We start from the raw sequence: 72,089 nt of genomic DNA on the forward strand, positions 1-72,089 counted from the left end.
GTTAAACCAGAAATATACTATTTTAATGTTTGCCTGTAAAACGTGATTTAATTTAATTTTTTCCCCCGTTACTAATCTGTAGATAATGAACGTGGATTTGAAAGAATATGTCCTTACTGCTTCCAGTTCCTGGTTCCTGATAGCTGCCGGGTGCGTCTTAAACCAAAGATGAAAGTGACTCCACAGATAGAGAAGGTTCTTAAACGAGAGGTGAAGAACCGTAATCTTAATATGAAACAGACAAAGCTTTTGAGAAAGTACAGGGAGTCAAGAAGTGTTCTGGTAAGGATATTTGCTTGGGACTGCCAAATACTTTTGCCAGAAACCTTTACATGGCATAAAAAAAGAAGATGCAGAAGTCTTTCTCTTCACAGAGGAGCTCACAGCTAAGCTTTTCCTTTTTTAGGAGCATATATGTTTTCCTTTCCTTTGGGATAACATCTATTCACAAACAAAAGTTTTAATCTACCTTCCACAACAGAGGCATCATGAGCACAATGTCAAGAGCAGTAAGCTTCCCTCTCCCTTGAAAAGCCACATGTCAGGGAAGCCACACAAACAGTTCTGCCTTCCCTATGTTCTCCTGTGCAGTGGTATGGGTAGACTCTGCAGATGTCTAAGATCTTGGTGACAATGTCTTCCTTGCCAGGAGGCTCACGTGTTTCTATTGTCTGCTCTTTGAAATCTGCTTAGCTTTCTAAAAAATGACAGGAGTGGCAAATTTTTTTTTGAGTATGGCAGAACTTGGATCAAAGAACTCCAATAGATGCAGACCCTTGTATAGCCATGTAGAACCAATAAATCCCTAGAAATCCATTGCTAAGAAAACCCCAAAACTAGCTAAGAAGAAGGTGCTATTGGCTGAAGTCAGGTTGGTTTTGGCAATGCACGCAGCTTGACATCTACTGTTGTTTCAGCTCTAAATATGGGTTTCAGGAACTGATAAGATTGTGAGGTCTTGTCTTAGATAAATGATGAAACTGAATTTATTTTTTCAACTTAAGAAACTTTACATATATTTCAGTACACTCGTGGCTGCATCAGATTGTTACTTTCTGTATGAATTGAATTTTCTACACTTGTCTGAAGATTACTGTTTCTAGGAAGTCTTTTAACATAGGTAATTTATACAAGTTATACAAGTTATGCAGGAATATAAGATTTAATTACTATTTTTTTAATACTACTATTAAAACAAGTTATATGAATGGACATTCTGGAAAGGGAGAGAGCATCCCATTGTACCCAGCAATTGCTGGCAAACTTTGCATTTTCTCAGATGAGAGTCTGCTGGTTTGGGGAGTAAAATTTGGAAACCCCTAAATTATTGCAGTCAATTACATTAAACTGAGGGAAAAAAAAAAAAAAAAGGTTTTAAACTGTCAGGGCAAAATAAGGTGCTCCAGAAAGGCACCTTTACAATTACTCTTTACAAATTGTAGATCATAGTGGAGCAGCAGAAAAGACATCTGAGAAGCTGGAATCCTGGCTGTATTTTTCTGTGATCATAAATGTTTAGCATACATTAAGAGCTGCCTCTCTAGACAGCTGATGGACAGTGTGCTATGGAATTATGATGGGTTCTTAGATTTCTTCTATGGGTGGAGGATGCATTGTCTGTTAGTGTGAGTAGTTTAAACTTCAGTTTTAAATAGGTCCAGTTTAAACTCTGTAATACTCTAATCTGGGGATGTAATTACAGCTTGCTACACTTGTGTCCAGCTCATTTCTGTTTGCATTTGTGCTGTAGATTATGATTTAAGTATTTCTGCTTTTAAGGGTTTAAAATACTGTTAGCTGCTGACAGCTTTCAAAATTAGCAATGTAGATCCCTGTGGTCTAATAACCTGAGACATGCAGGAAATGTAAATATGAATGTGATTGAAAACTACACCAAGCAACAGTGTGGCAGGTTGTGCCTCTGATACCCTTCTTAGCAAGTAGAACTTGATTTGAGAATGTTTCTGTCATGAAAAGTTGTGTAACACAGGAACTATTTCAGGGACTTTAGAATTTTTTGAGTTACCTGCATATGCAATTCAGGGAATGGAAACTGGCTGGGCAGCGCTATCCACTAATTCCTGCACTGTAGGGTCTTCACCTCCATTTGTATTCCATGGAGTGCTAAATTGTCATGTGATTCTGTGGGGTTTTTCCCATCTGAACTAAAAACACATCAATATGTGAGCTGTAGAAATTAATGATCTATTTTGTTAGGCTAACAAAATAATACCTAGAGACAGTCAAAACATGTAACTGAAAACATTACGTTTAGAAATACCAAAATTAAATTCTTTCTAAGCAGTTTGAATTTAGGTAAATTTACACACTTTACAATGAACAATTTGATATAAATGTTTCAAAACTGCTTAGACATTTTGGTGGCATTGTTTTTAGTATTTTTTTTTTTAACAGAAGTATCACATGACTTTTCCAGTCAGTGTAATTGCATGACTCAAAGTTGTCTGTGTGTATTTGTCTCATCTCTCTTATTAAGAGTAGTTGCCATAGCAGTAAGGAGTATTGGGAATACCTGACAGTCTCTGAGACTGTCTGGCACTATCTGTTCTGATGCATCTCTGCAAAGTGTTGTGCTGCTGGATGTTCCCTGCAGTGTAAAAGTAAACAGAAGAGGAAGTGCCCATTGCTTAGAACTACAGAGCCTCTTCTTTGTCCACTAAGACTTGCTATTATTAGTTATGGATAATTATTTCTGAGCGCTGGAAAATGTGTAGTATAACATCATCAGGGGGAGAGAACAAACAAATTTACATCACACTGTATGTCATAGTTTTTAGCAAAGTATTAATAGTACCTCTAATGCATATTCAAGATATCATATATCCTGTTCAGGTGCTGTTTTATCTTTCTGTTTTGACAGGGTTGTTTTCTTATTTCACTGTATGAGTTACAGGTCTCCTGAAATTAGTTGCTAGGGGTAATTTGTAGATAAACCTATAGGGTATATTTTCTTAAGAAGCCTGAATAAAAAAGGTGTAAAGAATATGTTGCTTTTTCAATAGTTCCTCTGACCTAAGCAAATACTTCATTTGTGTCATGGTAATTGGAGAACAGGTTGTTTAATTCACAATGGCTTTATAATACAAAGGTGGAATGACTGAAAGAATGCTACTTCCTTTCTTTTCTTAATAGCTGGTTACTTGCAACTTGTGCAACAAAACGACGAGGCACTACGGTAAAAGCAGGGCTACCAAGACAGACAGTTCTGGCACTCCAAGTAAGAAATCTAGCCTGAGAACACCAGATGTAAAAATACAGTCTGCAAACAGAGTGACACCTGTAAGCTGCAGTAGTTTGGCATATAAAAGGAACAGTCCTTCATCTTGTCCCAGGTACCTGTTTCTCTCCTTATTTAGAGGCACGCTTCGAGTAGCGCATTATGTCTTGTGGGAAAAGAATGTCCTGTAGTGATTTCAGGTCAGTCAGTTAAAATTAATGAAGCATTTTTGTTCAGGTGAGTTTTAACTTTACCACCTTTAAAATCAAAGATTCTAATGAAAAGCAATGATGTACAAAATTATCTCCCGTTATGTTTTTTGTCACTAATGTGAAATGTCTGGCTCAGAATTTGCATAATAAAGTTACACTTCTGACTGCTCAATTTCACATGAAAATACACTATGTATGCTCAGAGTTTTTCACTTAAATTATATATATGCACTTTCATAGTTACCTTACATTAACTCTGATTCCTCACCTTTAAGACATTTGAGTCTTGTTTTTCAGAACTCGTGTATCCAGACAGGAGACAACCAGTTCTGCTTCCAAGATTCCCCGAAACTCCAAATTTCACTTTTCAAAGCTAAAACAGATGCTCAACCTGGAAGAAAAAGAGAAAAGCCGGAAGGCAGATTTGAAGACCTTTTTGACTTTCCTTTAGTTATGTGTTATTTCAAAGTAATGAAAATCTAGCAATAACTATTGTTCCAATTCTAGTACATGAACAAAGCAGTTTCTTTAAAGCTGACACTAATGGCGTGTATCTTGTGAAAGCATAGAGCATCTTTTAGAAGCAAACTCTGGGACTGATTGCCCACAAGAGGGAGATGAGAAAATAGTGTCTAATATGCTTGGGAATTTTAAACATGTTTTTCAGTAACCAGTGGACCAAGATGAAAAGCTGGGAATAAGTCCTTTAAGGATTCTGGATCCACCAGTGGGTCCAGCAGGACCAACAGATAGGTTAGCAGAAAGTAATTTGAGGATATGGAGGTTCCAAAATATATATGCTTTAAGACACTGCTTATGTACAAAGAAATAAAATTACATATCACCAGCTTGTTTCTTCTTCTTCTTTTTTTTTTTTTTTTCAAGCATTCTTTGTGATTTACACTGCAGATGATAGTGGTCCCAGCATAACATCAGAATGTTGTAGAACTGCACTCTGGTGTGGAATGCTTGCAGTACTGACTGACAGTTCTGTGCTAGACTGCTGCCAGCATCCCTGCTATGGGAGTGGCAACAATTTGTGATGTGTCCTTTTCCGTTGCTGTGGTGCTACCAAAATGGGTCACTTCAGTCTCATTCAAAAATTGACTAAGGAGAGAACCTCTTTCTTAAATGTCTTTTGGGTTTTTATCAAGCTTCATTGTTGCTTCCTTTAGGGACTTCAATATGGGAAATTTTGCCCTGGACAGTAGTGAGCTCATTGTACTGAAGTTTTTTGATGTGAATGGATTGTCAAATCAGTCCCCACTGTCAGAATTACATTTTCAATGTGAGAACCCAGCTTTCTACTGTCAAACAATGTGTGGCAATACTTGGGATGATAGAAGGCAGTGGCTTTTGATGGCCCTCGAAGTCTTGCAACAACTACTTAGGCTTCTCCCAGAAGTGTTCCTGGCAGGTACTTCAACAAGGGGAAAAGAAGTTCTGTGGGGGTGCAATTCTTTTCCTCCTTGCTGGATGCCAGTGATAGCCATTACATGGTAAGGGCCTCATGTGAATTAGCATGGCCTCCCTTTGTGAACTGGGGAGGCCATCCCATGCCAGGAGAGTACCACAATCTCTTGGACCCATGTTGTTGCATCTGCCACAGAGGCCCTTGCTGGATGTACACCCACACCAAAGATCTTGTACTAATCCCATGAAGATGTCACTGGATCCAGGTGGTGATGCCTTTCTAACATCTGTCTTTTCTCTCCTGTTTTTCCCCCTATTTCACTCTCATCTAACCAAGTGTCTTAAGGCACAAGTGACCACGAGCTTTCACAAAACACTCCTTGGATCAAATAAACGGAACTCATTTTCTTTTTGGTGTCAGTTCACCTTAATTTACTCCCAAATTTAATTTATCATGACCTCCCTGTTGCCCAGAGTTGGCTCAGAAAATTGGGTTGTGCCTTTTTAATTGGCATCATCCGCAGGATTCCCTTGCTAGAGTAAAGCAGCTGTTGAGACTAGGCTTCTGAGTTTTTACTCAGGAAAAACTGATACCAGAGGAGAGAGAAAAAAGTTCACTGAGGATTAAAAAGGGATCTGTCCCCTGCAGTTTTGTTGCAGCTCCATCAAGGGAGTTTGGCAGTTTTGTGTTTGCAGCACCACAAAGGAGCTTGAGAAAGGAGGGCATTTCATCAGCTGGGTCCAAGTTCCACGGCAATTGATCATGACTACCCAGATCCATCTTGATTTTAATGGATCCCCCAGGTTAGAAACGTCGAAGGTGATCATCTCTTTGCAGTTAAGGGGCAGTGCTTATGGCAGCACAGAAAAAAAGATGTGTTGTATTTCAAGCAGCGAGAAAGGAAGATGGTATTACACGGAAAACAGCTTGTTGTAAATTCTGCTTAGTCTCCAAGATGGCTGTGTAACCTTTTTGCATCTCTTGTACATTTGCACAACTCTGAAAGGTTCACTGATGTTTGTTCCTTATGTACATGTAGAATCAAGTCAACCGCCATTCTTTGATCAAAATACAGATCGTGGAGTTACACCATCTCCAGTGCAGAACTTGGCTGTGTCTATGATTCATTCCTCTGGGAAAATATTTTGGTCTTGTTGATGGAAAATGTGCATTATACAGAAGTATTTGAAAAGTTTTAACAATTTTTATATATAAAGTACAGCATTAATATCCTACTGCTGTGCTTCCTATGAGGCTTATTTGAAACCAGCATGAACATGTTGTCTTTTAAAGTGCACCAAAATTAATGTGCTACATCAAACTAAGAGTATGCTTCTGAAGCAGATCTCTCAATTACCCTTGTTTATAGTGCAAGATGGAGTCATCTCAGAGGATGTGACTCACATTCCTTTTGGATGAAACTACAGACAATGGATAAAAGATGATTTTGGGCACAACCAGTGTGCTGTGAATACTAATGGGCAATCTATCCAGAGGAAAGCTGGTCTGAAATACACCTCTCCAAAAAATGTATTGTGACTGGTAGGCACTGAGCTTCAGGTATCCATCAGTCCAAGTGTATTGCTGGTGCAAGGTGCTCTTTGTTTAGGTACACAGTCTTGTCATGCTCCCAATAGCAGCTTTTTCTTTGCAGTTACCAGAGTTGTTACATGTGTCTAGACACACTTTGACAAGGGATCACTACTGCAAGCTATCAGACTTTACCATGTCAAAGAATGGGGAAAAAAAAAACAAAACAAAATAAAACAATTCGGCACGTGCCATTCCAGGTTTCACAAGTGTGCTTCACTATGCTGGGCAGAAACAGTGTTGGCATGTTCTATGTGAAGTGCTTTTATGTTACCCCTAAGCTTCTAATACAGTCTTTTTCTGCTATTGGACTTTCACAAAAATCGGTGTACTGGAAAACACATAGATACACATACACATATATATACACACACATATATACATATGCATATAGTTACCCACATACACACACAAGTTGCATATCTGTGTACACATATACATCACAGGATGCACTGTTCGCTTCAGAACGTGTTGCGTACCCGTCCTTGAGGAAGCAGTGAAGGTTAACTGTTGGGTGCATCAGACTGCTGCTGAGGCTCCCTGCTGCTGTGCAATGTTACTGGTTTGTGTTTTAAGAGTTCAAAGAATAAAAGGAAATGGCCTCACTGCTTTCATTAAGGCCAAAACTTCAACCAATTTCACTTTGTGAAGGAAGATGAGAAGGTTCTCTGTGAAGCGTATGACCCCTGTGTACAGGCATTTTAATTGTAGACTGAGTTATTTCCCAGCTCATACAAATTCTGCTTACGCAGTGGTATGTGTATCATTGACAGTAATAGCATCAAACCATATATTGAAAATGTTACAAAGTGTGTGTTACTATAACCAGCTCAACTAAAGCATGTTTTATTTGGAAACATCAGTTTGAGCCATTTTACCAGTTTTTATTATTGGCAGATTACAACTGGTTCCCCACTGAATAAATGCAAACTTTGGCCAAACTAGATGGTAAATGAACAACATGTCTTTCAAAGAAATTCACAGTTCTAGAGATAAAGACCTCAGAATTTTTGAGGCATTACTTCCTCACTGGTCACACAAAACACAAAGTGTAATAAACATCCAAATGAATATCGACCATGTCCCCATCATCACTATGAGATTTTGGTGGACTCCTAAGTATCGGGAGAAGTTGACATTAAAGCCATTTCACACCATGCGATGGAATAGGCAAGCAATACACAATGATTTCAAAGATGTCTTTACAACAGTGTTTTATTCTATTAAATAGGAAAGCGCATACATAGAGGTGTTATTCTGAGAACATAAATTACACAAAGATTACACATTATGCGAGAAAAGCACAATAATGAAACATCTTTAAATTTCAAACTTTTCTGTTAGCTTTAATGAGTATTTGTGTTGCAAACAAGTAATGAGTGCTATTGAACTTTTGCAAATTCCCACAAAAACATCATGCTTGGTAGCATACTTGTAAAGAGGAAATCAGAATTAGATTTCTAAGTAACAAGATGGAAGAGATTTACTAATTATGACACACTGAAATAGGAGCTGGGACAAAATTGGTCATTCATTAAAGAAAAATTCCACTTCAGACACTACATTTGAGTTTGCTTTCTTTACTTACATGAATAGTCACTGTGATTACATGAAGGAATAATGAGTAGAACTGGCCTTAAGTATTTCTAAACCTAAGCATCAAATTTTAGATGTGCTGGTTTCCTAGTTCACTACTTTTTCCTCCAAAAATACCCTACACCTGTGAATCTATTTGCTTATGTTTCAAAAGATTGAAATCCAGCTTTTCTGATGAGGGCCAATGAAGCCTATTTATGATTTCCATTGTCCTCCATCTGCATCCTACCTTTGTATTCTGGGTCATCACTGAAGTCCCAGAGTGAGTTACCACTGACTTGTGAGAGCAGTATTAGTTTGTGGAAGACCTAACATATTGTCTTTTTCTACTTCAAGTAAACAGGAATGTGATTGTATCCTAATGAAAGCTCTCCATTTGACATTCAGAAGACTATTTTGATATATACATACTAAGCATGTAGTTTGGGTTGTGTCACTATAGATTAACTGAGGTGTTTTAATGTATTAATACAAACATTAATGGAGTGAAACAGACTAGCTAATGTCACTGCAGGCTGTAGTTTAATTTTCAAAAGGAGTAATGAAACACAACTTCTAAAAATGGTAAATTTTGTAACTAAGGACTTCACATTTATTTCTAAAACCACCAAAGTGGGGTAGTAGTCTTGATAGCTTTCAAAACATTCTGCAAAAACACAGCTTGAGCCTGCAAACACTAGAATACACAAGCAGCCCCAGTGGCCTCCAAGGTGAGCATTCTCATATGGCAAAGACCTGCAGAAATCTCTTTGCCTTTTTTTTTTTTTTCCAGAGAATACTCAATAAAAGTGCAATATAATGAACGCTTTTACTATTGGATTAAAAATGTTCAGGTATTTTATAATTCTGCCTCTTCTACAATGGGCATTCTGGTTTGAGTTAGAGCACATTAGAAATGGCTGGTAATGCTCCACCTAAACCACTGTGCTGCACAGTTTCACACTCTTACTTCTGTTGTGACAAAAGCTGACGTTTGGTTTGCGTTTCATTTTCACACAGGCATGTTCTCCCTTTCAGTTCCTAGACACCCTTCCTTTGCCTGCCCAGCCTCTTCCTGAGATGTCAGAAGTATGTATGTTAAGCTTTGGAACCTGAGAATCTGGAGGTATTTTTGGATACTACAGGGCTGCATCTGTAGTGTACAATGTTATCTCCCAGTATACCATTACAGTTCCAATATGAATCTTCTAACTACTTGATACCTGATGTCTTCCCATATAAATAAAAAACAATGTAACATTTGGCCACTAAGATGTGACACTTGCTGTAAGAGTAATATTTACCTTCTGCAAGTTCTGTTTTCCAAACAAAGGCTGAGGGACCATTTCCCAAAACCCGGATATGAAATATTCCTTGAAGTAAACAATTTCACAGTAAAATAAAGAAAAATATATCTTGAAAATTTCTCAAAACTTATATACATCAAGAAGAATTTGAGATTTTTCCTCATTCTTTTACCAGTTCTACATTATCCGTGGATAAGCCATATTATTAGTAAGAGAGATGAATAGGACAAACCATTCTAGTGAAGTAAGTACTGTGTCTTCTTTAATACTTTTGAGAGATCAAGGAAAATCAGCATTCAACTTTACTATGACAATTACTTTTAATTAAGGTAGCAAAAGAATGCTGACTGCTTCAGCTTAATTCCATGTAGTTTTGAGTATCTGAAACCTAGATCCTTCGATGCACAGCAAAGAAGCCACGCTGCTTATACCTCTGGGTACCACCAGTTAACTTTTCAATGGTTGGGATTCAACCATGAACTCATTAGTTCTTGGTTTTTTATGATTTGCTTTAGAATTCTTAAGAGATTAAGCTTTTTAAATATTTATGATAAATCTGGTGCTATTCTTTAGGACGATGGAGCTTTAACTGCGAGTGTAATATATGTAAGAATTTTTTAGCTAATGTGCTAGAAGAGAAACATTTAAAATATTAAAATTGTACTTGAACATTCATTTTCTTGTCAATGATCTCCACTGGAAAGATGCCTGTAAGTGTAATTTAATTTTGCCTATGTCATAGAATCATAGAATCAGTCAGGGTTGGAAGGGACCACAAGGATCATCCAGTTCCAACCCCCCTGCCATGGGCAGGGACACCTCCCACTAGATCAGGCTGGCCAGAGCCTCATCCAGCCTGGCCTTAAACACCTCCAGGGATGGGGCCTCAACCACCTCCCTGGACAACCCATTCCAGGCTCTCACCACTCTTATGGGGAAGAACTTCTTCCTCACATCCAGCCTGAATCTCCCCACTTCCAGCTTTATTCCATTCCCCCTAGTCCTATCACTACCTGATATCCTAAAAAGTCCCTTCCCAGCTCACTTGTAGGCCCCCTTCAGATATTGAAAGGCCACAAGAAGGTCACCTCAGAGCCTTCTCTTCTCCAGACTGAACAGCCCCAACTCTTTCAGTCTGTCCTCACAGGAGAGGTGCTCCAGCCCTCTGCTCATCCTGGTGGCCCTTCTCTGGACACCTTCCAGCATGTCCATATCTGTATTATAATAGGGGCTCCAGAACTGGATGCAGTACTCCAGGTGGGGTCTCACCAGAGCAGAGCTGAGGGGGAGAATCTCCTCCCTTGACCTGCTGGCCACACTTCTCTTGATGCAGCCCAGGCTCTGGTTGGCTTTCTGGGCTGCAAGTGCACATTGACAGCTCATGTTGAGCTTCTAGTCCACCAGCACCCCCAAGTCCCTCTCCTCAGGACTGCTCTCCAGCCAGTTACTGCCCAGCCTGTATTTGTGCTTGGGATTGCCTCGACCCAGAGGCAGGACCTTGCACTTTGTATTGTTGATCCCCATGAGGTTGGCTTGTGCCCACCTCTCCAGCTTGTCAAGGTCCCTCTGGATGGATCCTTTCCTTCCAGCCTGTCTGCTGCACCACACAGCTTGGTGTCATCAGCAAACCTGCTGAGGGTGCACTCAATGCCTCTGTCCATGTCACCAACAAAGATGTTAAACAAGACTGGTCTCAGGACTGAGCCCTGAGGGACTCCACTTGTCACTGGCCTCCACTGGGACATGGAGTCATTGACAGCCACCCTTTGGGTGTGGCCATCAAGCCAGTTCTTTATCCATCTTGTGGTCCATCCATCAAACCCATGTGTCACCAGTTTGGAGACCAGGATGTGGTGTGGGACAGTGTTGAAGGCTTTGCTCAGGTCCAGGTAAATGACATCAGTTGCTCTCCCCTCATCTATTAATGTTGTGATCTTAAACTAAAGAAACACTTCTCTAGATTCATTATAGTGATCTCTTTTTTTCTAAGAAGTAGAAAACTGCCACTCAAAACTTACGTATCTTTGGAAAGATAGTGAGCTCTGATGAACAATTTTCAGCAAGGTTAATTTTTTGGATGAAATCAGCATTCTACATTGCATGCTGTGGAATCCTATGTCAACAGTTCATATTTTTTATCTTTTGGGTTTTTTTCTCCTATTTAACTGAGGTCTAATGCATGGCAACTTCCATGAGAAAATATGATTGGACCAAGGTGCTTATGTCCAAGTCTACCTATTTTTAAAAGATAGACTGTCCTTTCACATCCAGCAAGTATTCTAGCAATTAGCCCTGTAGAAGTCAATAACAACTGACAGATCACCACCTTTAATGATTTCACTCCAGGACTATTTTGAAATGTTGTGGGTTTTTTAAAAGAAGGAATTTATTTGTCAAAAGAAAAATTGCTTTCATGTAAGGAGTATTAACCTTCTTAATTATGAACTTAATGCAAAGCAACAGCTGACAAGTACAAATCCATGAGCAAAGTGCAGTCATTAAATTCTCCAATAATATATTCAACTCAAACACTTGCTTCCCAGGATTTTAAGGTAGTGGTACAGGTAGGCGTTTTAAAAAAAAAAATCACTCCTCAACAATCATTCCTCAACCAATTCCAAGTCACTGAAATGCTAAACTTCCTGGCAATCTGTTAGATGCTTCTCTGTGTCTTTAAGTGAACTTAAAAGGTGGTGCATAGTATGGTAACAAGGACTTTTCACAAACTGACCTACCTTCCAAGGCCACATTTGTGCATGGCTGTATCACTGTGTTGCTGCATGTATGGAGAGTACACAACATTGTGAAATTTTAATAGCATTTAACAATTGGGACATTTTAGAGAATGACCTTTTGGTTTAATTAAAGCTGTACAATGGCTTCAAATCTCTTCAAGAAAGGGGTTAGAGTATAAATGAACAGTTGCTCAGTTTAGAAACTAAGCAGCTGTAGAAAGAAATTTACAAATTGGAAACATAATCAAACGGGTCAATTGTATAGTTTCTTACACTGACTCTTATACTAAAAAATACTGCAATATTTCAAATAATTTAAAGAGCTGCTCATGTTTTGAGTTTTCCAGTACAAAACTGGTTACTGACATTTACTTAACAAAACCCCACCTGACTTGTTTTGGGAGTAGATAATTTAAATATAATGGACAGAAAGATCACTTTTACCTTTGTATTAAATCGCATCAACCTTCTTGCAAACATGAGCTTCTGATTTCCACATTTCACTCCCTCACTAGCAACTGAAATGTTTAAGTTAGAAGTATGTGTTGATTATATGTTGATCTACATTAAATACAGGGCACATAAAAAAATCTTAGCATGTTGTTTTACAGGGCACTCAACTAAAATCTTTACAAAAGATAAGATAATTATCTATTCTTCAATGTAATAGACAATAAATGCCACTTTTATAAATGTACCCTCATGTTCACTCACCAATAAAATAGTAAACAAATCAACTTTTTAAACCATTTTTTATAAATTATTAGTTCTTTTACTGACAGTCTCCAACAATATACAAAAATAATACTACAAGAATACCAATCAGTCTGACCTACCCCTCATTTCACAGAAAAGTAGAGGTTATGGAAGGGTGTTCTTGTAATCAATCATCACTGTAGATGTCTCCTGCAAACGGTAGGTGTACGTGGCTGCCTGTGACATTGGGAAGCCGAGAGAGATCAGGCAGGTTCTGGATGCGTGACCGGAGTTCTTTCCGGACTTGGGACACTCTGGCTAGCTTGCGTTTGTACTCCTGAAACACAGAAGAATTCAACATGAGGTTCTCCTGCTAATACCATCAGTTCTACTTACTGCATTTGACATTTTTCAAATAAAGTATTCCTTCTGCAAGTTAGATGAATAAACATCCTGTAACAGGCACAGCAAACTGTGTATTTTGGAGGCTGTGTCAACAGCTCTAATGCTTTCTCAGCATCTGGCTTCGGAAGCACAGCTGAGGGATTGTTGTGCTTTGAATTTAAGCACATAAATGTTAAACAATCTCAGTTAAACTCCCACATTTCTCCGTGCAACTAGTAGAACGGGATTATTCTTAGAAACATCTGTCTACCATCACTCATAGAGTATGTGAGGATAAACTTACTGATGTCAAAGATGTTCTTTTCTGCTCATATTAATGAAAGAAAAAAACCTCACCAAACACCACCTAATCAGGCTTGCTGATCAACCCCACCAAGCTGACCAATTGGAAGTATTTTGTATTAATTTTTATAATAAAAAACCATACTGCATCCATAGATTTATGGATCTAATCCTGAGTTTTCAGAAACCTGTTGGATTGAGACTTTGGATTTCACATTGTGTTGGAGTACAGGTTAAAACACTCATAATTCATATAGGTATTAGTTATGAGGCATTTTTCACATGAAACAACATACAAGATAAAAATTTAACATTGCAAACCAGTGAATAGAATACAAACACTTGAAACACCTAAAAGTTCTAGCAAGTATAAAACATTGTGCAAGTATCTGTGGAAGATAACAATTGTGCTATTTACAAGATCTAACCATGATTTTTTACATTTTTCTATTCCTATGGAGTAAAAAGGAGGGCCAGTGAAAAGACCTTTTGGTAGTAGAACACAATATGGTAGTGCAAATAGGGCATTATTAGTATTATTGCACAAGGTCCAACACACATAAAAACAAAGTTTGAAACTATAAGCAGCAGGGTAGCCTTCTTACCATGGGCAGTAAGAGACCACAAGAAATATTAAGTTGTTTATGAAAAGGTGATACATAGCTTAAAAAAAATAATTGTTACAGAGAAAGTGTTCCTGAATTGGGATCATCAAATTTTTGATATAATTTACATTTAAAAATTAAATATTACATACAATTCAGAATCTTATTAAACACTAAACAGTGAAAATACTACAGATGCCTAGTCAGCACAACCTGAAACACTTGGTGACAGTAGAAAGGGCAAAGCAGTATTCATTCATTTTACGGCACAGATGAACACCTTGCAGCTGCAGGTCCCTTGATCATGGGAAACCATCACTTGCTCAGACTTGTCCAAAAAATACTGTCTCTGGCACAAGTGAGGGGCAGTATCCTGATCCTGTATCCTTACAGTAATGCCCAAAGGACATTTTGCTGTTTCATATCTAACATTACAGCAGCATCCAGAGGTCTCAGTGAGCTGATTCTGTGCAAGAGTCATGGTCCTTTGCCAGCATGCACAGAATCAGCAACAGAATACTTCTTGCCCTTTTATAATCTATTTAATTCAGATTATGGACATAATGCTCCTGGCTATTATTTTAGGGAATGGATTTTAGTGTCCGAGGAAAAGAGAGGTTTCATTGTTTACTAAAATAAACAATTTGGCAATCTACAGAATACCAGCTAACCAGAATCACTATTTTCAGAAGCAGGATGTCTGCACATTATCAGACATTGGAACGTGCTGCCCAGGGAGATGGTTCGGTCACCTCCTGGATGTGTTTAAAGGTGGTTTGGATGTGGCGTTTAGGGATATGGTTTAGGGGTGAACTTTGTAGAGTAGGGTCAATGGTTGGATGTGATGATCCCAGACATCTTTTCCGACCTGGATGATTCTGTGACACTGAGCACTGTGCAGTAAGGGCTCTGAGCAAGCTTGAAGCTAGGAGACCTGGCCTGTCGTGAAAGATGAATAGAACCTGTAAGCAGAATCTCTGAAGGCCCAAAACCAGCAAGAGAAAGTAATTATAAAATTACTTTAGAAGTTAATTCTTATAGTGTTCGAATCGGCTGAGCACTGACTGCTCATTCTTTTCAGTCAATGAAGTATGAGAGGCAGAAAATCAATAAGCTCAAAGTGTGATGCTAGGCAAATACTCACAGATCATATTTAGCAGCTATATTCCCCAAGACTTTACTCCAAAACCTGAAACATGCCTTAAATTAGGTTGACAGTTGCTTGACTCCATTAAACTTCCCTTTAGCTGATACCAGATCACTTCCACAATAACATCACAGTTCTGACAGCCAGCATTTTCACTATAGATTTTGCCAGGGATTTGTTGCGAAGGAGTATCAGCTTGACCAATATTACAGTAGGTTCTTTTTTTCTCACTAAGTAAGATGTCCTCATAAATATGTCCTCCCATAGAACACAGTCTTCTTTCTCCTGCCAATACCTTTAACATAACGCACACTCTCAGGGAGTCCAAACTTGTCCCTTCCACCTTCTCAGAAATAAGAGACCTCTGAGGAAAATTTGCTCAAGGTCTCTACTACAAAACTGGAGTGAAAAAAAGTGACACAGGCTTTTATAGTTCATTATGCTGTCTATGCCCAAGGGAGGGTGGTTGGAAATAGATGATCTTTAAAGTCCCTTCCAAACCATTGTATGAATCTATGTTACTGATACAGTCTAAGGTAGAGAATGCAATTTTAATACAATTTTGGTAATCCAAAGCATGTGTGAGATCTGCAACTACAGGTTAAGATATCCATGAAAATCCTCCCCTACTAGTAGAAATATTATTCACTTTATCCAGTTTTCATGACAGCTTTCATGAGCAGGTTCAAAAGAGGGCTAATTTTCAAGTACAGTGACTTATCAGTTTGAAGCATTTTCAAAGGGGCTGCTTTTCAGTTTGATTACATTTAAAATCACTAGTTGCTTCTGAAAGGGTATTCTTGTATGTTTTTAAGACTACTAAACCAGTCCTGGACTGCTGGAATACAAATATCAAGTAATCATTATCAGTAATACTCATATATATATCCTTTATTATTTTACCAGAATAGCATGTAAACATATCTACCTCTTTCCTCAGTGTATACACTGACAGCGTTACTTAACCTAGATGTTATTTCTGATAGAGTTGCTCCATGAGAAATGCTGTATACTATACAACCAAGTAACAATTTAACCACATTGCTGACACTTCTAACTGCAAAAATCCTCATGGAGAATTTCAACTTCATTTGTTGATTTTATCATATACTTCAAATTATGCCTGTGTAAATGAGGCAAAATTAAAAGCTATTTACTTTAAGAACAGGCACAAAGCGGGGGGGGGCAGGGGGTGCATAGGGGTTGTTTGGGTTTCTTGTGTGTGTGTTTGGGTTGTTGTTTTTTGCAACACTGAATATCGTATTTCCATTGCTTGCTACCTATAGAGAACCTTAATCTTGGTGTACATGGGCAGCCTGATGTCTAGAATTAATCTCTTCAATTTCTTCAGTGCTCTAAGATAACTACTTTCAAGCAATGACTTTTGGTACTTCCAGTCATACAAGCAATTTTATGAAATAATTAGAACTTATTTTGCTCATTAGAATCCTACTGAGTACTACAGTTTTCATTACTCAGCTGAGTAGAATATAGACATTTTGTGAAAGCAATGCTAACAACATATGGATTCCTCACCCATATTAATAGCAATTCTCTGTCAAAAAAGCCAAATAAATTTTTATTAGACACTACAGCCATCATGAAAAATAACAATGGTAGCAGACAAAACAGGCTGTGCACTGCAGAGAATATTTTCCCTTCCAGTTGAAAGAGGCTGAAACAGCACTTTATATATAGTGTTTCTGCAATCACGGTATAGAAGTGCTGCAGCTAAACAGCTTCAGACTTCACAGGCATGCTTTCTGTTTACAACATTAATGTGACTTTGAACCCTTCTCCACTCACTAAGACTATGACATGCATCCTGTGTGGCAGAAAATACAGAGCAAAATGAAAGAAACAGGGAAGTCTGATTCTGAAGCAAGAATAAGAGGTTTGCCCTCCTCAGCTGCAGAAAAAAACAGTAAGGTGGAAATCAATATTCTCAATACAGAAAAACAAACCGTGAAAGGCTTTTAAGGTGTTGGGGGCATGTGTGTGCACCAGCATCCACAGCTTATAGACCATTGTATTAAAAACTGAGATATGACTCTCTAGGTGTGCTCCAACCTTTCAGTTTCAGAGATGTTGAATCCATGTCACAGAGCAAAGCCTTCTCACATACTGTGTCAAACAGCACAGAAAGCACTAGAAATCTTCAAAAGCTCAGATGAAGGCAAATGGCACATGAGAACCTGACGCCTAGTCACAAACTATTCTTCCCCTTTCTTGAAAATGCAGTTTCTTTGTCCAATTCCTTAGAGCCTAAACCTGGGTCTCAAATCTCCATCACCTCAGTCTTGACTCCTGGTATGCATCTCAATGCCTTGAACATTGTTCCTAGAATCAAACTCTGTCCAGACAAGCTGCTATTCAAAGCCTCCCAGACTCCTCTCATGCCTGTATTCACATACAGTACAAACACCCAAAGCAGTTTTTCACCTGTTACTACTTCCTTCCTCTCTGGCTCCGTATCTGAATTCCTCCTTCTCCAATCCTGGTCTGCACTAACACTTAATATATAGTTTTGGCTATGTCTGGATTTCCAGTTTCACCCATTTCTCCCCAGTTCTATACTCTGCCTGACCCTGCTCTCTGCCTGTGTAACATCTCCATTAGATCTATCACCTTATACAAATTTTTGTTTCCCTTCTCTTAGTTCAAAGGAATTCCAGTTCCTCTAATTTCAGACCTACATGACATTATGCTTTTCTGGGTACTCACTTTCTTGCTTCTCAGCCAGCTGATCTCTGATTCCATTCTTTACTGTAATGTCTAGTCCTGGATCCCTTCTTAATCTCTGCAGCCTCTGGTGCCAAATTCCACAAGAACTCCATTCAAACCCATTGGCTTTCACCTGCCTATTACTGAGACTCAGGAGAGCCATGGGCAGTGCACTCATGGAAGAAGTTTTCTGCTTTTACATAAGGTGCTGGGCCCATGGTCAGCCCAGAGAGCAACTGTATAGAGTTGCAATTACAGAAGAAATCTTAATGTAAGATGGAAAACTCTCTGGCAGAGAAGCTCTTAATTTTAAATCTCTGATAAGCATATTAAAAGTAGGATTTTCCCAAAGGCTTATAGTTTCATTAAATTTAGGTTGAATTTCATTATCATATCTGCCCCTGGCAGAAAGAACAACTTCCCCATTCCACAATATTTTGAGAGAGAACAAGAATTACAACATCCCAACAGAAAGATAATTTTAGAAGATTATTTTATTACAAACTTGTCCTTATCTTCATTCTTGAAGATTATGTTGGCAAAAAACATTGGTCAATGTTTGGGGACAGTTTAACAAAGCGTTTTAGAATTGCAGATGAGTAGCAGCTTGAATGAAAGATGCCCACTTGAAGTTAACTTGGGTGTCCTTGTATTTTATTACCCGACACAGCATTTTTATCTGGTTGAAAATGTAGTCATGATAATAAATTTAAAGCCACACACTTCCAAGAGATGCTTAAATTACTCTGAATGCTTAAGTTTCCAACCTTGGCTAAAAGAATGAAGTTTTGGAGAACCTCTGATGAAAAGCAATCAGACACCCCAGAACAATTCTGACCCATTGTGCTCAAATAGTCAAGTTGATACTCTATACACGGGTGGGATAAAGTAGAGCAGTTCTGAAAACATTAGAATAAAAAAAATGAAATGGCTGTAAGGTTACAGTTATCTTCTTAAAGTCTCACCTACTCACAAATGAGCTGAAGGAAATTCAAACTAAAGGGTATTAAGATTTAATTTTAAAATGCGTTTAAGAACTTTGGATATATAGGTCTATGAGTATTTGTGGGGTTTTCTATCCATTTATGCATGAAGGGACCTTGGAAGATCAGGTTACTAGGAGATGTTGTTAAAGTCATTTTTTACTAAGATATTTACAAATTAAATCACAAGTAATTGAGTAGATGTGTTACAGAGTAAATACACAAGCAACGTAAAAAATTATTTTGTCTTTTGTCTTCTCAATGTTCATTCACTTTCTAATAAATATGTAATTTTGGACTGGAAAGAAACAAAGAAGAATCACTGTTTGCAAAGTACAGAATTTCAGATATTCCTGATAAAGATTCCAACGACAGTTTTCCAACTGGTCAGTATGCAGTAATGAAGTATCTAAACACAGTTACTCTTCATTGGTTCCTTTACTGCATATTCTAAACTAGTTATTTGGGTGACCACTGGTGAAAAAAAAAAAAAGGCATCATACAAAGTCACTTAAAATCACTTAAATTCCCTGTTTTGCCATATGTCTCCTGTATGTCAGCGTGCAAATCACTTTGGTGTATCTTCATCAGCTACGTTACCCTGGGGATTTGTAGGACACTCCTAACTTCTCTCTTACTTGTATAAAATCCACTCTCACAAACTTGGTACCATTTAAAATTTGTATCAGAAGTTCCAGAGAAAAAAACCTCAGGCTTTACTTCCATTTGCACAGGTTAAAGTAAGAAACTAAAATATTTTTAAAGTTGCTGCTCCTCAGAGTACCTCAGGAAAGTAGGGAAGTACATGGGGTTTATCACATCTGATGTCCACTGTATCTCATTTTGCTGTACAGCTGCTTCAAATTCCCTGAGAAAACAAGACCTGAAGTAACAATTGAGACTGTACTCTTGCTGCAGAACAGGACTTACCATTGCAGCAAATGTAATTGTATATAAATTGAATATACATGGCTAGCGGGGCAATTTTGGAACTTTTACAATGCTTGTCCATCTCTTCCTTACTTGTTCAGTAAGTCTGTTCATAAGCTTATGCTTCCAGATCTCTTATGAACATGGAGCTTCAAAGAAAAAAAATAAAAATGATCTCTGCCTTGCATCTGATGACTTCCATCAAGGGGGAAAAAAAAAAAAAAAAAAAGCAGGTCTGACCTTGCAGAAAGTTCAGGCAAGAACTGGATTGAGTGGCTGGCAAAGTAAAACCAGCCTGGCAGGACAAGTTTTGAGATTTCTGGTCTGCTGGAAATCACAAATTGCAGAGTAAAGTGAAGAACAACACAAATATTCTCTGGACATACATTTCCAGTCTGCTGTGAGGTAGAGACTTCAAGTATTACCCCTAGAGTTATGCCACTTTTTTTAATTCACTCTGCTACACAACTGTCATGCAAAAGGCTAAACCCTTCCCCATGTATGAGATGAAACATCATAACACAGCACAAATCCAAGGCACACTTATGGTAACCAGTTTATGATGCAAAAGTTACTTACAATGAAATATAAAGACTTGGATCCAAACTTAAGATACTGTCTTAAAGACCCTGAAAGTCAACATGTATTTAATTATATATATTTAATTTTATATATACCTACACTTGGGTTTTTTTTTTTTTAGAGGGCTTGCCTTGTAAAGCAAAAGTAATTTCTCTACTGGCACCCAGCAAACAAAGGAGAAAAAAAAAAAAAAAAGAAAAAAAATCAAGCTGGCCAGGCACTGCAAGCTGAAGCCCAAATGATTCCCTCAGTGACTCAAATGTGTCACTAGATGTTCTTGAACTGAGGCAAGAGAAGCCTCCACTTATGGTACAGAGGGAGCACAACTGTCCACCTTTCACAGCTATAAAGAACAAACTACAGAAGTATGCTTTTACCACTGTTCTGGGAGAGTAACTCACTTGCAGCTGCATTATGAAGAAGAACCAAGCCAAAATCTACTCCCCACCTTCAATTCATACAGTTTGAAATCTACAGCTGTGTAGGACATATTTCATGACATTTCCACATTAATTGAACTTTGGAAGAGAAAACTCCTTGTGCAACATGGCAAAAGTTGTGAGAGGCAGCATAAAAGTATGTTGGGTACCCAAATACTGGAAGTATTGCTAAACACAACTGTACCATGACAGAAGTGGGCAACACACTGTGAGGCTGCATGCAGCAGCACAAGAGAAAGCTTTTCTGCTATTAAACACTTTGTGGGCTGTATGGAACCTGTCTCTTACAGTAACTATTTTAATGCAAGTGTGGACCACACAGGCTCTCAGAATTGTATACTGTATCCCTCCTCACACTACAGCATGGAGAGCCTGCCTGCTGTTCCTTACAACAGGTAGTCTGTGCATATGTTTTTCACTGATAGCTTTGGTTTTGTTGGAGTTCTAATTAAATTCAGTATTTTCCTGCAACTTTCTTTTACTGAAAATTGGGCACTGACTCAGATGCAAAAAATTTGCTCAAAATCATTAACCGCATAATACAATTGCTTAAAATACAAAAGTATGTTTAAATGCTAAGCCTTTATCAATTACATTGAAAGGTGCAAAGCTGGAGTTTGTGCTCAGCATTTTTAACTGACCTAGATTTTACACAGCATCATAGAATGGGTTGGGTTGGAAGGGACCTTCAAAGTTCATGTAGTCCAACCCCCTGCAGCGAACAGAGACACCCTCCAATACATCAGGTTGCTCAGAGTCTTATCAAGCCTGATCTTGAATATCTGGACAGAAGGGGCCTCAACTACCTCCCTGTGCAACCTGTTCCAGTGTTCCACCACCCTCATGATAAAGAACATGTTCCTAAATTCCAATCTAAACCTGCTCTTCTCTAATTTAAAACCATTGCCCCTCATCCTATCACTACAGACCTTTGTAAACAGTCTGTCTCCAGCCTTCTTGTACCCCCCCTCTATCTTGGTCTTTATTACTTTTTTAAGACTAGCTTCTGTAAACTCTCTTGCTCTTTTACTTATTACTTAACTGAATGTTAACTACTCAGACACCAAAATACAATGAATACTTACAGATAACTCCAAAAGCATGGTGTTATGGCCAAGAGAGCAAATTAGTAAGTATATACATAATGTAATTCTCTCTGTAGAGGTTGCATCTGTATCATCCTATGCCAAATGATGGGTTTCTATACTGAAAATGGCATCCAATTCACTAAATTACCTGTGACAGTAAGCACTCAAGATGGTGTGATAGTTTTGCAGAATAATGTATACTAATTACAGCAGTACAACTTCTATATCTAAACAATTTAAAACCAAAGGCTCTAAAAAACAAACAACAAAAGGATCAACAAAAAACACAATCACTAATAAATTTTTCATAGGAAAAAAGGCAGAAAACGAGGAAAAAAACATGATTTACTGGCACTCATGCAGTATCTCTCACATTGGTTATTATAGAATCGTAGATGAGTGAAAGACTGAAAAGATACGGCTGGAAGCTACCCATAAAATGTCAGTTTGACTGAACTCCTGATTTGTCCTGGATGCCGCATTATCATCAGTGTACGGGAGGTCAAATACTCCAGAATAAAGTTGGTGCAATGGCACAGCTAGCTCAATTTATCCATCAAATAAGACTGCCCTTATACATGAGCTGCCACCTTTTGACCATGGTTTGCTATGGCTCATAGATGTCAGTTATCTCCATCACACAGATAAATTAAAATCAGAGATTTAATAATGTTTAAGCACCAGATTCAGCTTCACTGTTGAGTCTTGAGATGTAGGATAGCAAAGAGAGTAATGCAGGGAAAGGGAGAGGAGATTCTACACAAATGCAACATTCTCAGTGTTTTCATAGGGACCATAGGATGAGGGTGGGGGAAAAAAGTACAGTGAAGCACAGAAAAGAATAAAGTGATGGGTCAGGTTACAATTAGTGAATTGTGAGGTGATGCAGGAAACAACTCATTCATTTCCCACCTACTGCCCTTCTAGAAGCACTTCTCCTGCTCTGGTAGTTATTAGCAACCTAGTAACAAAAGACATTATTAACTTTGTTTGACACACTGCCAAGTAAAACACCTGGGGGAGTTATACCATCTGCTCAGCCTTCTGCCATCTACAGTGTTCATGATCAAAGGGCTCACATTTATTGAGATCAGGACTGCTCTGAGATTTCTTTTTAAAGAAGTCACAAGTTGCTCAGCACTTCTCATAAAATTCCTGATGAAGTATTTGGGCTGAAGCAAAATGAACCTTGCCTGAATACTGCTGACTGAAGAGAAAAAAAGGATGAAAAGAAATACATCAGCAGGAATGGAAAAGGGAATAAGAACCTAGCAGCTGAGGAACTCTAGCAAAGTATCTACTTGATCTCCAGGACCAGAGTCAGATGTACATCTTGCTTCTCGAGCCTTCTTCACATTGTTTTACTGCTAATTTTTGACATCATTAATGTGCTGTTTCCAGAAGTTACTTCAAAAACAAAAATACTTTTGAATGGTGGAACTCAAAAGCTCAAATGTTCATGTCCAACTTTTAATTATTTCTTTCAAAATGTACCTCTTTCCCTCTTACAATGTGATAACTAACAAAGCAGCCACTACACTCTTCCTAGCCCCAGACTGCATGCAGCAGAACTTAAAAAAACACTACATGTGCCAACTGCAAAACTGAATCTCTCCATCTGGTTTACAGGGCAACAAAGATAGAGCAGCACACAAAAGCCTGGTTTGGATGCTTGGGGAGGAAGATCAAAAAACAAACCACAACACAGCACAAGGAAACATTTCACTTGCAGCAAGATCAAAGGCTTGATTTTACAGTTATTTCTACTAGTTAACAGTGGCCTACACTTAAAAGACTCACTGAATAGTTTCAAATACTTCAGTATTTGTGCTAATTTACACAATGCTCATTAAGTATTTCAGCCCTCTGGTATCTGTCTTCTCTTACTTCCAGAATTTTTAAAAGCAAGTATTACTCTACACACTTCTCAGCTTCCTCCCTCATCCCCACTTACAAATGGCAAAGAAACCCAGCTATGGGGAGAGAGAACTGATCTCTCTCACCAAGAAACCAGTTTGATTCAGGGAGTTCAGGCTGGGAGCAGATAATGCTGTTAACAGTAATTTATTGTCTCAGAGTCCTTTATCTTGTCCACTAACAAAAATGTAAAACATATTTGTCTTTGACATTCATTTCTGCCTAAAAAGTCACAGCATGCTTCTCTCCTATCTATGCTCCTTAAAGTAACACTTGTTCACTTAAAAAAAATTGGTAACTTGTGGGAAAACACCTGAATGTTTTAACAGATCAAAATCAGAACCAGATTTTATAAAATATCTGGATTTTTGGAAGTAGAATTCCCCAGGTTTACTGTAGTGACTTAGAGGTTGGTAAGCGACGTTTTCGATCTATAAAATTCAGTTTCACGTTTGAGTCCTACTGAACAGTATTTCTGTCTTCCACATTTAGCCCTAGCTGAAAAGGTAAATTACTAGCTTCCATGATCTGCTCAAGCAGTTATTAGAGGTTACTTGAACAAAAAGCATACTGGAAAGTCAAACTAAAAGACCTCATCACCACGACCTGTTAACACTCTTACATGTTGGCTAGTGTTTCTCTACTTACTTGTATATTTATTAAGAACTGCACATGGAGAATATATAATTTATAGAAAATCTGAAACAGATCATTAGCAGCTATTTGAAAAGGGCATATAGACCAAAAACTGTATCTGAAATAACTGTGTTACTAGTTTAGTAGCACCCCTACATAACATCATAATGAATTTCAGCAAGGGGAACAAAAGAGCATTTGTGCCTGATTAAAAAAGCTCAACTGTGAACTCATTCATTTTGATGTACATGAGCCTGGTTTTGATCTGACAAGAGATCTATTAAAACCGAAAATGATCCTCATCTTGGTCATGTAAGATTCCTATGAATTCTTCAATGTTTTTATTTTCAGTGATATTCTATCTGTAACTGATGGATTTAGTTCAAGCTCTGGGTTTCAAAAAAACAAACACAACCTAGCCACCAAATCTACATTGAAAGTGCAATAGCCTTACATACCACAAAACGTGGACAAATTCTAAACCAAGAATATTTCACTCCTAATACTTTTCTCAGTGCAACCAGGTTTTTGTTATAAAGATCTAATCACCTATACTTACTAATCAGCTTGTGCCAGTTAACATTTCTTCCACTAAGAATTTTACTTTCCCCTATACCACCAATAAAATACAACTAACAAAAAATAACTTATTTCATTTACAGACTACAAATATTTTTGCCTCAGACTATTACAGAAGCTAATGAATTATTTTTCCCTGTGTTTGTGAGGACACAGCTAAATATGAGTGCTATATCAAAGACCTGTAGTAACTGTAACTACATGCAAATTTTCTTTGAATGGTTTCTCAGTTAGCTGTCCACTTGTATGCTGTTTCCACATTTTATAAAAAAGTATCAGCTCAGTACACAAATCCATCTATGTTCTGCATCAGATTTTACTCACATCCCTTCTTCTAACACTACACTGGTTTCAAATGGAAATACTGGGAGTCTGTAACCAATAGAATGAAATTGCCTTTGTATTAGTTTAGCAAAGTGGAGCAAAAAGGCAAGCTGATGTTCTAGCCATTTCTCTTTTCTTCAGTCAGAGATGCCTAGAACCACTTCTCGTTAGCCCTTCCAACAGACAGCCAAATCATTATCAGAAACACAACATGAAAAATCTAACTGCCAGTACAGATCATAGTAAAGAGTACCTTTAGTGTGGTGTTTCCTTTTAACTTCATACAGAAGCATATTCTATCAAAAAAAAAAAAGGGTAATAAAGTTTCCATCTCGCAATGATGGGGTGTAACTTTTTGAGCAACAGTCTAACAACACAGGCTTTAATTAGGACACAATTTTGCAAAGACACTACGGAGCAGGGTATTAGAATCAAACACTGTATCTTTGCACAGCTTATTCTTCTAAATGAATCTATCAGAAATCATTAGCTAAAGTAACAGATTTCTATTCAGTTTATACTAGCCCCCTCTTTGTTCAGCCTTGAGAAGAGAAGGCTTATGGGAGACCTCATAACCGTGTATGAGTAGATAAAGGGCAGCTATCACGAGGAGAAAGACTCCCTTTTTACAAAAAGTGATGTGCTAAAGACAAGGCATAACAGCATAAATTGCTACCGGGGAGATTCAGACTGGATGCCAGAGAATAAAAGTTCACCATTCATACTATTAAACATTGGAATAAACTCCCAAAGGAGGTGGTGGATTCCCCCCACATTAGACAGTTTCAAGGCCCAGCTTGACAGGGTGCTGGACCATCCCATTGAAACATTCTAGTCTAACCTTCCACAGGAAGATGGTCCTTGAGGTCCCTTCCAAACTGGTATTCCATAGATTTATGAATCTCAAGTTGTAAAGCAGAGTTTTTTGATAGAATCACAGAATTACCCAGATTGGAAAAGACTTTCCAAGATCATCAAGCGCAACCTATCACCCAACACCATCTAAACAACTAAACCATGGCACTAAGTGCCTCATCCAGTTGTGCCTCATTAAATACTTCCAGGGACGATGACTCCACCACCTCCCTGGGCAGCTTATTCTAATGGCCAAGCTCTCTTTCTGTGAAGAATTTCTTTCTAACATCCAGCCTAAACCTCCCCTGGCACAACTTGAGACTGTGTCCTCTCTTTCTGTCACTGGTTGCCTGGGAGAAGAGACCAACCCCCACCTGGCTACAGCCTCCCTTCAGGCAGTTGTAGCTTCCCTTCCCTTTTCACAGGATCACAGTTTCCTTTCCATTCACAGTGTTCCACTTTGAAATAAGGTTACAACCATTTCCTTTGTAACTTGCAAACTGAGTGAGTAAGCCAAGTGTTCAGTCAATATAACACCACTTGTCATTCTAGTGTAGGTGCATGTTTCCATTTAGACTTTATGGTTGCTTCAACACCCAACAATTCCAAGTTTATACTTGCAGGAGGGATACAAGCAGGGTTTACAGAATAATAATAATAAAAAAATCTTAAAATTTAAGACGTCTAGTGTCACAAATAGTAGAACTTTAAATGTCTAAACAGCAACAATATTACTGTGGGAAATAAAGGCTTGTAGAAAAGGTGTGGTCTTAACTTTAAAAAACTACATTGCTACCACTGAAATAGAGAAAGCAATTTCAGTATTTCATTAACCCTGGTCTTACATTCATTTCCTATATCCAGTTGTATTTTTCCTCCAGCACACGCGTGATTAAAAGGAGCATCTACTGAAGAAAGCACCAGACGAAGTCATTTGCCAATCTACAGCTGTCCTTCAAAAGCTCTGGATAGAGCACAGATTATGCAGTTTTTCAATTTCCCATACCTCAGATGTTTGTTTACAGAAACCCCCAGTCCATTACATACCTGCAAAACTTTTCTTCTGAAGACGACACAAATAGATCCATTTATTTTGGTTAACAGTATCAAACTTTTGGCTTGCAGCAGCCATGAACATTCTGTCTAAAAGCATCATAATGGCAAGCCATACTTAAATAAGCCTAGTACCTTTTCTTGGTATTTTTAAACTCAAATTTCAAAAGGAAATAGAGTGAAGGTTAAAAAATTTCAGTCTTCACAAATAGTAAGGAAAAAATTGGTAAAAAGCTTTATAAATGCAAAAGTTGCAAGACATTTTTATTACCCTATTTTGGAAAAACAGCATCTTCAAAGTGACAAGCAATGCTTTAAAATACGATGAACTAAAGCCAAAGGTTATCCTTACTTCACAAGGATGAGCAAAGACCAACCTACAACCTGTCCACTCTCCTAGAAAAGCCAGGAGTTAAATTTTTGGTAATGTAATTTAGAAAGGGGAAGTCTTCAAGTATTTCTGTTGTTCTGGATGACAACATAAGAGCGCTGTACTTTAGTACTTTCAGGAAGAAATTGACAAACTATGTACCATGCTATCTGAGGCCATCACAATGTAGAAAAATGTTTTTATTGGTCAAATACAGATAAATTTTAAGAAATAAAGCAAATAAGCATTAGCATTCTCAAAATTGGTACAACACAGAGAACAAAATGCAGTGAGTATATGACTTTGCTTCGCTGCGTTTGACCCAAGGGCTACTCTTCTCCACTCTAGTCCAGCAAATTACTTACACAAACTTAACCATCACAACTGTAGCTCCTGTCACTGAAAAAGATGCTCACAGAAACAAAATAACCACATTAAAAGGACAGGCTAGGAGCCTGAAAACATACTTAGCAAGCCTACTTCTGTTGCAGGTAAGACATGCTACCTACGTTTCATTTTAAACACCCTCTTTCACTCTGCAACTTAGAACCTAATAAACCTTAAGGAGAGAGAAGTAATTCCTTAATTCTCATCTTCAGGTAGGTAACCCAAATGACTGAGCTTACCACAGTTTACTTGGTTGTTGTTCTGTTTGTTGGATTTTGGTGTTTTGTTTTCACTTGTGGTTGGTTTGGGGGTTTTGTGGGTTTTATTTTGGGTTGTTTTTTCTTTGCTTGGGTTTTTTTTTGTATGAGTGGTTTGGTTGTGGGGTTTTTTGTTTTAGCTTTGGTTTGGGTTTTTTGGGGGGGTGTTAGAAGTGGTTCTGGGTTTTTTTCTGTTTTTTATTTTAAGGAAACACGAACCTATTGACTAAAGAACTTCCACTGTGCAACTCAACTTTAAAATGAATAGAGCATTCACGCTACAGAAAGCATCTCCAATGGTCATTCAAAGCAAGGACTTTGAGCTGATCTACACAAATTTCTAAGCAGAGACCTGTTTCTGAATCATATTCCATTTTGCATAGGGTAGGATGGAGAGAACTAGAATGAAGAGAATACAACCACTTGAGATCCTTAGCCTGTACTTCCCTCTATGATGGTTAAGAGCTATGTATGTTTCTCTGAAAAACCCTGAAAAGTTACTTGAAATTGTCCCACAAAAGAAAGAATTCTGGCAAAGGCTCTCCTCCCTTTTTTATTACAAAAGGATCCACAGTCACACTCCCTTCAGTCTAAGGATATCCAGATCAATTAAAAAAATCTTCCTTCAATAGAAATCATATACTCCCCTGAACTGGAAGCACTGTCAACACAGCTTCAGTTTCTGAACAGAAATCAAGGTGCCCAAGAGACCACACAACATGTTCTCCCTGCTACCAGTACTTACAGGAAGTCTTCTGCTGCCAAGCATATTTCAGAAGAGCTCAAATATTCCATGAGTCCTGATGGGAATGGATGAACCTTTATTACCCACTTCCTGCTAATTCTCAGCTACTAGTTCTGTAACAATTGCACTGTTAGTAGTAATGTTCTCATTCAAGATTAACCTGAGTTAACTGTGGGGCTGCCATATTTAGGGAGCTGTATATCACCTAGAATGCTGTAAACTTCATCCCATGACAAAAAGCAATGTACAATTCATGCTACAAATCAATCTTCCTCAACTTCAACCAGAGCTCAAGCAAAATAGCTCAGCTGCATGGTTACAAAGAAATGAATGCCAGTGAGTTTAAGTGTGCTTGAAAAGCATGAAGCACACCTGAAATTATTACCTGAAGTTCATCTAGCACTAAAAGATGTTGGCAAAGGTACTAGGCAAGCATAAGGGGTCTAAAGAAAAGAACAAACACACCTTGCAGTAACATGAAAGCCATGGTGAATGGAAACAGTAAACAATATCTGACAAACAAAACCTAAACACAAAGGCCTGTTATACCACTGTCATCCCTCATTTCTTTGCTTAATGGTTTCAAATGCAGGCAGAAATATAAAGCTGGAACTGGGGAGGAAAAAAAAAACAAAAACAACACAACAAAGAACCAATCAACACCCAAAGCCCCCTTTTCCTCCAGAGCTACAGACTAGGATGGCTAACTGCTTGTTAGCTCATAGTAAAATTAAACCCTTTAGGGAGGTAAGTCAAGCTATAAAGCTCAATCATGAAATAGAAGTTCACTGAACATGCACTATCATCTCAACATGGCAAGAAACCACAATTATAACCAGATGTGAGAGTGTAGGGATATAAAGCCATAGAAAAATAAGGAATGGCACTATCAGTGTCTTAAATGCAAGTTGCTAAAGCACAATAGGACTCTCAGATCAGCATTTCCTTCATAAAAACTTCAGGTTTAGTGGTAAGACACTCCCCAGTTTCAAGTGGTAAATCTGCAGAAATGCTATGTGAGAATGTGATCATCCAGTATATGCCAAGTGTAGCAATATTATGTTTTTCTGGAACATCAAAATGAAGGCAAGAGGATAGCTAAAGGTCATATGATCCTCTGTCCACCCACATTCATTTAGACATGTAAGGTTTCAAACAATCAAAAACTTTATTTGAAATTTAATAAGAAGCTATTTTACTATAATGAGATTGTGTAAAACTTTTGGAAAGAAAAAAAACACCAGTGAATCCAGTATTTTTTTTTCAAGTAATCCCTGTATTTAAGGCCATATTAATTCTAAAATATCTACAGAACAGTCTTATCAAAAGGAAATGAGCACACCTGGGTATTAATTTTAGTATACCTAATTCACTGTCCTGCCTAACATCAACAAAACAGAAACCAAAAACACCCCACAACTTTTAACAGCCTTCAGCTAGATCAGCAGTTCAATCAACATTTCTGTTCAAAAACTAGGGGACAGGCAGGGAGATGAGAGGGATACAAGAAGAAAGTAGAGAGAAGAGCTCCCTAATCTAGTATAAAACAGGAAATTATATTAATCCTCAAAGTTCTGGAGGAAAAAAAAAATCATATGATAATCTTTCTGCAAAAAATTCCCATTTTCTCTATAAATCCTATGCAAGTTTCCAGATAAAGTTCAGTGTAAGCATTTAAAATATTTATGGTTTTTTTAAGTTAAGGGAAAATACTCTTCAGGATGATCCTAAATTTGAGGGGAGCTGTAAAGGGAGCATAGTTGCAAATATAAAATACATCTTCTGTTACCTATATAAAATTTAAAATACAGATGCATTAATAAAGTAGAAGTTCTTTATTGTGCTTGTGAAAGATAAGTTCTATATCCACCATTTCTCATTTCTGATGTTCATGTAAATCAATATCTAGGGCATATATCAAAAAATTAAAGTCGCAAAGAATCTTGTTTTCACAGCTCGCTCTTTCTGGCAGCTTCAATGAAACTGACATCCAAATTTCTGCATTTAGAATTTCAAAAGAATTAAGACCAAAATGGCTTGGGAGTTTTAGGAACAACAGTGTTAAAATTTTTATCTTCAGGAAAAAGAAACTCAGTAATGTTTGTGAGAATATAAGGAAAAATAGTCGAGGTTTGGTGTAAGAAGTTACAGAATTCCTCCTCTTCGGTTTTCAAAAACAACAGACAATACAAGATTTTCATTCTTAAATTTATTTTTAGCAGGATGTGTGTACTAATGGATGGTGACATCATTAGAAGATAGGTCCATGTCCTACCATGTCCACCTGCAACAGAAGCTAGACAGATGTTAAAGAAAACAGTTTAAGAGTTAAAGATGACATTACTTACCCAGAGCAGACTTATGAAAACCACCTACTAAGCAGTACAGATAGCTTTTGATGCAGACATGATAGCTGATATTATTTATCTGTTGCCAAAATTTGCTGTCAAGATTCAATACAAACATTACCTTGGTTTCGATGGGAGTCATGCACTTATGTTTAGAAACAACTACTAGAGGAATTCATATTCTTCAAAAGCTGCTCTATAAAGATTGGTCATTCAAAGTTACTTACCTGAAAAGTAACTTTCAAAATGTAAGAGACCTTAAAATTTATGTGTAAATCTCACATCTAAGTTCAAAGTCAGAAGGAATTCTCTAGAAATTCAAATTGTAATACCATTAAACCAGACCAACATCAGGTAACATTCTTAAATTCCACTAAGAATACAACTGGTTTCTTACCATATTTGAGCGACTGACAAATCAGTAAGGTAGGATCTCATCTATATCCTCACAGACTGGTGACACCAATCCAGAAAGAAAGACTTTACTACATTACAACCCAACAACCACGTTATACTCAAAAAAAATCAATAGCCAGAAGTCTAACAAAGAGAAACAAACAAACTTGTCTAAAAGAAGGCAAAACCTAGGGATGGGCAGTTCAGGAAATACATTCACAGAGAATTAGGTGACAAGCCATCTCCCAGTGCTTTATCAAATGATAAGCCAAGAAGCAAGGCTCAATATGAAGTATGGTATTTCCTAAGACAGTAAAAGCAGAGTCCTTGCTTCATAGAACAAATGCTCCAGGTATTTATATCAGAAGATAGCCATTTCTTTAAAATAATAATAGAAAGATAAACTAAATCATCTGGCTCTATGAACAATATCATGAAGACATCCTGATCATAAATTTCTGTTTATCAGCCTGCACTTCCCAAACCAAAAGGCAGTACTGGTGGTAAGCATACAGTCACTTCACTTATCATAAGTTGTTTAGATAAAATGGATTTTAAGGCTCTTTTCTTTACAATATCTTGGCTCATAGCTCTTTATTAGTACTCTTGAGTTGACGTCATCTTGGCTCACCATTGTTTATTAGTAACCTGTATTTATGCCACACTGATCAGCCTAAAGACATTGTTACAGCATACCTCAACATCCCAGTACTTCATCTGTTTAAAACACACTGCTTCAGATACTGAAGACTGTCTCCTGCTTTCTAAAGCAAAAAAAAAAACCAACCCTGGTAATCAGTCCAAAACAGGAAGTATGCTGTATGAGAATAAGATTCTGTAACAGTTTAAGTAATTCAGCCAAGAAAACTGGTTTAAGGACTGTGACAGCCTGGGAATAAACAACCGCCTTCTCCTGCAGTTATAAACTCTGATGTAGTAATACTGGGAAATGAAACTGGTTTGGTATTTGTTGAAACCAACCAACCAACCAGCAACGGTGGAATATTTTCATACATGCACCCCATTTGTAATTTGTGATTAATTTGAGCTCTCATGTTTTTAGAGAATTATAAATCTGACTGAAGGATTAAGTCACTGCTTTTCAGGAACTCAGTGTCCCAGTGGTCTGCTGTACCTGGCAATATTGCCAGTAACGATATACAAAGTCTCAAGACAATCAGTCCCACACTGATACTGAGGGAACTTGCCCTTCAAATACATTACATGCTAACAACGGGAAGCTAGGGCAGGTGATGAAAAGCTTAACGCTTCCTCTTCTTTAGTATTTCAGGTTTCATTGTGCAGTTGGATAAGCTGCTACTGCAATCTGTGCTACCATCCAAGTTAATTCAAGTTCTGAAGCTACAAAACTGTAAAGAAACCACTGAGTTAAAAAAAAAGAAAATCTTCTTTGGAGACTTTCAAAACTCATCTGGATGTGCTACTGTGTGGCCTGCCCTAGGTGGTCCTGCTTTGGTGGAAGTGATGGGCTTGATCTCTTCCAATCCCTAACACTCTGATTCTTGACAGGCCTACACAATGAAACCTGAAGAACAATTAAGTCATGCACCATGTACGTATTTGCTGCATTTACAAAGCAGTGCAACTGTTCACCTAGCATCCTCTTCTTATTAATGGTTTGTCCTTTCCAGTACAAGCACTGCTAACTAGCTGTGGTAGAGGCTGTAGAAGCAAAAACTACATTTTACTGGGTTTAACAGATGCTTTAGACAAGTTAAAAAATTGTGCTGAAATCAATTAAATTAAATTCTTGTTCTTAAAGTGGCTTCATAAACCTCTACCTACCAGAAAAGCCATTCTATTAATTAAAATGTAATACATAACTGAGCCTTAATGAAAAGAACAAGAAAAAAAATTACACTATGGAGAATTAATTTTGTACCATCTATCCACACAAAGTCTGTACATATTACAAAGACTGACCAGGCTAAAAAGCAGAATGACAAATACTGACTACAAATGAAGTGATTACCTAATGTTGATCTGGTTTAATAAATTTATAAGACTAGAACCTAAAAAAAATCTTGTTAATGTGCTGGAAGCAAAGACTTAACAGTAACAATTAAATATATACCTTTGGAAAGAAAAGTTGTTTAGGCAAACTAAAAACATTTGCAAGAAAAAGCTTCAGTGAAGAATGGACTAAAACAAACATTACGCACTTCTAGCTTATGCTCTTTCTCTGCAAGGAATTCTTTTTGACATCGGAGAAAGTCCGACAACATTCGAGTTAGCTGTTTTCTATCATCTATTTCAGCTGCCAACCTGCCATTGTAATCCGCCAGCAACATACATGCATCATCTACCATTTTGGAAAGTTGTTCTCCAGATTCCTTATCTAAAAAGCAAGCAGAGAAAAACAAGCAAAGCATGATTTCATTATATACAGTTAAGTTCTCAGAACAGTATTTCAGTTACAGAATGTCCCAGCCCTCACCTGTTATTCTGTCTAACAGTGACACATCTTGGACCTCTATAGGCAAAGAAGCTATTCTCTGATGAACTGCTGCATCCCCAGAGGCAGCATTTTCTAGTTCTTGTAATGCTCTAATGAGATCCGTGGTCTGAAAAAAGCATGCAAGATGGAGAACTTTTTTATTTAAACAAATATTAGTACAAAATAGTATTTCACAATAAGCTTATGGAATCAATTTGATGGTAACTTTCACAGCCTTTATGATATCAGCATTATATAGCAACAGTCTATCCCCTTTCAGACTGAAAACAAAACCATTAATTCTCCAAACATGCAATGTTACTAGTTTTAAGGATCACCCTCCTAAAATAAATTTTTCATTTAAATTCCTGGTATAGAAGTACTTGTAAATTTTTTTGTTTTGACAGCAGTGTTTATTTTACAGTACATGATTAAAAATTATTGTAGGTTTTTTTCACTGTTGCATCAGACTAGATCAGTGCGCTTCTTTTAGAAGTAGGGCTGATGTTCATAGAAGCACAGATGTCTGCTACAGAGAAGCATACTAAACTCTGATTATTTGTGAACAGTAATTCCTTGCTATAATGAAAAGCCTTTTGAGATGGGGCAGTAGCATAGCAAAAATCCCACAAGAATTATGAAAGCCTCAACAATTCAAGGCAGAAGAGAACTTTTCCCAGCCATCAGAATTGCAACATTGAGAAATACTTCATTGATAAACTGATAACAACCTTATTTTAATATATGTAATTACTCATTACCACCATGGAAATCAGAAAAAAACCTCAAACACAGTAGAAACAAATGCTGAAATCCTTATGTGGACAAAGCTGGACTTACAGCTCGCACATTCCAGCTTAGCGCCAAATCAGACTAAAATTACAGCACACTCCCCTTGTAACCTGAATTACTGTGACAAGAAGTTTCAAGTGTAAGTCACATGCTTTTACCTGTGGAGGTTCAGTGGGAGAACTTCGAGGTGAACAGTTATTCTCATCAACTTTTATCTGTTCATAGGTGCGCTTCCTCACCTTTCTGTCTCCATCTAAACAAAAACAGAGGAGTCAGGGAAATGACATTTCAAACAAGGGATTGAGTCCTCACACACAGAAAATACTTACACAAAGCTTGCCTAAGTTGTTCTAATACATCATTTTCATAAACAGACCTTTCTTCCCAGATAGAGAGCACTCGGCCAAGGTGTTTCTTACAACTCTCATCAGACTCACTGTTACAAGGGGAAAAAAAGCAAAAATCAGCACTAGGCACCAGAAGTCAAATAATCTCATAAAATAAAATCACGTTTTAAAGAAATTAAAGACCTGTTCAAGATGTCTTAAGCACACAAAGAAGGCCAATGCCCAATTCCCTTTCTCTTTGCTTGTTCAACCCATAAATATGTAGATCTATATTACACAAACACTGCAAGTAAGCTTGTGATGCTTCAACAATTATGTACCATGTGAAAAGAACTCTTACGACTCTAGCATCTTCCTGCAAATCTTAAGGCACAGCTAACAGCCTTAGAATGGAAAAAGGACTAAATGGAGGTCATTTACTCCTCCAACAGCAGTAAGAATATCCAAGATCTAAAGAAAACTGAATAAACAAGACTTTGAGTACACAAATCACAGAATTGTCAAGGTTGGAAGGGACCTCGAAGATGATGCAGTTCCAACCCCCCTGACATGGGCAGGGACACCTCACACTACATCAGGTTGCTCAGACCACCACCCAGCCTGGACTTAGTAACTTCCAGGGATGGGGCTTCTACCACCTTCCGGGGCAACCTGTTCCAGTGTCTCACCACCCTCATGGTGAAGAGCTTTTTCCTAACATCCAATCTGAATCTACCCATTTCTAGTTTTGCTCCATTTCCCCCAGTCCTACCACTACCTGACATCCTCAGGTACCTCACCAGGTTTCTTGAAGGCCCCCTTCAGATACTGGAAGGCCACAATAAGGTCTCCTTGGAGCCTTCTCTTCTCGAGACTAAATAAACCAAACACAAAAAGGACTAGCTGGGTCAGAAGAGATGAACTTAGGACTTTTCTTAATACTCCTCAAATATGGTATGATGAAGGACACTGCACAACAGTTTACTATACCTTGAAACATGCTTAAAAGCCTCCACTATTACTGGAGCAAAGTCTTTTGTAAATTCTGGTCCTTTCCTTTTGCTGTTCTGTATGACATCATTGGCCAAGTACAGGAATGTCAGTTTCCTATTTGGTTTTGCTAATAAAAAGAGGAATAAACAAGAGTAATTAGAAATTTTAGATCCCCCAACTAATACCCATTTAGCCACATTCATAATACATAAATATATAAACCAAATGTGTTTTTTTCCTATTCTCATTACTGCTTACAACATTTCACTCCAATTTTGTATTTAAAAACGTGAAAACATTTTAGTCACACATCAGCTTTTCCCTCCTCTTTTGCTATCCATCTTTGCTCAGAGTATTCTTCCTCCATAATACGACAAGTTCATTCTACCATCATGTCCAGAAATAAACAGAAAAAAAATATTCTGAAGCATATGTTGGCCCAAAACTATTTTCAGGTGTTTACCTGAGCCTTACATGATTTCTGTTTGGTAGCCTTCATGGATTTCTTCCAAGCAGCTCAGGTTGCCTTTCACCTTGCATAAATTTCTTATACTCATGAAGTGCTCTCACAAGAAGCTTCATGGATTCACAATCATGCACAGGGGGAATCTCCTCTCTTTGATATGAATTTCATAGAGCCTTATATTATTAGCCCAAATCTTGCATTCATGCAACTCAAACAGTCCATCCCTAATCAATCCCTCCATATCACTGTCATACTCCCCTCCCTCATCTCCTAATTATTAAAACACCTATGTCCCTACAGCTGAAATCGCAAGAAAACATTTTTAAAAAGTCACTTTCAGGGCATTGCAAGGTATCTCTTTTCCAAGCATCTTACAGAATTCTACCCTATTCCCATTAGATCACAAGCTCACAATTTACAAGTTGCTTTTGACAGCCTAACTTCACGTTTTCTAACTGTTCCTACTCCAGTATTTTCTTTTACCATCACGCTTCCATCTTCATTAGTCTACAGGTTTCTCAGAACTGCAAATTTCTCTGTATGGTAACATTCTAACCTTGTGTTAAAATTAGAAAAATTTCATTGCCTCCAGAGTCTCAGTAAATATGTTTTGCCTTTTTAAAAAAGGCTTCTCTTGAAAGACAAAATTTAATTTTTTCCAACCACTTGAGGAAAGCAGCACTGTGGGAAATCTGGTCTAAGATTTCTTAAAAATCCACGCTTAGCTCCTAATTCTGGTATTATTAATTTCTGCTCCAAACACACAGGACCACCACACTAATATACAAACAGAAAATTCCATGTTGATATGCTTGCATTCTGAAGAAATGTTTTTGAGAAGAGATTTTGCATTACAGAGACTTCCCTGAAGAACTTCTCCTTTAAGCATTAACTTTTCCCATACTCTTTGACAAGTATATCTAACAAGTTATGAGAATTCTGGATTAAGTGAGTGAAAATAACTCCCCAAACCTGTATTAAAAGTAAGAATTTACCTATCTCTTAGAATCAAATCAAACAAAAAAATGGCAAAAACTACTTAGTTTGGACCTACTGTGCGCAAGGTAGATCTATTTAAAGTCTGCTCTGAACAGTGAAGTCACTGCATGCAAACAATTCAACAGACACAAAGCTGCATATAATAAAGAAAAATTCTTGAAACACTATTAAGCTATCTGTGGTTTTAGTTGGAAATTCAATTAATTGTACCCTTGTGGTCACAACTAATATTGTGAAAGCAAGAACAATGAAATTTTACTTAAGAATGCTCTACACAATTCCAGTACTAAAAAATAATGCCTACTCCCACAACTTGTTCCCTTCTACTTCACAAATCTTCAGGAGTTACATACTGGCTTTACACCATTCTGCCTTACACAAAAGACTAAAGTGCAACATAACCCTTAGCAACTGTGGTGGACAACTCTAAGCTGAAAAAAGGCAGTGTTCCAGTACTTTCGTAACTCTAAATTAACTACTGAAGTCTGAAATACAAGATTAAAATCCAGACCAGATAGATCTGTTCTGGGGAGGGAAAAAAAAAATAAAAATCTGTTGAAAGCATCTCTCTTTACCAGCAGTGACACCAACTTTTCAGCCCTGGGCTTTGATAAATCTTAGGACACAAAAAAGGATGAAAGAACAGTTAGACTATCTTTTACAGTGCCCTCAATACACAGCCAGGCTATTAGCAAAAGCAGTCTTACTGTCAGAAAAAAATGAAACATGAAAGGTAAGATCTGGGGTTAAAGGAGGATTTGAAAGGCACATTGTCAGTGCATATTGTTAGAAATAGCTAGACCACAGTGTACCTAGTACACTTAACAATACAGCCTGCATTCCTAAGAACTATTCCATGTTCGACTGAGCTATCTTTTCAGAAGCTGAGCAGTTTGCATAATTATTCTGCTTGTTTCAAATTGACAATTTAATCACCAAAGCAGTCAACAAAACAGCTCCCTGAAGCACTGGACCATACTAAGTAGATTACTCTTAAAGCATCCACAATGAAATTAATTGGCAGCTTGCAACTGAAACAAGGTCTACCCCAAAAATGTTACCTGACACATTTAAATGCTAACAAATTCTGCAGATACTCATGTTATTTCACCTGCAACTAGCATAATCAAGCATGTGACGAGACTTTAGTATTGTCAGATCTTAGCTTTTGGCAATATGTACTTAGGAACACATATTTATCAGCCTGGCCTGCATATCCCTGGTTCTATCAGTCCAATACAGACACCCTGACATTGTAAGTTTGAGTATGTAACAGAGAGCTCTAACACTGATGAGCCAAGACTTTAGTGCAAGAAACAATTAGTATTTTACCACAGAATGCAATGAGCATGATATTTTCACTAAGGTTAACTCTGGTACTTAACACCAACATAGTAATCTCCATTTGTCTTCTCCAGGTTTACCTTCTGGTATTGGAAATTAAGCTCCCATGAAAATTGCTGGAAACACATCCATTATTTTCATGCTGTTCTACATCTCTTCCTAGAGGTGAGAGATACTTTCTGTCTTACACATAGATGGAGAAACTATAGAGAAGCACACAAGCAATAAAAGACTTCACTTACAGCTTGTATACACGTGTATAGACTATTATCTATCTGAAAATGTTACCTCAGGCTTCAACCTTTTACATGTGCTATGACAACTGATGTTGAAAGAAAATATCATTTAACAAGAGTTTTTGAGAAAATAAGCACCAGTAAGTTAAATTCCACTACAGCTATCAGCACTACAGTTTCTTTTTCACTGAAGTTCCCTAATGGAATTTGGCTCACAGATTTCGCTAAATTGCTTTTGGTGTACATTAGTCTACATACATGCAGCAAAATCCCTCAGTTCCTGTGTCACAGCACGATTCATAACTTTGCAAGAGAAATTACAGGGCATCTTTGCAGACAGATGACTAGCTTTTGAGCTTTTTATTACACGACCAAATTAATCTTCAAGTCAAGCAGCACTGAAAATTAACTGCAAGATTGTTGGCCCTTCAAATTGAGAGATAAGTGGAGTTTCTATGAAACCTGATTAAAGTGTAGCATCTTTGATAACACAAAAAGCATATCTAAAAAGCTACTCAAGTGGCTACCACTAGAAAGGACATTTCAAAGATGACATAATCGATAGAAGGCACAAGGGTACAATGAGCACTTTAAATTCTTTAACTTTTTTGCAACAGAAGGTTAAACTAAGTGTTCAACATTGCACAGTTGCCTGATTTTCTTAATGGATTTTACCAAGGTTTAAGAATTGCTGTTTGCCTTTCAAGGAGGAGAATGTAACTGCCAGCAGAACGTGGATTCAAAATCTGAGGGTCCAAGAATCTTGACTTCGAATTTGGAGTCTAGTAGACAATGGGAACACAGTATACAGCCACTGCTGGGAAAGTAGGGCCATCAGCATCAATTTACCATAGGGATGGGAGAAAGTTGGTCACAAACCAAGAAAAGTATTCAATACAATTACTCTGCAGAAGCTTCCCATTGCACATAATGTATCTCAAATTATCCAAACATGAAACAAACTAGTTTCTTTCACTGCCTTGCCTGGCTGATATAATGCCAAGCTGGGTATAAATTGATAGCAACAACAGTATTAGGGCAGGAAAATGACACTACACACACACATTCAGAATGACAAAACACAGGCAGGTACGAGTAAGGTACCAGGGCATGGGTGGTACAGCAATAAGTGAATATAGATTTGTACACATTGCATTCTTTCAAGAATAATACTAGAGAGTCAACTAGTCAGGCTGGAATATACAATCCAAATGTGACAAAAGTGCTAATCTGTTTCTCTTGACTGTAGTTAATTTTGTAAATCACATATGTAGCAAGTTCCTGTGACTTTACCCAACTCACATTGGCCTCTAGATTTATGTGCTGTTTATTTCCAAACCTTCATGCACAGATTAGAAGATTCATATGGATAAGCAGGAAGGTACATACAACACAAGGACCTCCATTTTAAGCTTTCTCAAGAATACCTATGAGCAGAGAAACCAGTAAACCATGTCTCTGTTTCTTTTAAATAAAACAAAAATCTATTAAATGTATCCCATTGGCTAATGGCACCATGCCACCATTGAGTAAAATAATCTCACCCCAGTAGAGAAAGATTCCTTTTCTCAGCTGAAAAACAACCCTACATAGTACAGAAAATAATTGCTTTAAATCAGGAATGTTTCCTGAAATCCACTTCACATTTGTAGGGCAATACATTTCCAGCCACTTTTGGCTATGGTTCTGCTCCAAACCAGTGAACTGAACATCAAAGTTACTCTGATCTAGTATGATTTTTAAATCTAGTTTCAATTTTGCTAGGCCTTTTCAGATCCTCTATTTTCTAATTTTCAGCAGCACTGTGCAACTGCCACAACTACCAGCTTAAGAAAAATGCAATGCATCAAAGTCAACAGCTATAATGAATGAGGACCCAAACATAAGCATATGTTCAGCAGCAGAAATAACCATAAAGAAAAAAAAAAAAAGTCACTTATACTACTGAATGACTTCAACATTCCAAAACGAACAACAAAAATCAAGTAGAACAATTCAATTCGAACAGCAGGTAAACTGACAACTGAGTGCTAAAAATACGTCCCTCTGTAGCAGCTGAGATGAATTTGCACAACTGTATCTGTCTTAAAAGACAATACACAATGCCTTGCTAATCTGGATACCTTTGCAGTGAAGACAGTATCAATGAGACACAGGTGAGCTGACAAATGCCAGGCAAAACAAAGTCAAGTGATTAAGATGAGGCAGTGGAAGGTGTTCAGCATTTTCCAAGACTGACTAATCTGTGAGGTCCCATGTCAGGCTATGACCAAATAGATATCTGAATGCAAAATCAGGTTTAAAGATACAACATGACAACTATTAAAATACCACTAGGACAAACACTTAATAAGTGACAGTGCTGGACCTGAAAACACTCTTCAAGAGGCTTTCTCCTAAGAGTTTTTTCAGCAGCAACTCAGTGGCTGCAGGCTTGAAAAACAAAACTGTTATGTGTAGTGCCACTACTTAATTTGAAAAAACCCCTGTAAGTTAATCCCTTTATGAGTGCACAAAATTAAGTTTTAACAGGCTCACAAGTTGCATTTTGGTCATGACTGATGTAGTCACATTACAGTTAATTATTAGTACTTAACTACTGAGTAAAGCTTATGATTACTAATTATTTAACTGTTACATGTCCTATACCTGAGATACAGATGAAGCATGACTGTTTTCCTCAGTGCCTACTGTCAAACCTTTATATAATTCTCTCTAACCACTCAAAAGGTCTCTAAAATAATTAGGTTATGTTACATCACAAAAGTTAATCTACACTAGTTACTGTAAGCAATCATGAAGTTGCCATATCATGTGTACCAAAGAAAAAAAAGCCACCCTTTTCTAGAATAAAAATGTGAGTTTCGTGATTTTCGCATGCCAATAATACATTTACAATAAGGTACTGAAAAAGTAGCCTCCCCACCAAATTATTCATTCCATAAATCAACTGTGAAATTCAAAACAATGCACTCATGATAGCATAACCCAGTGCTAACACAGGCTGCACAGCCTGCAAAGGGATGATACTATCCTCAGAGTATCCTTTGTGCCAGCAACACTGGAGTTCAGCAAAACAAATCCAGTGTTAGGCAACTGCTCCAAGTTATGACAAAGACATGCAGGTTTTGCCCATTCTTCAAGTTTACATCAAAGTGCAAGAATTCTCCAAGAAAATAAATGAAAGTCCACTGTAGAAAACCTGGAGATGAAAGTGTATGGAACCAGTTATCTATAGAGATGCCCTAAAATGTCCATACCTAAAGGCATCTTAAAAAGGTTTATGTAAGCCAAACCAACACAAGAGATCTTTTACCAAAACTGAAAGATTCCAGATTAAAAAAAAGAAAAAAGTAGTGGCATACTGTGTTGTGTTCAGCTCAGCCAGTTATACAATCAATGTTCTACGAACCTAGAAGAGTAGGCTGGAAGGAAGATACAGAGATGAGGGTGAAAATACAAAAAGAATACAAGGAAAGAAAATAATTTAGGCCAAATAATTTTCAGTTCCACAGCACCACTGGCTAGAAACAGCAGCAATGACAGTAATATTTGTGTCCATACTCCCCAAGTAGAGATAATTTAAACGTTTCTACGGTTTGGATGGTGGGCAAGTCAGGAGCCTTAAACTATTTACTGCTTCACTGCCAGTGTTCTACTTTATGATGTTTTACAAATGTCACTTCACCACAAGATTCTGGTCTTCCTTCTCTCTTCCACATGCTGTCTGCTTAGACCACCAAATCCCCACTCTCTGGAGATTAGGGACCATCTTAAAATTCTGTGCTGCAATTAGCAGAAAGTTAGGACCAGGCAAATGCAAGCTTACATTCAGGAGGCTCAGGTGCTATTGTCAGAGTTGGCAAATAAAACACATCTCATGCATATCAACTATACCAGCTTCAAATGAAGTGGCAAAGGAACACAGAAAAGAAGCACTGTGCATGAGGCCTAACAGCCCAGAAACAAAGGTGCTAGACCGTGAAAGCAACTAAGTTACTTACCACCAGAAGGCAACTATCACATGCTTTCCACAGACCCTTGAAGATTGGTTTCCAAAAATAAGTTACCAGAAAAATCTTACTTTAAAGCAGCAAAAAATGGACAACAAACTGAGCATGAAACCAATCACAGCAGCTCTGCTAACCTGAAGCTCAAAAGAGGCCAAACATTGAATGCTGAGAAAAATAAAAGCATTCCCATTTTTAAAGATTGTTATTCTTGCCTCTCAAAGCCACCTTCAAGCATGTAGCCCATGCTACAAGCAATTTCTCCACTTAGTCAAATAGCAGAACAGGAAAATTACACTAATACTAAAGCTAAGGACTGGCCATTAATATTACGGATTATTATGAACTAGCACATGTTAAGATTGGCAACCAAAACTCGGCAGAGTTTAAGATACCTTTCTGGTATCATTCAGAACCCCAAACATTCGAGTTGTTTGTTTAGAAAGATCAGAAGTATGATTCAAATGCAGATGGCAGATCTGTTCCTTCGTTCTCAGAACAAGAAAGAATGCGTGCAAAAAACACAGTGAAAATACGTCTATTTCATAAGCTAAAATTGTTAGACAGGTATGCCTGTCTTTAGGCAACAGAAAACAGAAAAAAGTGTTTAACTTATGCTTCAAAATTCCAAAGATAGCATTTCACAGAAAAGGCACATTTTAAACAAAAACACAGTAGTCATGTGAAAATCTAGTTTATAGGACTGTATTTCCAAACTACACTGTAAAGTTTAGTATTACTCAAGATTTTTATTTTAGTAGTACAATTCATCTCAAATGAAGTCACGCCCACAAACCAAGAAGTAGTTGAGCCATGCACACTTTGTATTCCATTACACATCATGCCTGCAAGTCGACTATTTCTCTATGCTGCATGAAATTAAGGTAGCAGTTCCAGTTTCGTAAGTCCTGTAGTACTTAAGTGCTATTTTTCCTCTCCATTTGAAAACTTAGCCTTCTCCTTTTCCCCATAAAGATCCATGTAATAATGGGGCTCCAAAAGAAAGCTTTTTGAATAAAGTATCATTTCCTTGAGCAAGGTAGAGGGCTAGCAAGTGATTTTTCTTTTTCTTAAATAAGTCGACTTAATATCAAGTTACTTCCCAGCCAGGCCAAACAAACCTTCACATTCCGTTTCTGCCTGTCAGTTCCTGAACCACTGCCTACAGCTGCAAGTTCCTTCACATAAAAATCTTAAGTCTGCACACTCCACATCAAATACTCAATATAGATGAAGAGACACACATTTTTATTATGTTAATATCGATATTAGCCTGTTAAATAAATAAGTAAAAAAACCAAAAACAAAAGAAAAAGAAAAAAATTTGGACACATGAAATTCTCCTACTCCCTTTTATAACCCCATCAGCCCTACAAGAATAGTTGCTGGCATGAGCGAACAAAGCCACCATGTCAGGAGACTCAAAACAGTATTGCAGCTACTTCATCATTACAGATGATGAAAGGCCCAGCCTAAAGAGAACGGTCTTGGAAAAGCCGTAGCTACCAGTATTAAACCGAAAAACCTTAATCCCGCGCTTACCAGCCTGCTTCCCTTTTCCCACTTTCCTCTATCCTTCCACAAAAAAAGGAGGCTAAAACGTGAGAATTAGAGTCCTTAGAGGCAGCTCAATGAGGGAGAAAGGGGAATGTGAAGGAGGGAAGAAAAAAACCACACAACTGAAAATAAAACAAACACCAGATGAGGAAGAAGCACTTCCCACACCCCCGTCATCAAAATCCTGAGAAGAAGGGTTTAACAGTTGTCCCAGTAACTCCGCTTTCCGAAAGGCACCGGGGGGACGGGAGGGTGGATCTCCCTTCCTCCCTTCTTCCTTCTCCCTGCCCGACAGGCCAAGCCCTGCTATTCCCTCCTCTGCAGCCACACAGCCTCCCGAGGGCGGCCCCCTGCTACGGCGGCCGCGCCGGCCGACGATTCCCTAATACACACCGCCCCCGAAGAGAGCCGCTCTCGGTACCCGAGGGCGGGAAAGGCCTGGTGGCGGTGACGGCGTCACAGAGGCCGTGCCAGCCTCACCTTTTCGTAGCTCCCGCTCCCATACGCTGACGATAAGCGCCGAGTGCTTGCGGTGGTGAATGAGCCAGAGGCTCAGGGTCTGCACGCTCTGCTGAGAATTGCTCAGCTCCGACAGTTTCCGCTCCAGCGCTACCTCCGAGAAGGCCGACATAGCCGGGCCGGGCCGCACTCGAGCTCGCCGCCCCCACCGGCCCGGCTTGACGGCGCTTCGTCCCCGCCTCTCTGCTTCAGAGAGGGAGGAGCCAGGCGAACCCTGTCCCTTTCCGCTTCGCCGGCCACCACTTTCGTGCGTTCGGGCAGACTGGCGCTAGTAAAATGGCGGCAGTCGAATCTCCCAGAGCGCAGATCGGCTCCGCCCCCTTCTCATTTCCTCACTTCCGGCAGAGGCCCACACCAAGGACCGGGCGGGTAGGCATCGGAGAAGTTCCTGCCCCTAAAGTCTGCGTTGTTCTCCCAGCGGCAACCGCGCTCCCGCCAGGACGCGAGTGTTCCGGCGGCGGTGGGCCCAGGCCCGTTTAAGGCTTATCCTAGGCCCGAGGTCGGCAGCCGACGTCCGTCTAAGTGGCTGAGCATCTGATAGTCTGTGCACAGCAATGTTGCTTTACTTCAGACAGATTTCCTAACGAGTCTCGGGAGGCTGTAGGATATGGAAAGCAGAAGCAGAGTTAAGAGCAGTTAATACAAAAATCTGGATACATAAACGTTTTACCCTGGGAAATAACATAAAAAGCTAGGCCCCCGAGGCAACTGAAGCAAACCCAAACAGTTTCTTTCACCTAGCAGGTTAAGGAACTTACTGTTATGCTGTGTATTACAGGTTGCATGGCATTTTGTGCAAATGTGCCTGGCCTCATCTTTAAAAAGCCCTTCCTGCATCCTGTCCGCCATTCCTTAATCCTTGGTACTAACAGTATTGTAATTGACAAAAATGACCACTCCAATTCTATGTGGTTAAATTTAAAGTTTTATTTGGTAAGTGAGCAAAAGCAGCGCTGGGCGGGCGGGGAATCTCGGCTCACAACTGACAAGATCCTTTTATAGGGCAGGAGTTCAGCATCATCTCAGTCTCTTTGCATTGTTTCAGTTCCTTATCTCTCGTTCTGCGTACTCTGAGCCAGTTTATCATTCTGCATATGCATAGATATCAGGTCATGGATCTGGCTTAAGAATGTTAAAATACAGGACTTTGACAGATACACAAAGCTGCCTATGATACACAAAGCTGTCTATTGTTGTTTAGTTACAAGGTCTTGGCAAATAAGCAAAGCAACCTACATTCCACTATTAAGCTTTTATAAAAGATAATTATTAATCTAACATCATTTAAACTTAACATCATATCATTAACAAATAATTCCATTTTTATTTATTACAAAGAGTACGGATTAGATACATATTTTATGGGTAAGAAATATGTGGAAAACAATTATTGTTGTGAAAGAGTAGGTGGTTCATTACATTTTAAAGTCAAGGAATTTGAAACTCTCCACTAGCTACAGCACAGCAGATTTGTCCTGGCCTGGGACAAGGGTAATGGTGAAGTGGAACTCTTCTCCTTGCCATGAGGAGGGAAGCAATGTATATGATAGACATTATGTAACAGCTACATATTTAGTATCCACTCCTTAAATCTTGTTTTTCATATTTCAGTGGCTTTTTAGACATCCCAGCTCAGCTGCTTTCATTATTGCTGTGATTTGAACTTGAGCTTTTTGTCTGTCTGGTACAGGAACTAGTTGAATGATTCAGATTCAGAGTTCTGATGTCTGAACCCCACAGTTAAACACGCATTGCCCCACATTTCCTGCTCCTTAACACTGGCTGCTGGATTTAGCAGGCATGATGAGGAACTCTTTGTCAGAGCACTAACAGACTTTACAAATCCAATCTGCCCAATCTGGAGTCTCCCCAGCTGTACTCACAGCCCATGTCAGCCTCCCAGGGCCATCAGTCTCTGCCCCAGTGATGCTGCTGCTGGGATTTGGTGCTCCAAATCCCCCACCTTCCCTCATTGTCTATCAGCAGAGGTCTGAATAGAGGAGACAAGGTGTGAAACGCTCTTCCCCTGCTCTGATGACAGTAATAACCACCTATTGTCCCTGCCGGGTGGAGGCCCCACAGTTATTTACCGGTGTGGGGAGAAGCCCTCTGGGATTTGGAAACGTGATAAGGGGGCTATTTCACATTTTGGCTTGAACAGATTGTCTAGGAATATATAAAAGGGTGAGCAGAGAACAGTCGGGGCTCTCACATATGATTGACAAATAATTCCATTTTTATTTATTACAGTATCATGGCAGAATTACAAAAGTATTTCCTCTTAGTGGTTTCAAACTGGTTCCTTTAAAGCTGTATTGAATCTTTGCCCCTTCTGTTTTGGAAATAGTGAATAAAAATGATTCTCCGGTCATACTTGTGTGAGAAACACACCCACTCTCCTAAAGGTTTTTGCTGAGGGACAAAGTTGGTAGAGTAAAGAATTCGTTTACAGTGCTGGATGCGTGCCTAGTAAACCCGCATGCACACCCCACACCCCAACTGATGGGGTTTTATAACACTGCCTAATTACATATTCATGTTTTCGCAGAAGCCTGTTTGCATATTCAAAACCCCACCCCACATTGGCCGATGCGATACCATTAGTTCCCTTTTGTGCATGTCTGGTAGGGGTCTCTGCTGATGGATGGATGAAGTTAGTCATCTTCCTCATGGTTGAACTTTTGACCTCAGTCATCTTACACATGTGCACCACACCTGTTGTTACAAAACCTTACATACACACCTGTTGTACACAAAACCTTACATACTTCCTGTTCGCCTATACCCTAATTCTATATCCTTAGGCTTTTACCTAAAACAAAATTACTTCCCTTATTCCTGTTTATCATAACCCACCATTTTTCTTTATTCTTCCCTGTTTTAGTGCAGCAGTACAAGCATTGTACTTCTGCTTCAGTCTTTGGACCCTTTCCCACCTGCAGAGTATCAGCCTGGCTTTTTCTGGCTCTTCTCCTTCTTTTATTATTTTCAGAGTCATTATGTTGGGAACCTCTGCAGTAGAGGCCATGGTATTATGTGCTTCTACCAGTACCACTTCAGATTTCGGTTGACTAATACTATTCATTACAATTCAACCTACTAGGGGAATAATACAGGGTAAAACCATTAACAGTGGCATAAAAGCAGCAATTATTAACAGGACACCTTTCAAACCACCAAAATTCCACCAGTTATCTTCCCACCATTTTTCCTTATCAAGGTTAAATCCCCTCCAGATCTGGACTGGAACATGGGCTATTTTTCTCATTTCTCCTGATCACTTTTCAATGGCTTCTCCCTCATCATCAATCTGTAGACAGCAGTTAGTAAGGCTAAATTTTCCACATACCCTACCTTCACTAGCCAAGAGGTAGTTGAGAGCTAGTCAGTTTTGATACACCACTGTCACCAATTTACTTCCTTGTTTGGCCAAAGTCATCAGACCCTCTGCAATTTTGTTAGTAATAACTTCAACCACTGCCTGTAACCTGGTAATCTTGTCGAGCATATAAATAGAGGTCTGATAGCCCCAGGACCCATCCTCTGGCCAAGATGCAGGGTCACAGTAAGCAATTATCCTCTCCGAGGGCCGTTTGTTTTCTTTCCATTTCCCTATCTTCGATTCCCTTTTGGACCTCTTGAGTCTGGTGTGTACTGGAGCTCCCAGTCTTTTGCCTTGGTTTATTGGGAGGAGAAAGAAGCTTGGTCTAATTGTTCCCAAAGCACATGTTCCAGTCCATCCCTTCAGGAGCTTGGAACACGCAAATTTATCACATAACCAATACAGACCATCTGGGGCTACCCAAGCCTCTTCGGGCCCTCTAGTTAGGGTCAAATTTCTCCCAGATGCAGAGATTCCTTCAGGATTTCCCCAGGTGACCAGTTGGTCAAAGTCTGATTCCATATCCACAAGTTTTCACATATTAGTTCACCCCCATTTTAGTGTGATTTGGTCCACTTGGTCTCTGCCAGCATTGCCGGCCAATAATAGTGGTTTGGAGCCCCAGCTTCTGGGCACAACTGGTCCTACTTACATTCCAGATATTACTCCTAGAAATGTTAATTTCCTGAGCTTCTCATGGCCATTGTTCCCCCACTTTAGTTCCACCACACACATAACAGTTAGTAACATTCAAGGTTTTGGCCACATTTTCAGCAAAGTTAACAAATTACTTCTGGTCTATGGTAGGTGTTTCAAACTTGGCACCATGGTTAACTTCCTGATAAAAGGAATGAAACAACAATTCCCATTTCACATCTCTGTTTGTTATGGGTTTAGTTTTTATGTACAGTATCATTGCAGGGTCTCTCCCAGTCCCTTCTATCTAAAGACTGCGTTTATATTCCACACTTTACCACTTGCTGTTCCAAGCAGCCAGATTCTTTATGGTAAAATTCACCTGGTTACACTGGTCCTGCGTACAATTGGATAGGGAGCTTGCCTTTTGGAGGGTAGCTGTCGGGTGTTTGTTTATTCCTTTCCCCGTACACCAAACAACACAGGACCAGGAATTACAGGGGTGATCCCCAGCCCAGATATATTTTTCATGTATTACGTGAACCCAACTGAAGTCTCCACACCCCATGCAGGCCTAGTTATTCTCATCCATCACTCCGCAAGCATCAAAGGTAACATTCACAGGGTTACAGAATCACTGAATCAACCAGGTTGGAAAAGACCTCAGAGATCATCAGTCCAACCTATTACCCAACACCACCCGAGGAAGAAGACTCTTTGGAAGGACGCCCAGATGGAGACTTGGACTTTGCCAGACATGTCATCTAAGGACTGTTTCTAACTGATGATATGTTTTGAGTGCAGGAAATATGGGTATGAAATAAGGGGTGGAATGTGGCAGTTTAGGCTGGGTGCCCCCTCCTACTGCCACATAAATTACACCTCTGGTGTCCTGGGTGCCCACCCAATAGGGGTGGACACAGGAAACAGCGTATTTCTACCCATAAATCCTGCGCCCTATAAATCCATCTGCAAAGTCATTATCGCTCTCTTTCTTCCCTCTCTGCTCTCATGGGAGATGCTCTCTTTTATCGGGTAATGATGCCGGGGGAGTATTCTCAAGGCCACTTAGGCCTGTCTAGGCCTAATGCCAGGAGGAGAATGGAGGGGGGGCAGTCTCAGACCTGGCCAGCCTGAGACTTGCCTAGCAGTGGAGGGGGGGGGGGGGGGGGGAGAAAGAGCCCGGGGGGGTTTGGGGTAGACCCTCAGGTGGGAGGAAGGGAGGATTGGGAAGCCTTTGGGAATTCTGTGAGGGGTTCTGTATGCTTTAGGATGTTCTTTTCCACTATGTTTTGTAGTTTGTATTTCTCTGTAGCTTCACCAATTGCTTTTCCATTTAAACTTTCCATCGCTCTCCAATCCGTTTGTGTGAGTGTCATTCTTTTGCCCCTTTTGGGGCAAGAGACAATCTGTCTGGCCCCAAACCAGCACACAACTAAACCATGGTTCCAAGTGCCACATCCAAGCTTTTTTTGAACACCTCCAGGGACAGTGACTCCACCACCTCCCTGGGCAGCACATTCCAATGGCCAATTACTCTTTCTGTGAAGAACTTTCTCCTCACCTCAGGACTAAACTTCCCCTAGTGCAGCTTGAGACTGTGTCCTCTTTTTCTGCCACTGGTTGTCTGGGAGAAGAGACCAACCCCCACCTGGCTACAACCTCCTTTCAGGTGGTTGTAGAGAGCAATAAGGTCTCCCCTGAGCCTCCTCTTCTCCAGGCTAAACAATCCCAGCTCCCTCAGCCTCTCCTTACAGGGCTTGTGCTTGAGACCTCTCCCCAGCCTCATTGCCCTTCTCTGGACACATTCAAGTATCTCAATGTCCTTCTTAAACTGAGGAGCCCAGAACTGGACACAGTACTCAAGGTGTGGTCTAATCAGTGCTGAGTATAGGGGCAGAATGACTTCCCTGCTCCTGCTGGCCACACTATTGCTGATCCAGGCCAGGATGCCATTGGCCTTCCTGGCTACCTGGGTATACTGCTGGCTCACATTCAGCTGCTGTCAACCAGTACCCCCAGGTCCCTTTCTGCCTGGCAGCTCTCCAGCCACTCCAACCCCAGCCTGTAACACTGCATGGGGTTGTTGTGGCCAAAGTGCAGAACTCAGCACTTGGACTTGTTGAATGCCATCCTGTTGGACTCTGCCCATCTGTCCAGCCTGTCAAGGTCCCTCTGTAGAGCCCTTCTGCCTTCTAACAGATCAACTCCTGCCCCCAACTTGGTATCATCTGCAAACTTACTAATGGTGGACTCTATCTCCTCATCCAGATCATCAAATAAGATATTCAATAGGATGGGGCCCATCACTATCCCTGGGGGGCACCACTAGTGACTGGCCTCCAACTGGATGTGGCACCATTCACCACCACTCTCTGGGTTCGGCCCTCCAGCCAGTTCCTAACCCAGCGCAGAGTGCTCCTGTCCAAGCCATGGGCTGCCAGCTTGGCCAGGAGCTAGACATGTTGGGGATGCAGGAGCTTCCCAGCAGTTTCCCATTCTGGCCAAATGACCATACTTTTAACCAGTGCTCTTTTGCCTTTGCCTGAGGATTATAGGACACAGTTTGGTTATTGGGCTTTTTACAGATCTCATGGATGGTACTATTATGGTCACATTGCCATCTATGGTCTGCCCCTTACAGGTGTAGTGGGTATGGCATGGTGGTAGGCCATGACACATGGCCCAGTACAAATCCAGACAGGCCTTAAGATGTCTAGACAGGTCTTTTCTCTCCCCTTCTTCCCCCCACAACAACAGGGCAACACGGGAAAAGGAACAAAGGGGACAGGACCTTGCCTACACAAATAGCTTCACCCACTTATAAACCTGTGACGGTGGGTGAAGCTATTTGTGTCATAGCTTTTTCCAGTCTCTGAACTCTCTAAATTGTATCAAAATTGCCATTAAGCATCCTGGAAGAATTCACGACCGAATAGAACCTGTAAATAATTCTGTCAGTTTTTGTACATAGTTTTGGGGTGGGGTTTTATGAAAATAAAAATAACTGTATTTTATAATTCCCTCCTCGTTAATTTAATCCAAACTAATAGGTATGGTAAACTAAGGTCTGGTTGATAAAACCAGGCCAGCTTGGGTGGTCCATTAGTGACTCTAATACGTCTAGTACTAATCGTTCATGAATCAACCCTTTTCCCTGAGAGTTAATCATTCCCCTTTCCCTCCAGATTTTCTCAAATGTATGTGCTGCCCCATATGCATACTTTGAATCAGTATATATTGTCACTTTCTTTCCCTGGAGGTGGTGCAGGGCTTGCCTCAGAGCATGCAATTCACAACTCTGAGCCAACCATGGCTTTGGCAACCTCCCTTTCTCTATTACTTCCCCTTTTATTCCATCAACCACTGCATGTGGTGGGTTGAAAATTCCCCCCAACATTAAATTGCCAGACCAGCTCAGTTGGAAGCAAATGAAGCTGTATTTACAAGCAAAACTATGATCTACAATGAAATGCAATGAATATTTAGAAAATATATGATATTTACAATATTTACAGGTGTTTACAATAGATAAACAGCACAAGAACCCCCTTGGACAAACCAGGGAAGCTAGTAACAGTTTGTCTCTCCCTGCTCCCTACCCTCTTGCACACGATAGAGGAGAGAAAGAGCAGAGATTTGTTTTGTTAGTGCTTAGCCAAAACAAAGCAATGCAGCCAAGGTCAGTAAAAAGCCAGCAGAAGCACCAACCAGAGCAAGGAAGCTGAAAAGAGAGAGAAGGTTAGTCTAAACCAACTTTGTTAGTTGGCCAATGGGATTGTTTAGAACTTATCTTTATTTTCCTTTTTATACCCAATGGTGATTTGTTTACGTTCTACTATTTTCTGTTCAAAATCTGTGGAAAATTTTCAAGGCACAGCCTGAAACTACCACACTGCATATCCACTAAACCTTTTACCATCCACACACTGTGAAGACCCACCCACAAACAGTTTCTCTCCATGGGGGAAGTGTTTATCCATCAAATCATCCCTGACCTTTGGTAGTTGATAAAATCTAGGCAATTGTGTTCTGGAGATGTCCAGCAGAGTTGCTGCTTTCTCCCCGTATCCAGATCTTCCCATTCAAGAGTAAACAAGTTTCATCTGTTTTCATCGAGGGCACAGGCCCAGAATGCATCCTTTAGGTCAACTACACCGAACCACTTATTAAAGTGTATGGGTTCGGACCTACTGGGTGACGTACCTGAACCAGCTTATTTACTTCTCAGGTCCTGCACTGATATGTGGCATCTGCCTTCCTGACAGGTAAAATGGGGGTATTATATGGTGCCATATGGGATTCAAGCAAGCCATCAGTTATTAATGACTCAATTATGGGCTTCAACCCCTGTCTCCCTTCTCTAGATATAGGTTACAGTCTGACTTTCACTACATGTCCCTCTTCTTTCAGTTCTGATTTCATAGGAGTTATTTGTAACCCTCCCCTATTCCTTTTTCCAGCCCATACATATGGGACAATTTCTTGTTCCTCCTTCTTGGTCAGTTCAAAAAGCTTTACTTTTACTGACCCATCTTCTGGGACCACCCTAATTCCCAACTGACCCAATAGATCTCTCCCCAATAAATTAAATCCTGCCTCCAGAACTATTAAAATGCCCACCCAAATACATTTCTCATTCCCTTTTATTCTTATCTGCTCTATAATTGATACTTTGAATCCCACCCCTTTTGCCCCTGTGTGCTGGTTTGGGGCTAGACAGATCCTCTTTTGCCCTGAGAGGGACAAAAGAATGACACTCACACAAATGGATTGAAGAGTGATGGAAAGTTTAAATGGAAAAGCAATTCGTGAAACTAGTGAAACTACAAGCATAGTGGCAAAGATAGCCCAAAGCATACAGAGTCCCTTACACAACATACAAAGGCCTCCCAACACTTCCCTTCTCCCCACCTAAGGGTCTACCCCAAACCCCCAGGGCTCTTTCTTTCCCCCCTCATTGCTAGGCTAGTCTCAGGCTGGCCAGAGGTTCCCCCCCCACCCCCCCTTTCTCCTCCTGGCATTAGACCTAGACAGGCCTAAGAGGCCTTGAGATACTCCCCCACCATTACCCGATAGGGAAGCATCTTCCATGGGAGCAGAGTGGGAAGAAAGAGGAAGGGAAGGACTTTGCAGATGGATTTATAGGGCGCAGGATTTATGGGTAGAAATACGCTGTTTCCTGTGTCCACCTTATTGGGTTGGACACTTGGAATACCGGAGGTGTGACTTACGTAGCAGTAGCTTAGGCACCCAGCCTGAACTGCCGCACCCTGTTACTGTAGTACATTTCTGATTCAGTCTCTCACCCTGGGGCAGAGTGGTTACACATGTTCTTTCTGCCCCCAAATCTACCAAAAAGGTAAAGTCCTCCTCTTGGGCTCCCAATTTTAAGTTTACCAAGGGCTCCTCTTTTCTCTCTGATCCCAGGAGGTGGAGCCCCTGGCACCCTTACTCAGTGTGATACTCTTCTTCCTGCACTACTTTAAATACCTCCATGTCCCACTCACAGGTCCTGTGCACAGAGTTTACCAGCTGCTGCAGAGCGATCCAGAACCCCCCTGCTTTGGTCCACAAGTCCCTTCTGCCAGGGTCATGTGGTAGTTTTAGGCTATGCCTTCAAAATTTTCTCACAGATCTTGAACAGAAAGTAGTAAAATGTTAATAAATCACTATTGGGTGTAAAAAGGAAAATAATGATAATTCTAAGCAATCCATTGGAGAGATATCTACCATAAGATTTAGTTTCCAAAACAATTTCTCTCTTCTTGCTTCTTTGCTCTGGGAGAGACTGCTTGCTTCTGCTTGACCTTGGCTGCATTGGTTTTGTTTTGACTGGTATTAATTTCTCTGCTCCTTTCTCTTGTCCCTTTTGTACAGGGGGGTAAGGGGGAGGCAGGGAGGGAGAAGTTATTAGCTTTCCCTGGTCTTTGGCCAGGAGGGTTCCTGCGCTGTTTATTAATTGTAAATACCTGTAAATATTGTAAATATTGTATATTTGTACATATTCATTGAATTCCATTGTAGATTGCAGTTTTGCTTGTAAATACAGCTTTCATTTGCTTCCAACTGAGCTGCTCTGGTAAATTTAATGCTGGGGGGAAATTTTCAACCCACCACAGGTCATTACCGTCATCTGCTGCTGGTCAGAGAGTCCAGGGGGACTGCTGAAATCAGTGGGGCATACCTTCCTCGTGGACCCACCCCTCTGCCAGAATGGTGTGGCTTCAATTCTCCTGGACAAGCCCCCAGATTGTGAGAAACACACCCACTCTTCTAAAGAATTTCGCTGAGGGACAAAGTTGGTAGAGCAAAGAATTTATTTTCAGCGATAGGTGCATGCCTAGTAAACCCGCATGCACACCCCACACCCCAACTGATGGGGTTTTATAACACTGCCTAATTACATATTCATGTTTTCACAGAAGCCTGTTTGCATATTCAAAACCCCACCCCACACTGGCTGATGCAATACCCTTAGTTCCCTTTCATGCATGTCTGGTAGGGGTCTCTGGCAATTGATGGATGAAGTTAGTCATCTTCCTCGTGGTTGAACTTTTGACCTCAATCACCTTATACATGGGCACCTCACCTATTGTTACATAAACTCCTTTGCCTGACCACAAAACATCCTTAACTCCCATCTCAGGGAACCTTACATACTCCCCCTTCACCTGTACCTTAATTCTATATCCCTAAGCTTTCAGCTAAAGCAAAATTACTTCCCTTATTCCTGTTTACCACATCTGCATACTTTAGTAGATTTCATATTATATCATCTTCAGTCATTTTTCAAGCTCAAGAACCCAAGTCAGTTCTCTTCCCTGTTTACGTGGAAGGTGTTCTATGCTGGTAAACGTTTCTAGTCTTAGTGTGAGCATGTCATAAAATCAGACAGGTTGGAAGAGACCTCCAAGATCATCCAGTCCAACCCATCACTCAGCCCTATCTGATCAACTAGACCATGGCATTAAGTGCCCCATCCAGTCCTTGAACGTCTCTCTAGTCTGTCTAGTCTCTCTGTTGCTGGTTTAAAAAACACCTGTCATCACTTGTGGTTTAGACACTACCAACTAACTGGGATTTTCAGAGAACTATATGTGGGATCCCAAGGGAGTAATAATGGGATGTTTAGCTGGCCTTCATGTCTATGTGGAAGCCTGGAGTGTGATAAGTGATGTTGTAACTTGCATCGTGTGAGCAAGGATGGAAGTAAAGATAATGAAATTCTGTAGCTTTGAAGCAGGTGGGAAAGGCAACTGGGGAGAAAGCCCCCTGTTAAAATAAAGATAAAACAGTGGGCTTAAGTGTGGTAGGCTGTGGGAATGTGAATTATACCATGCACAAACTCCTCAATAAGTAACCACTGATTTGGCAGATCAGGGCCATTTGGCCCACCCCGTGGCTATGGTCACCTCTTCACAGGCTGCTCTGTCAGTTTGTGTCTTGGCTCACCACGGTGGGACTGGCTGGATCGACACCACTATATTTTTCACAATTCTCACGGAAATGCCACAACTATACACTTGACTCTTACACGTCATTCATGAATCCTGTTTCTGTAGCTAATAATTATAAATACAGTTAATGAATGTCTTTCTATACAATTTTTTAATTAATTAGAAAAATATGCATATGCCTTATGCTTGGGACATCTTGGCAATGATTAAGTATCCACACCTAAAATAGAATATTCCTATAAACTTTCATGCATAGAGTTTGTCCTCACTAAACATCAGAAATATAATTCATAGAATCATAGAATAATTTGGGTTGGAAGGGCCTTTAAAGGTCATTTAGTTCCAATGCCGCTGTCATGGGCAGGAGCACCTCCCACTAGACCAGGTTGCTCAAGGCCTCATCCAGCCTGGCCTTGAACACTTCCGGGGGGGAGCATTCATGACCTTCCTGGGCCACCTGTTCCAATGTCTCCTTTACTCTAAAGAATGTCTTTCTAATATTTAGTCTAAATCTACCTCCATTCCCTCTTGTTTTATTACAACAAGCCCTTGTAAAAGTCTTTTCCTGCTTTCTTGTAGGGTCCCTTCAAATACTGGAAGGCTGCTATAATGTCTCCCAGGAGCCTTCTTTTCTCCGTGCTGAAAAGCCCCAACTCTCATAGCCTGTCCCCATAGAAGTGCTCCAGCCCTCTGATCATCTTCATAGCCCTCCTCTGGACCTGCTCCAGCAGTTCAGTGTCCTTCTTATGCTGGGGCACCACAACTGGACACAGTACTCCAGATGGGGTCTCACAAGAGCAGAGAGTCACACTTGTCCTGCTGGTCACACTTCTTTTGATGCAGCCCAGGATATGATTTGCCTTCTAGGCTATAAGTGCACATAACTGGCTCATTTTGAGCTTTTTGTCAGCTGACATCCCCAAGTCCTTCTCCTCAAGACTGCTCTTGAGCCACTCCTCACCCAGCCTATATCTGTGCTTAGGATTGCCCACATTCAGGTAGAACCTTGCACTTGGCTTTGTTGAATTTCATAAGGTTGGCTTGGACCCACCTCTCAAGCCTGTCCAAGTCCCTCTGGATGGCATCCCTTCCCTCCAGTGTGTTAACCAGACCATGCATATTGGTGTCATTCACAAATTTGATGAAAGTGCACTCAATTCCACCGTCCATATCATCAACAAAGATGTCAAACAACACTAGTCCCAGTAGTGACCCCTAGGGGACGCCACTCATCACTCATCTCCATTTCGATATTGAGCCGTTGATGGCAACTCTCTTGAGTGAAGCCATCCAGCCACTTCCTTATCCATCAAGTGGTTCACCCCTGAAATCCATGCTTTTCCAATTTGGTGTCATGTGGGACAGTGTCAAACTCTTTACCTAACTCCAGGTAGATAACATCAGTTGCTATTCTCATATCCACTGATGCTGTAACTCCATCATAAGAAGCTACCAAGTTTGTCAGGCATGATTTGCCTATGATGAAGCCATGCTGGTTACTACCAATCACCTCTTCTTCATTTTCCATATGGCTTAGCAATATTATAACAAATAATTGTGACAAAAAACATATGTGCTTTTAAAACTACAAAGTTTTCTCCCTAATTAATGTCTGGTACTCAGAGAAGATGTCCCAGAGGATTGTTTTCAGGCAATTTTCCTAATACTAATTCCTAGTGAAATCTTCCTTTTGAACATAAACATGGGTATGGGTGAGGTGGGAGAGTTGGGAAGTTTTAATGTGAGTTCTATTTGCAAAATCATCTGTAGCATGAATGATTTGGGGGGAACTAGAAAAGATTTTGCAAAAATGCTTGTGACAGAAAAATCAAGTTTGAAGTTGCACAGAGCCCTACAGAGTCTCTTGTTCTATCAATTCACTGCATATTGGTCATCATAAATGAAAGAACGTGTAATAGATTGCTATGCTTGCTATGTGCAACAGAGGACACTCCAGTATTAAGTAGAACTGTAAGTAAAACTAAGACAGAACTAAGACCGATACAGGCATTAGAAAAATGAAATATGAATGGTAATATAGTAACTAACATTCAAAAAACATCTTCTGAAAGCATGTTAGCAAGAGAAATTTGTGGGCAACTATGGAAAAAGAAACATTTCTCTCATACAAGTAACACAGTTTTGCAATGTTTGAAATAGTGTTTTCCTAAGTAGAAAGTGTCTAGCAACAAACAATGGAATTTAGATGTTAAAGCAAAAAAGACGAGGACAAAGATCAGGAAATAGATAGAGAAATTTAGTAGTGATTGTAGAAGTGTTTATTACTGCTTCCTCTGCATCTTTGTCCTGAAGGGTCAGAGCCCAAAACATGCCCTAGCCCAGACAATGGCGAAGCACCTGCGAACGTGCTAACCTGGTCAGTCCTTGGGGTCCAGGTGGTCCAGGCAAATGTCTAGCACATGTAATTAACCTTGTAAGCACCTGTGAATGTGCAAACCTGGACACTTCCTGGGGTCCAGATAAACATGTAGCATGTGTAATTAACTTTGTGACACAGCTGTGAACTGTGTGTGTCCCTGACCATGTTTGGATATGGCCCTCCCTATTGGTCCGGTTATCAGGTTTCTCTCTTACCAAAGGGCATTAATTATCTTGGGATATTTAAATCAGATGAGGAGTTAGGCAACTTGCCTTGTTATCACCCAGACAGCAACGAGAGCCAAATGCTGCCCAAGTAGCAGCTGAAGAACCTATCCTAACAGGCAATGACTACACCCAGGCCTTGCACCTGGACCAAGGCAGAAAGAGGAAAGTTCCAAGAGAATTGAATCCCAGAAGAACCACAGAAAGGCTACAGCCCAGCAAGGGAGCACACAAGAGAGAGAAAACCCCCTTAGCCCTCTCCGAGCTAAGGGCAAGCTCCAGACCGTGATCTGGGCATGAGAGCAGAGAGGCCCCTAGCCCTCTCGAAGCCAAAAGCCACTCGAATTGTAGTGACAGCATCTAGGAAGATACCAGACAGAGGAGCAAGCCATGAGTCCCCAGCTAATCTTCCACAGAATCTCATTTGTGGGAAACTGGAGATCGCAGCACCTTTATTTCCAATTTGAATCGCTGTATTGGAAATTCTTCAATCTGTGCTTAAATCATTTGACTGTCTTTATATGTGGAATGTATCACTCACAACCAAATAACAGAATCTGTAAATATACTTGGTAAATAAACTACGGCAGTATTCGAAGATACCACTGCCAGAAAATATTAAATATAAAATATAAAAAATGTATATTTTGTTACAATCTTTTATCCCAGATCAACAGAACATTTTCCAAACAAGATTAAGTCATCTGATAGATGTTTGTTCTGAAAATGAATCTATTTAGATACTGAGTGATTTATTATATTTAACATACTCTTTAATATGCTATAGAACAAAATAAAGATTGTGCTTTCCCTATTAATCTTTGTATCTCATTTTGAATTTGTAATCTTAATGTTTGCATCAGTAATTTAATTTTATAAGCTATGTTTATTCAGTCAGTGAATGGAAATTTACCAGAAGACTTATTCAAAGTGACTCCCAGACAGGAAGTATGCACAGTGGAGGGATCATTTTGGGGGAGAGCTTTGAAAACCTCATCTTTCATTCAGAAACATTCATACATTTCATCTGCCTTTAAAAATTTCACCCATATTCACAGCAGCAGTTGCTAATGGCAAATTTTCTTCTACTCATTCCTTTATTCAAACCCTAGTAACATCTTTCCTCTGATTTGGTAAGAATGAAATTCTGCACTGCTGCTCTTCTGTCTTACTGTAATGGGTTAGTGGTAGTTCACTATCTTCTCAAGCTTTGGTGAAGGGAGCCTAGTGCAAGTGTAAGACAGTGACTGAGTAAACAACTTACTTGGTTTTTTTGTACAACATGGAACATGGGAAGCTGTAGGTAGTTCAGTTCAAAGATGTAATTACATTTATAACTGCAGTCACAGCATCCTTAGACTTTATGTGCTGGTCACAGATTTTTTGTTTATCTCTTCCTCTCACCTATGGATATCCACATAAATCCTTTCATAAGAGAGTAATTTAACCCTTGCAACAATTGAAGTTTCAAGTTCTGTTACATTGAGGGAATCCTAGGAATTGTTTGAGCACTAGAAGGGCTAATCTGTGTCTAAAATAGCAATGCTTATGGTGCAGCATGGGAAGGGTAAAAAGAAAAAGAACACATCAGTCTACATCTTTTTTTTTTCCCCCTGAATATCTGATCATTTCTATTTTCCAGTCTTAGTTCAAAGAGAAGGCTTCTACTGAGCTGCTAGGTCACACAACACTTTTGACTCTACTGTAGCATACTCTTGAAAGCAATTATTCCAAGCCAGAAACATGTATGTGTGCTCCTTCTCAGCCTGAACCACTTCAGCTGTCATCAGAACATCAAACTCTGTTTCTTGTTCTACCCTTCAGCAAATGTAGCTGGGCTTAGCTCCTGGTACTCTTGGAGGCATGATCAAAATGTAACTACCACAAGACAGGAGCATGGTTTGTTTATCACTGAGCATTTTAATGGTAAAATAATAAAAAATAATACAAATATAAATATTTTGTCTGAAACTGGAAAGAAAAGTCAAAATTTAAAATGAGATCAGCATTAAGATAGGTAAGGCAGGTGGTCTATAGAGAGTCTCTATCTATCATCTTTAAGAGAGGGCTAAAGGAATGGCAAAGGTGGCAGTTTGTGCTGGTTAGCAAAGTGCCCAGACAGGCAAAATGGGCAAAGCCTCAGTAAAACTGTACTCCAGTCATCATGTACTGCTGTGTGCATTGGCTGCTGTTGCTCTAGAACAACACCCTACCTGCCAAATCCAAGAGGTACAGACCATGTTAAAAATATACACCACCTGACTACTTTGTAGATTCCCTGAACCTACATATCTCATTGCATGGTTTAAAGTCAATTTTAACTTTGTCTCCTCCGGGGCACTACAGCCTGGTACTCTCCCAAACAGCTGTCAGCTTCAGAAGCCGTTTTCTCTCAAAATCCGGAGATGTAACTAGATGATTTATTTATGCTTAGTAATATTCTGTACTTCACTGGAATTGTTTAGTAACCCTTATTTTTACACCATTGCATAGAGCAGTAAATCAATCTATGTATGTGCCGACATACTGGTTTACTAAATATTGCTCATCAGACATGAAAGATTTGAGCTGAAACCAGCTCTTACATCAGAATAGACCAGATCTATCTCTGTATGAGAATGGTCTTTTGTAATTTTTATTTTGGTTTTGTACCTCTTTCTCAAGTAGCCCTACGCAAAAGATGCAATAATATTGAAGGAGAAATGAGGTTTCTATAGTCTTGTTTCCTGTCAGAGAATGTCTCCATCGTTTTTGCAAAATCGTGTCAAACAGGAGAGGTGCCTGAGGACTGGAGGAAAGCCAGTGTCACTGCCATCTTCAGAAGGGGCAGGAAAGATGTTACAGGAAACTATAGACCACTCAGCTTCACCTCCATCCCTGGAAAAATGATGGAGCAGCTCATTCTGGAGGTTATCTCTAGACACATGGAAGAGAGGGTGGTTATCAGGAATAGTCAGCATGGATTTACCAAGGGGAAATCCTGCTTGACTAATCTGATAGCACTTGTTTTTTCTTAGCCATTTCAAAAGATGTAGCTGCTTCTGTGAAGGCATTAAATAATAAATTATGAGAGAAAATAACATTATTTTACTAGCTGCTCTTCAGGGTTGAGCATAGCTTTAAAAGACAACCAGCAACTGAATTTTATCTCTGTAAAAGCTTAGCACACAGTTAGGGCATAGTCCATCAATTTTATTTAGGCTTTATGCTTCTGTGGCCCAATTAGTTACAATGGATCTGCAGTATGTAATACTGGTGTATTACAGAAATCTCTCGATCTTTCTTGTACTGTTTTAACACAGTCTGGTCTCACAAGCAAGCCTGTCACACAAAAATGGGGAGGAAAAGTAACACAAAAAAGCCCAGGGATGAAGAGCTAGTGAAGACCTCTGTCTCTTTCTTTTGTTTCTGTGATGACCCTGATTCATCCTCATCCTTTGCAGGATGAACTGCTTTCCTTGTGCATTTGTTTTTCCATATAGAGGTGACTGATACTGGCACAAGCTGGTTCTCTGCAGCTGCCATGCTCTTATGGGTTTAAGACTGGGATGTCTTAACTATAGACATAGAAGTCCTCCAAAGGGCTAGAAAGTGCGGAGAGTGTACAGGATGCTGTAACTTTGTTATGTCAGCCCCATAATTTTGCCACCTCAATGTGACAGTCTGTTCTCGCCCTTTTGACCCCTCCTCTCCAGGCACTGGGGTGGCTCCCATCGCAGGCTTACAGGGGAGTGGGCTCTTCAGCTGGCAAGCTAATTTTCTGCTATGCAATGTGGCCTGGGGTTGGGGAGGGAGGCCTTGAGGCATTTGGGCCTGCTGCATTTGGAGGTGGGGGGAAAGCAGTTGTCAGCCTACTTGGGGTAATTGAGGCCTGGTGTTTTGGCCTGCTAGGGGGAAGGTTTTGGAAAGGTGCTGGCCTAGTAAGGTTTTAGTAAGTCCAGGATAGAGAACTGGGCTGAGGTTGAATATGAATCTGTGTACTTTGTATTGTTGTGAGTAGTATTTCCATTTAATTTTCCAGTTCTGTGTGTGGATTGTTTTTATTGCACTCCTTTGGGGACGGGTAAAATAGCTTTCTGTCCACTCAGCCTAAGACACATGCCTGCTGTTGGGGTCTGAGTAGCCACAGCTCCTGTAGGTCCAGATACCTTCTCCTGCCCCTGCATGCCCTGAACAGTGATGGGAAGGGCTCATGGCTGAGGGCCTATCACAGTGATTTTTGTCTCTTGGGAACTTCCAGGCTGACAACCAGCTTTCTCCAATTATTTTGTCAATAACTCAGGATTTAGCACTTGTTCAGGGGTGAAAATCCAAGAAGTTGGAGGTGCCCAGCATCCTAAGTACATATCGATACTCTCCCACACACCTTGTCATTTATCTAGCCTCAGGGCAGATCTCCAGGTACTATTCTTGGGAAAGACCTGCATCACTCTGGACAAGACCTGTCCCACAAATTGGATGAGGTTATATCTAAACCAAGTGGCTGATTGAATAACCATATCATAATATGTCAGTAACCAGTACAGCAACACCATAGCTTTAAGGGATTTCCTTGAGGTGATAGGCAGTGCCAGAAAGAGCACACTGAGTACCAGTACATCAGGTTTTATGTAACTGTAACGTAACCAGGGCCAGGCCCTGGCACATCTGCCCCAGCTGCCCCTGGAAAGCAAATACATCAACATGACAAAGATAGTATGACAAAAAACCTACCATAGGGAAAATTATTTTAATAAGTCTTAATTAAATCCTGTTGTTATCTCACTTCTTGCTACCTCAACCCTTTCAGCACATGTTGGGGTGCAAAAGTAGACCATACTGGTTTAATACATCTTGCTCTCACAAGCAAGTCCCCACATACAGATGAGAAGGAAAAGTGACACATAAAACACCCCAACCCTGGTCAATATAAGGAGTGTTTATTGAGATGTTATGATGTACAGTTATGTTAGCCTGTTTCACAGAAAAGCACAGCAAAAGCAGAAGCAGCAGCAGAAGCCAGCAATAGATCACATCCCAACCCCCAAGCCTGCATCTAGACCAGCAGAAAAGCCCAACTCCCCAGAATGGGAAACAGCAACCAGAAATAGTAAGCCTCATGTATGCAATCTGAACTTCAAGCCCCATTCTACTTTGCTCCAGCCAGCACTTTCATTTTGAAACTGGCATGGTGTCAGCATGTTGCTGAATACTCACCATCAGGTTCAATTGGCTAAACCCATGACACTCCTATTAATAAAAATTATATTATTACTAAACAGTAAGTATATGTCTATGTTCAACAACCTCCCTTAGAAAGGCACATTTCCCAATGTTGCAGTTGTGGTACTTCAGAAATTCCTAAATATGCCTTACTGGATGTATAAAGAGAAAAAAGAATGAGACAAAGGTTCACTTTCAGCATGATAACCTCTCTTGTCAGACAGGATATTCTAATGATGTTCTTGTGCTGAACAATATGAAACATCAAACGAGTTGCTTTACAATATCATGGGTGGATCTGTCTCCATATGGACCTGTTAAAAGCATCATTGTTCAATTAATACTTCATATGGTAAAAAAAGGTAACAAAAATATTTCATCTGTAAGCATTACAGCATCATAGTACATTAAGGTTGGAAGTGACCTCTAGAGATCGTCAGGTCCAACCCCCTGTATGATCAAAGATAAGTTCCTTGTTCCTGAATATTATGAAAGTATGTAATACAGGATATAAGTCAACTTCTTTTTCCAAATATGTTTTGGTTTAATACTTCAAAAGTCTTACAGCTTTTATTGCAGACTATCTAAAGGGGAGGGGAAATCACTCTGAAATGCCACAAACAGGGAGAGACAAACTAGAGGTCATATTAGAGGATTGTTCTCAGCTTTAGGAATTAAATAATCATGCTGTCACATTGAATAGTTTATAGGGTTACTCTAGTAACTTTCAACTGTTAAAATTATACTAAGTGGGGATATCCTGTAATTACAGAAATAATAAGCCTGTATATTGCAAACATGAAAATGCATTAACATGAATTTTCAGCTATTTCTATTTCAGTGAATCAATACAGATCAGAATTATGGCAGAAAACCAACTTCTCTCCATGTAATTTTTCTTATTCTAGGTCACATTCTACATATACTCAGAGCAACATCTGACTGTGCTAGTGAATGATGAAATTTATGGCTATGCCTGATTCCCAGTGGCTTATTGGTCTCCTTCCGAGCACAACAAAGACCTTGTGAGATAAAGGCTGCCCTGGGATTCTGAATTTCTGCATTCAATGCTTGGATCTGTCACCAATATAATGTGTTACATGGAGCAAATATATTCCATACTTTCTAACAATTAATTGAAAAATAGGTGTGATGGTTTGAAACTGTCTTTTTAATTTTTCCTTGCAAAGTTCAAAACAGAGAAAGTGAAAGAATGTAAATAAGTCACTATTGGGTGTAAGAAAGCAAAATACTGATTGTCCTAAACACTTCCATTGGATAGATAGAAATGTTTAAGAACTATTACCCAAAACAAAGTGGGCACTCTGCACATTCTGCGTTCTGCAGTGGGGGCAGTTGCTGGGCTGTCTGGCTGCTGTTTCTTCTTCTCTTCTGGCTGAAGATAACACACACTGACCTTGGCAGCTAAGTTAACAACTTTCTGCTTTAACTAACTCTGCTTCTCTGTCCAAGGGGATCTGGGGGGGAAGCTCCTGGGAGAGAGGTCCCTCTGGGAAGGGTCCCCTTTGGGGGGAAGCAAAGAGATATTGGTTATGCTTTTCTGTTGATTGTATATATTTGTAAATGTTGTGAATTTTGTATATTTGTACATATTCATTGCATTTTGTCGTAGATTGTAGACTCTTCTTGTAAATACAGCTTTCATTCGCTTCCAGACTGAGCTAGCCTGGTTATTGTCGGTGGGGGGGGGGGGAATTTCAGCTCACACTGACATGTTTTTTATTTTTGGCGCTCCAACTCGGGGCTCGATTGCTTGTATGATTTATTCCTGCTCAGATTAGGAAGCAAAATGAAGCTGTTTTGGATTCTGAGTCATTCTATTTCCTCTGTTATCGGTGCAATTGTCTACAGATGGGCCATTTCTTGCATGATAGACAAGATTGTGAGATATGTGGCATATAAATTGTTTCTTTGGGTTAAGAACAAGTTACTAAATGTTGTTGAATTCTGTTGTGGTCTTATTGGGCTAAGGAGATATGTTAACTCAACTATGAATCTGCTAGCAGACGTGTTTGAGTTTTTTACTCCTCTTACACCTACAAAGGGTCTTTGGAATCAATGGTACCCTAAATATCTTATGCTAACCTTGAATTTGTTGTGTCTTGGAATAGCCATATGGATGTTGGTATCACTGTATCAAGAAAGACATAAGGTTACTTGCTCTTGCGTAGACGTAAGAGGAAGCATAGAAAAGCTCAGAGAGGTTCGGAGTTAGTTTCTGATTCTGATTACAATGACCAGGAGATCACAGTTAAGGTTTGTGAGAAAGCTGCCGACAGCCTTGACTCAGAGCCAGCATCAGTAGCTGCGGGACCTTTGCCAGAATCTGAGATAACAGACACGGCTACACAGGCAGACACAGCTGCGCAGGCAGACATGGCTACACAGGCAGACAGGGCTACACAGGCAGACAGGGCTACACAGGCACACAGGGCTACACAGGCAGACATAGCTACACAGGCAGACATGGCTACACAGGCAGACAGGGCTACACAGGCACACAGGGCTACACAGGCAGACATAGCTACACAGGCAGATATGGCTACACAGGCATACAGGGCTACACAGGCAGATATGGCTACACAGGCAGACATGGCTACACAGGCAGACATAGCTACACAGGCAGACATGGCTACACAGGCAGACATGGCTACACAGGCAGACATAGCTACACAGGCAGACAGGGCTACACAGGCAGACATAGCTACACAGGCAGACATGGCTACACAGGCAGACACAGCTGCGCAGGTAGACACCATTAATCAGGCACAGTCTCCTCCTCCTCCCTCTGCTGCCGGGATGGACGCAGCAGTGGCTGCAGGATCTCACAGCACACCTCCTGCCAACCCTGCACAAAATTCCTCTTCTCCTTCCAACTCTGCTGTGAATGTGAAAGCCGATCCAGTAAATTTGGTGGCCACTATCACCAGAAAGCACAAAGGAGCTGCAGAAGGAGATGCAGATGCTGCAGGAGATGGTGCAGATGGTGCAGATGGAGGTGAGGGTCCTTCTACTCAGGGTCCCTCTGTTGAGAAAGATCCTTCTGGTGAGGAAGAGAAGGTTAGCCTTAAAACTCTGGCAGACCTCTTGAGACCACACATGGATGATGGAGATGTAGGTCAGGACGTAGACCCTGCTAAATTAGCAACTGCTGGCAGAGCCTCTGAACTCAAGGAAATTCAATGGAGGATTACAATAGGAATATGGGGACAGCGACCTCTGGATGATGATGATGATGAGGATGACATACAGTCAGCTAATGCACCCAGACAGGAAATTAGACATGTGAGGAAGGATTACATCAGAGGAGATAATGAGCCAGTCCTGTCTTGGCTAGCCAGGTGTTTTGATATGGGAGCCCCAGCATTGGTGGTAGGCGAGAAGTCAGCCTCTCAGTTGGGGATGCTCTCAAAGGATACAGGCATAGACAGGCATCTAGGCAAGTGCATTGGTAAAGTTTCTCTGTGGGCACGCCTCCTACTGGCAGTCTCGCTGAGGTACCCCAGCAGAGATGATTTACCATGGAACCCTAAGCCTTGGACCACAATAGCTGAGGGAATCAAGCGTCTGAGAGAGTTTGCTGTGAGAGAAGTAATGTATGGAGATCATAAGACTCTGAATCCTGATGAAATTCCTGTTGGAACAGGCCTTGCCAAAAAGCTCATTAAGCTTGCTCCTCCTAATTATGCTACTATTCTGGCAAGCAGAATTGTGGCAAGAAATTATGGTGGAGTGCCTCCTACTGTTGGCCATTTCACTGACCAAATGAGGCAATTGGAGGATAGTCTTACACGTACTTCTTTGGTTTCAGCTATTGAAACTCTGTCTGGAGAGATAAAGAATTGCATGAAAGAGCTGAAGGAGGAACTTAAAACCTCCATATCCAACTTGATGAAGGGGGATGATTCTGATTCCTCTTCCTCCAGATGGATACAAGTTTCAGCTGTTAGGAACAGACGTGTTCCAAGAAGGCCATTCCAGAATAGATCAAACCAAAACAGACAGCAGAGGCAATCACATGGCAGTATCTGGATAACTCTGCGTGATCAGTTTGGTGAGAACATGAACAGATGGGATGGTCAACCAACTTCTGATCTTTTCAAGAGGTTACGGGAGCTGCAGAGGGGCAGATCCCGAGGTAGCAATACCAGGAGGGTAGCTGTCACTTCCTCAGTTTCCCAGAACAACTCTGATAGCTCCAACAGTGATCCTAATTCTGATGCTGGACGTTGTGCCAGCTGTACATGTGGAGGTAATCCCACCATTAGGGGTGCCCTGCCTTCCGCCAGGGGGAGGTAAGGGATAATGGAGATAACAGAATCTATTGGGATGTGTACATCCAGTGGCCTGGCACTTCAAAATTTCAGAAGTACAGGGCCTTGGTTGACGCAGGAGCTCAGTGCCATCAAATTATCAAGGGTGAGAATCTATAGCTATTCAGGGAGTCACTGGTGGATCTCAAGAGTTAAGATAGAGGTTGATATAAGTTTAACTGGGAAGCAGTGGAAGAAACATACTATTGTAACAGGTCCTAATGCACCTTGTATTTTGGGAATTGATTTTCTGAGAGAAGGGCGTTTTAAAGACCCTAAGGGTTACAAATGGGCTTTTGGAATAGCAACTGTAGAAATTGAGGGAGGAAAATTGAAGTTGTCCATTAGACCTGAGCTTTCAGATGAATGTGCAGTTGTGGGACAACATGAGACAGAGGATGTGAAGCTGCCTGTTGCTTCTAAAACTGTGCATCACAGACAATACAGAACCAACCGTGACTCTTTGGTGCCCATTCAAAACTTGATTTGTCAGTTGGAGAGTCAGAAGGTCATCAGCAAAACTCATTCACCTTTCAACAGTCCAATCTGGCCTGTGCGAAAGCAGAATGGAGAATGGCGTCTGACAGTTGATTTCCGTGCCTTGAATGAAGTAACTCCACCCATGAGTGCAGCTGTACCAGACATGATGGAACTCCAACATGAGCTGGAATCCAAGCAGGCCAAATGGTATGCTACCATAGACATTGCTAATGCTTTCTTCTCTATTCCCATAGCAGAGGAATGCAGGCCTCAGTTTGCTTTCACCTGGAGAGGCATTCAGTACACATTCAATCGTTTGCCCCAGGGGTGGATTCACAGTTCAACCATCTGCCATGCAGTGATCCATGATGCTTTGGAGAAAGGTGGAGCTCCAGAACACATTCAGTTCATCGATGACATCATTGTCTGGGGTGAGACTGCTGAAGAAGTCTTCGAGAAAGGTAACAAAATCATTGACATTCTCTTGCAAGCCGGTTTCGCTATCAAGCGAGACAAGGTGAAAGGACCTGCCAGAGAAATCCAGTTTCTGGGAGTGCGGTGGCAAGATGGTCGCCGTCACATCCCAATGGATGTGATAAACAGAGTTTCCACCATGGCAAATCCCATCAATAAGAAAGAAGCTCTACGTTTCTTAGGCATAGTGGGATTTTGGAGACTGCACATTCCTGGATACAGTCAGATTGTGAAACCTGTATATGATGTGACTTGAAAGAGAAACAGTTTCCAATGGGGTCCTGAGCAACAAGCAGCCTTTGACCAGATCAAGCGAGAGGTAGTCCAAGCGATGGGTCTGGGACCTGTCCGAACTGGTCCAGACATTAAGAACATTCTGTACATGGCCGCGAGTGACAATGGTCCAACCTGGTGCTTATGGCAAAGAGCTCCAGGGGAGACACGAGGACGTCCTCTTGGTTTCTGGGGTCGTGGCTACAGAGGCTCAGAAGCAAACTACACTCCAACAGAGAAAGAGATTTTAGCTGCTTATGAAGGAGTGAAAGCTGCTTCTGAAGTGATCGGAACTGAGTCACAACTTCTTCTAGCTCCTAGATTGCCAGTTCTGAATTGGATGTTCAAAGGCAAAGGTTCTTCACCACATCATGCAACAGATGCTACCTGGTCTAAGTGAATGGCTCTAATAACACAGAGAGCTCGAATGGGAAATCTCAAAAGGCCTGGCTTGGTGGAGGTGATCACAAACTGGCCAGAAGGCACAAGCTGTGCAAAACCTCCAGAGGAGAGAGTAACTCGTGCAGAGGAAGCTCCTCCTTACAGTGATCTGTCTGATGATGAAAAGAGATATGCTTTGTTCACAGACGGTTCCTGTCGCCTGGTTGGAAACAAGCGGAGATGGAAATCTGCAGTGTGGAGCCCAACGCGCAGAGTTGCAGAAGCGAGAGATGGAGAAGGAGAATCCAGTCAATTTGCAGAGGTAAAAGCTGTCCAGCTAGCTCTTAACATAGCTGAACGTGAGAGATGGCCAAAGCTTTATCTCTACACCGACTCATGGATGGTAGCCAATGCCTTGTGGGGTTGGCTGAAAGACTGGAAGAAGAATGGATGGCAGAGAAAAGGAAAGCCAATCTGGGCTGCAGATCTGTGGCAAGACATTGCTGCTCGCATTGAGAGAATCCCAGTGAAAGTGAGACACATCGATGCTCACATTCCTAAGAGCAAAGCTACTGAGGAACAACAACACAACCATCAGGCAGATCTAGCTGCAAGAGTTTCCCAGGTGGACACAAACTCTGATCCTGATCCTGATCTTGAGTGGAAACACTGAGGTGAGCTGTTCTTAGCTCAGTGGGCCCATGACTCGTCAGGACATCAAGGCAGAGATGCAACCTACCGATGGGTTCGTGACTGATCCATTGACATTTCCATGGATGCTATCACACAAGTCATCCATGACTGTGACATTTGTGCTGCTATTAAGCAGGCAAAGCGGATCAAGCCCTTGTGGTATGGTGACCGATGGTCCAAGTGCAAGTATGGTGAAGCCTGGCAGATTGACTACATCACTCTACCTCGTTCTCCATCTGGTAAGCAGTATGTGCTGACTATGGTAGAGGCAAGCACTGGATGGCTGGAAACTTATCCAGTTCCTCATGCAACTGCACGTAACACCATTCTTGGTCTGGAGAGACAAATCCTGTGGAGACACGGAACTCCTAGAGAGAATTGAGTCAGACAACGGAACTCATTTCAAGAACAATCTTGTAAAAAACTGGGCCAAAGAGCACGGCATCGAGTGGATATTCCACACTCCCTACTATGCACCAGCTGCAGGGAAGATCGAACGCTACAATGGTTTGCTGAAAACCACTCTCAAAGCCATGGGGGGTGGATCTTTGAAAAAGTGGGAGAAGCATTTGGCACAAGCAACCTGGTTGGTGAACAGTAGAGGTTCAGTGAATTGAGCTGGACCTGCCCAATCAGATTTGTTGCGAAAG

At 40.2% G+C, this 72,089-nt stretch overlaps 2 protein-coding genes across 3 annotated transcripts in view; one reads left to right on the plus strand and one right to left on the minus strand.

Moving 5' to 3' along the window:
• Window positions 1-4,253, plus strand: part of C6H18orf21 (chromosome 6 C18orf21 homolog) — a 5,148-nt gene extending 895 nt beyond the window's left edge. Inside the window, exons 3-5 of the mRNA XM_054381779.1 lie at window positions 83-282; window positions 3,154-3,353; window positions 3,748-4,253. Coding sequence (XP_054237754.1) covers window positions 83-282; window positions 3,154-3,353; window positions 3,748-3,901 — 554 coding nt within the window. The 3' untranslated portion in view covers window positions 3,902-4,253. The remainder of the gene's footprint in view (window positions 1-82; window positions 283-3,153; window positions 3,354-3,747) is intronic.
• An 8,701-nt stretch (window positions 4,254-12,954) lies between these two features.
• Window positions 12,955-45,699, minus strand: RPRD1A (regulation of nuclear pre-mRNA domain containing 1A). 2 transcript variants are annotated; one of them, XM_054381526.1, is made up of 7 exons: window positions 45,482-45,699; window positions 36,387-36,516; window positions 35,400-35,506; window positions 35,229-35,323; window positions 34,279-34,405; window positions 34,004-34,179; window positions 12,955-13,104 (listed from the first exon to the last, which is right to left on the minus strand). In XM_054381526.1, exons 1-7 carry the CDS (start codon window positions 45,630-45,632, stop codon window positions 12,955-12,957), a joined length of 936 nt encoding a protein of 311 aa, XP_054237501.1. In that variant the 5' UTR covers window positions 45,633-45,699. The 2 variants fall into 2 exon arrangements, with proteins under 2 accessions (XP_054237501.1, XP_054237502.1); XM_054381527.1 differs by lacking the exon at window positions 12,955-13,104 and adding an exon at window positions 31,274-31,372.
• Window positions 45,700-72,089: the final 26,390 nt, after the last annotated feature.

This window comes from Indicator indicator, chromosome 6 (genome assembly GCF_027791375.1).
Source record: "Indicator indicator isolate 239-I01 chromosome 6, UM_Iind_1.1, whole genome shotgun sequence".
Classification (NCBI taxonomy): domain Eukaryota; kingdom Metazoa; phylum Chordata; class Aves; order Piciformes; family Indicatoridae; genus Indicator; species Indicator indicator.

What these genes read in the sequence shown, in the direction of transcription:
- RPRD1A (XM_054381526.1), bottom strand. Translation starts at nt 45,632, where the DNA reads ATGTCGGCCTTCTCGGAGGTAGCGCTGGAGCGGAAACTGTCGGAGCTG. An exon ending in GGAGCGGGAGCTACGAAAAG is followed by an intron (nt 36,517 to 45,481) that starts GTGAGGCTGGCA and finishes TCTTTTTATTAG; the next exon opens with CAAAACCAAATAGGAAACTG. An exon ending in AGAAAGAGCATAAGCTAGAA is followed by an intron (nt 13,105 to 34,003) that starts GTGCGTAATGTT and finishes TCTGTGTTTCAG; the next exon opens with GAGTACAAACGCAAGCTAGC.